Source organism: Lepidochelys olivacea, assembly GCF_965140295.1.
Source record: "Lepidochelys olivacea isolate rLepOli2 genome assembly, chromosome: 9".
Classification (NCBI taxonomy): domain Eukaryota; kingdom Metazoa; phylum Chordata; order Testudines; family Cheloniidae; genus Lepidochelys; species Lepidochelys olivacea.
Window position 1 is genome coordinate 77,053,069 of NC_140419.1, and position 72,089 is coordinate 77,125,157.

The 72,089-nt window shown below is 44.2% G+C and overlaps 1 protein-coding gene across 2 annotated transcripts; it reads left to right on the forward strand.

The window, feature by feature from the left end:
• Positions 1-34,857: 34,857 nt before the first annotated feature.
• Positions 34,858-53,643, forward strand: CYSLTR1 (cysteinyl leukotriene receptor 1). Of its 2 annotated transcripts, none has more exons than XM_084638913.1 (2): positions 34,858-35,275; positions 47,588-53,643. In XM_084638913.1, exon 2 carries the CDS (start codon positions 47,626-47,628, stop codon positions 48,655-48,657), a length of 1,032 nt encoding a protein of 343 aa, XP_084495039.1. In that variant the 5' UTR covers positions 34,858-35,275; positions 47,588-47,625; the 3' UTR covers positions 48,658-53,643. The 2 variants fall into 2 exon arrangements, with proteins under 2 accessions (XP_084495039.1, XP_084495040.1); XM_084638914.1 differs by lacking the exon at positions 34,858-35,275 and adding an exon at positions 36,074-36,180.
• Positions 53,644-72,089: the final 18,446 nt, after the last annotated feature.

Sequence of the window (72,089 nt, forward strand, 5' to 3'; positions counted from 1 at the left end):
AGTTCCACCAATGCAGCCTCTAAAAAAAAGACCCCCCCTTATAAAGGGGTTCACCAACACAGACACTCATAACAATGTGCATTCTTATAGAAATTAAACCATTCTGAAACAACATTCTGCAAAAATTATTCTGAAACCTAAATTGACCGGTGTGACAGCTAGTGTTTTTCAAAATATTTACATTTTAAATTTGTCTAATATGTATTGTGAAATTATTGGTATAATTTTTTCTCTAAAAGACTACCCTGTCTCATTCAATTACTTTAAGTTAGCATTCATCTGTAGTTTTCACAGCATTATAAACAGTGTATGTGGTGTCTTATGTAAAAATGAGTGTTTTTATATTCTGCAAATTGTATTGACATATGACATTTTTATGTATATGTGTTATTTTTAGAACTTTTTAAATAGTCCTTGCTGCAACTGTTGCATGAAATGTAAACTCATGGTTTGATTGTGGGTCAGAGTTAAGGCTGTTGTGAGTGTTTTCATTTTTATTTCTGTTACTTGTATTGTGATGCTAATTGAGTTATTTAATTAAATATCTTTCTTGGAGTCATTACTTTAGTTTTCCGTTTTGTTTGACTGACCTGTTCGGCAAAGCTATCTGCCAATATAGACTCCCCTATGACTAGGTGGAGACCCATTAAAGGAATTGTTGGAAGTGTAACTGAACATTTCTTGCCCATTTACTAGGTGAAGATAACTCACTTTCAGTTCCCAACAGTTAGATTTTCTTCTGGTCCTGGCATTGTTGAAAGTGATGCTCTGTTTCTGCCAACCCTCATCCATATAATATATAATCTAGTTATAGCTTATTTATTTTTGCTGCTGAGTGGTGACCATTTTCAGTTATAAGTTTAATTAACCGCGTGGACGCTTTGAGCTTTTGGAATGGATACTCTTTATTATTTAAATCCAAATAAATGTACATCAGTCAGCAAAAAGCAAAAGATTAACTCCCTAAGCATCCTGGGAGAGCCCTAGCACTCGGTCCCACTCATGGCCTTTTCATGCTTGCTACTCTCATGTTTGGACTGCTTCCCTAAGGATTCAAGTGGCTCCTGGCTTGAACCCAGTGATCTGTCCCTGACTTTACAAAAAGGTTGGAAGACCCTCCAAAGTGGTTCCTCCTGCTGTCTCCAACTCTCTGTAATCTAATATAAGAGACAAGAGGTAGGAAGCCTGTAGCTTCTAAACCCTATTACCACCCTGCCATAGAGCTGTTCTGTTATATAGCAGAGTTCAAATACTCAGACAAACCTTTGCAAGTTTTGGTTTCTCCATTATTGTTTCAGGGCAGCTTGATGACCCCATATGCTGAGTCTGGTTCCCTCCATGTTTGCATGTTGTCAGCATGGATGTGCTTAGGATGCCATTTCACCTCACCACTTGCAAGTGGTAAGCCGTCAATATTGCAAACAGCTCTCCAAGACTACACAGTCAGTGTGGTTTAGCCTTTCACGCCTTCTTACCATATTGCCAACTGGCTTTCCTCAGTAAGGCAGCAGATGGATCTAGCCCATATCTCCAGGTTGCAAGCCACTCAAATAGCTAGATCTGTTGGAAAAGGTCACCTTGAATGTGTCTACTCCCAGCTTACTCTCTGTGCAAAACAGCCTATCCTAAAATGGCCCTTTATTGAGCTTGTCAATAGTTCTCCTCAAATCATGGCAGCTGCTTTGGTCTAGCAGCTCTATCAGCCTGCCAATGGCAGGGGACAATCCAAATGACAGTAATCCAGGAGCACTGCAGAAGAGTGTCTCACAGTGTGAGACATGCACTCATAGCCGCTGGGCCTGTGTATGTACTGTGACCTGCAGAACAAGAGACCAGTCCCAAACCACTAATGCCTCTAGGCAGCATCTCTGATCTCCCATGACACAGCAAACATTCCTTATTGCCATCAAGGGGATCATGGATACTGGATCATCAGCAGAAGACCTTCCACCTTTCCTGGTATTGACAATTCAAGGCTTCAACAAGATACATTTGGTGTACATTTTTAAGAAGTGTGTGGAGGAGAGATGGGGGCATGGGTGATTTATAACTTCCTTTCAACCTTTGGGCAGGTCAGGTAGGCATTTCTTCCAAATTCCTCATGCCTCCCACATTTGGAGTCTGAGAATTGTTTCTAAGGGAAAAATATACAAGTCCAGTGGCCATCCTTTAGGAGAGAGGATTCTATATAGCATGGGTACTTAAATAGGAGTGGAAGGAATGTATGAAATATATTCTCTGCTTCTCAAATAACCAGGCATGGGGAAAGGAAAGAATTGAATAGTTATTAGTATACAGAATGATTTTGGATTTATTTACAGGAGAAAATTTTTTTCTCCTCTTGGAACTTGGGCAAGTGGCTGTCCCAAGAGAATCTAGTATGCAGAACTAAGTGTCTTATAATGTCTTTAGAGCAGTGGTTCTCAAGCTTATTTGATCTCAAGCTTATTTGTGTCTGTGGGTGTTTACACCCCCTCCCCCTTCCACAAGTACCTATACCACCATCCAGCTCTGAAGACAGAGCAGAGAGCAGCGGCTGCTGGCCCAGTGCCCAGCTCTGAAGGCAGCATACGTCAGCAGCAGCACAGAAGTAAGGGTGGCAATGTGAAAAGTGATATTTGTCAATATCATTTTTCACAGTAGACTTAGGGCCCTGTGGCCACCCTTACTTCTTCACTGCTTCTGCTACCCCGGGGCTGACAGCTGGAACCCCACCACCTCCAGGTGAGGGATTGGGGGCAGGATGAAGGAGAGCTTGAGTCTAGTCTGCTTCCCAGTGAGGGATTAAGGGGAGGGAGGAGAGCCTGAGCCCATGGCTGTCCCCTTTATCCCTGCCTCCCAGGTGTGCATGGTTGTCTGCACGAGCTCCAGCCACCTGGGGCTGACAGCCAGAGCTCTTTTTTTTTATATTTTGAAAGCACACAGCTCGGGCCTCCCTTGACACATTCCCGTGCCTCCCTTGGGAGGTCCACCCCATAGTTTGAGAACCGCTGCTTTAGACAATGGGTCCAGGATTTTATAATACCCCTAGAGGGAAGCACTCAGGATTTCATTCAGGTGATGACTTGCAATGGTTTGGTTCAGTTATTTAATAAGAGGAAATTCACTTGTACGACAAGTACAGACATGATCCTAATCCAAGAGACAATCCTTCCAGCCATCTTGTCCTTCTGAAGTCTAGTCTGGGAGTTCCTCCAAAGCAGTGCTCAACACACAATCCTTTCTCTGCAGGATGGATGTGCTGCAGATGTCATATAAGAAAGTGTTCCTGATAGACATGGAAGAGTTTTCTCCTCCTTGCTGCTTAATATCCTCTATGCTAGTTAATTTATAACTAATAATACACCCAGAAGGAGTCATCCAGTGCCTGCTACTAATTGTCATACCAATGGAAAAAAATGTTTAAATCTTGACTTGAGTTGATATCTATGTGACGGTGCCCTCCATAAGGCTTTATGGAGATATGCTTATGAATGTATATATGACATAACTAGAATATGTTTTATGCTACATATGCCATGTAACATATCTCTGTAGAGGTTATGATCTACTGAATCTATTAATCCTATTTGTATGCATGTGTCATTTTTGTATTCGAAGTTATGAATATTGGCTGTGTACTGGCTTGATTTTTAAGTAACCTTTGTAAAGCATTTGGTCAGCTTCTTGAGAAAGGAATGTGCAAATCAAGAAGCACTTAAAGTACAAAGGATCTTGGAATGCTCCAATCCACATAAGAGGTCTACTTGAGGACATTCAAGGTAGCATGTGACCCATGGCTGCTACCTGGTAAGAAACTGTGAGTCATGCATGGGCATGTGACTTGCCCAGGTGCATCCAGAACTCCATCTTGGAGTTGGACTTTGCATAGGAGAGAGGAGGAGGTCTCCACCCACAAGAAAAAGTCTATTTAAGCCTGTGGGAGACCCCTCCATTTTGTCTTCAGCTGGCTAAAGAGAGAGCCTCTCCACCCCCAAGAAAGAAACTGGAACAAAGGACAGTAACTACAGGGGGTGTGAGTGATTGCTGGACCCAGACTAGAAGGAGATTAGTCTGTAAAAGGAAGCTTACTGGAACTGGTGGGGTTTTGTCTGTATTCAGTTTTATTAGACATAGACTTGCGGATTTTATTTTATTTCGCTTGATAATTCACTTTGTTCTGTCTGTTACTACTTGGAACCACTTAAATCCTACTTTCTGTATTTAATACAATCACTTTTTACTGATTAATTAACCCAGAGTATGTATTAATACTTGGAGGGGCAACCAGCTGTGCATATCTCTCTCTCAGTGTTATAGAGGGCAAACAATTTATGAGTTTACCCTGTATAAGCTTTATACAGGGTAAAACAGATTTATTTAGGGTTTGGACCCCATTGGGAGTTGGGCATCTGAGTGTCAAGGACAGGAACACTTCTGTAAGCTGCTTTCAGTTAAGCCTACAGCTGTTAGGGGACGTTGTTCAGACCTGGGTCTGTGTTGGCAGCAGGCTAGTGGGTCTGGCTCAAACCAGGCAGGGTGCTGGAGTCCTAAACTGACTGGGCAGAAAAGCAGGGGCATAAGTAGTCTTGGCACATCAGATGGCAGCTCCCAGAGGGTTTCTGTGATCCAACCCGTCACAATCTAGTTTAGTTTTGACTTTATTTTCAGTCTTCCAAATAGCTTGTTGAAAGTAATCCCAAGAAGTCATTAATAATATGTAACAGATTACTTACTGGATCCAATAAACTGTAATTTGTAATAGTCACTTAAATGAGCTTGCTCAGAAATAGAGGTTCCACTGTTTATTCAAGAAACATCCATTTTGTCTTTTCATACTCCTTCACTTAGTAACTCTTCTATGCCAGGTGAGAGATCATCTCCTTATTTTCATAGTTTTTCAAGATGATGTGATCTTGATAGGTCAGACCAAGCAATTGGACAGGTTTTTCACCTATATTATTGTTCTCTGTCTGCACCTAGCGTGGATCCTATCAAATGCCATTATTTTTCTGCAAGGCACAGAGGCATTTTATTAACAATCATAGAACCATAGAAATGTAGGATTAGAAGGCATTTGTGTTCTTGTAGAGTTTAACTCCTGTGAGGAAGAAGGAGTCGTTTTTATTTTGCTGTCTAGGACCTCAGTGGCCCTACTGATAAACCTTGCTTTCATTTGATTATTTCCGAGATCCTAACCAAGTTTCAATATTTATTAATTTTTTCATGCAGGTCTGGCTGTGTTTGGCTGCAGTATGTCACACCCACGAGCAGGGAATGCCTGCTGGCAGAATAAGAAAGAGAAGGGGAGAGATTGGAAAATCTACCAGAGACATGGGACTGAAAGCAGTACATCCATGCAGGGACAGTACCTGGAACAGCAGGCACATACTAGGAGAAGAGAACATTATGGTAAGGAAATTACTTTTTCCTTTTGCAAACCAGTGTTTCAGCTGGCCCCAGGCCATGACTGGCAGAATGCCACACCAAATGTTGCACTTCTTGCCTGGGCAGCAAGGACCCCTCCACATTTCTGTAACTAAATTGACTCTTTCACAGTATTGCCAACCCCAGGCATTCAGAAGTCATGAGTCTTGTCCCCTAAAGCCCCAGGATTGCCTTTACAACCATGAGATTTTAAAATGTATATAAATGTTGGGTTCTTTTTATGTGCCTTCTGGGTAACTTTAGGGTAAACTCTGGTCATATTTTCAAGCTCTTCTCCACAATGTTGAGAACTAGAAATTTGAAAGAAAGAAAGAAAGAAAGAAAGAAAGAAAGAAAGAAAGAAAGAAAGAAAGAAAGAAAGAAAGAAAGAAAGAAAGAAAGCTGAGATTTGTGTATTTATGAGACTCCAGGAACTGGGGTTTTAAGAAACATACCAATTATTGTAAAATTTCCAGAAGTCTCACAGTTTATGAGCTGGCAACCCTGCTTTCAGAGAAAAGAATTGTGCCAGCTATTAGGAATCTCGATCGTGAAAATCTCTGACACATTAAACTGCTGATTTGGTAGACCTTTTTATCAAAAACCTGAGAAAGCAGTGATGCTTGGGGACCATTGGAAGTTGCATCTGATTTCAGCAGGGTTTCCCTTTTTGAGCTGTAGGGAAAGCAGCCAAAGGCAGATGTCTCTAGAAGAAGAGACCCAAACTAACATTATGCAACTGAAGGTTTATTACAAATTGGATTAAAGAATAGATTACTGTAGTACACTCTGCAAGAGGCTAATCTTGCAGACCACTAGGAAAGTAACATCAGAGCTGGAGGTCACTACGGACAAGTTTGGTAGTGTGCTCCCCATTGAGCTTGTTAGATCAGTTTTCTAAACATTGAACTGGCTTCTTCATTCCTTATGCAAATCTATTTCTATATGTATCATCTACAGCCCTGCCTGGTTTGGGTCATGGCAATCTGCGAAATCCCTTCTAGCTACATGTGCTACCACAGGAGCAGAGATTATCTAGGTTCAAGAAGGAACTAGATAAGTTCATGGAGGATAGGTCCATCAATGGCTATTAGCCAGGATGGGCAGGGATGGTGTCCCTAGACTCTGATTGCCAGAAGGTGGGAATGGTGACAGGGGATGGATCACTTGATGATTACTTGTTCTGTTCATTCCCTTTGAAGCACCTGGCATTGGCCACAGCTGGAAGGCAGGATACTGGGCTAGATGGACCTTTGGTCTGACCCAGTATGGCCGTTCTTACATAGGTCTGTTGAGCTAACAGTCCCTAACTGAAATACCCAGAAGCTGGTGATGGGGCATTTTTAGTGGAGGCTCCCCAGCTCTGGAACTCCCTCCTGCCAGTGTGTTAGAGGCTGATGACTTTCAGAGCATGGTATAAAGACTCATATAATCTCTCAGGCTTTTGCTTGCAGAAAATGGTGATGTGTGTGGTAATGTGATTGTGGTATTATGAGGGAGATTGTGACCTACCCTTATGACACCCCACTAGGGATGAAAGATAAACTAGTCTGTTTCCTCTCTGATCTGCCCTTGGAGTAACACAACTACGTGCTATCCTCGGCTCAGGATGGACTGATATTCTATGATTCTATGACTGTAATGTTCCAGTTTAGACCTACGTGAGTTATTTTTTCAAAACTGCTCAGAGACTGTGTGACGGATCCCCTTATACATTTAGAAATGAAAGAGACGTAATTTCAAGTGAATTATGCAGATAGCAATGCAGATGGATTTCAAATTAAAACAAAGGAAACCAAAAAAGATTCTGCTGGGTCAGTCTAATAGTGAAAACACATTGTCATCAAACTGGCCAAGGTCCTTTGTTCTTTTTTGATTCATATGTATGCAGAATGAATTGTGAAACAGTTAGTTTACAAGAAAACAAGTATACAGACTGCTGTATCATAACTATCTATTAGACACTGGCTTGACACTTATACATAACAGGAAGAGGATATTGGCCATATCAGTACAGAATCTCTTTAAAATATAGGTGTTATATTTATTACTAATGGAAATTTATGAACCTTGAGAACCCTTGTGAATATGTTTAGGCATTCTGGGGTTTTGTATAAGGTGGTGAATCAAACAAGTGTTCTAGGGCTCCATCCACTGCCATTAAAGCTAGCAAGACTTGAGGGTGCTCGCCATCTTATGGGATCAATGCTATAACTACAGCTAGGTGAAATCCAGGGTTCCATTCTGCAAGGGTTCATGCAGACATTTTCTCTGCAATTAGGTTCACACTCCAGAGTTTTGAGCTGAGATCCTGTCCTGCCTTTTTAGAGCAGAGCAGAGTAAAGGGGCCCTAAAATCCCCAGTTCCACCTGGGGGAGGTTTCCCCCAGCAAAGCACTGTGAAAGCTGTTTGTCTTGCAAAGACCTACCCATTGGGGGTATGCCGGGGTGAGGCTTGGGGGAAATTAGAGGGGCATTTCAGGGACGATGCCACAGCACACCCAGCTGCTGAGATTCCAGGCAGCACTGCAGACCATAGTGCAGCCCCTAGAGGTTGCCCAAGGGGTAAGTTTTGCCATAGGCATCTCTAGCCAATTTATAGATACCTTTCCCCTCTGCTTCATGGGCTAAGTATTCTAGGCTGTGCTGTTTAGAGGTGCAGCCCAAAATCTCACCACTGATTTGCATATTGTGCTCATCTCACACAAACCCTCTTTGTCAACACTATTTTTGTTTGCAGCTGTGGAAAAAAAAACCTCATTTTTACTTGGCTGTTGTCTTCATCATTTCTTTCTGTATTCAGTTATCCCCAAATATCAGCCATCCATATTCATCTTTGTGATTGACTGATAGATAGATATGAAGTAACATATTAAGGTCCAAATGTTCAGACTGGCCTTAATCAATTTTTCAGTCAAAATTCTACAACTGCAATCATTTCCTGCTGAAACTTATTTATCTGCTTCCGTTCATCTTAAAGTGTGCCCATGTGAAGCTTGGGGAGATATAACAGATGGCAAACCATGAATTAGAACCAGCCCTCAGAATATGAAGTCCTTTCAACCCAAACTTTCTCACTAGCTCAGCTCTCTTACCCAGGAAAAGCTGGGGAGAAAAGGTAGGCTATGCAGTGTGACCTGAATATCAATCACTCTGGGCTCTGGCAGACCATTTGGGACCAGGATGCTTGTTACTGAAGATTCCTCCATTCTCCTTTGAATCAAAGCACGGGAATTGTTAGCCTCTCAGCTAATCTCAGCAGCCATAGTGAGAGCCTCATGCATTAAAACCAGCAACAGCTTGAATTGTATCCAGAAACAAACCGGAAGACAACGCTGACCCTGGAGCACTGATATAATGTGCTCTCTTCAGGACCTGCCAGCAGGAAACAAAAGAGCAGCCACATTCCGCAGTTTGAGTGGTGCTTGTAGGTGGCTCCATGTCGAATACAGCAATCCCGTCTGCAGCTGATAGCAATATGAACTACTGTAGCAAGAATCACAGAGAAAAAATTATTACAAACTTCTGTCAAGATAGTGATAAAAAATATGTATATTCATAGCCACTACCACAGGCAGCTGGGGGGCTCAGCAAGACACCAAAGTAGCAAGCATGAACAAGATTTGTGCATACTCACTCAGCTAAGGATGCTGATATAATCTCCAGCATTTCATAGGGTGGTTTCCTCCCAGCCAACCAGCATCAGCTCAGATAAAACTGAGATAGGCTTAGGGTTTGCTGTCTCTCTGGGGAAATCAACCAGACCAGCTACTGCAGAATAGCTCCCCATATGTACACTTTTCTGAAAGAAGACACTTTATCCCAGAATAAAATGCGGGAGAGGTGTCACATGCTTCAGCAGATGTGGTGTTATCTCAACTTCAGTAAGGCTTTTGATACTGTCTCTCATGACAGGTTTCAGAGTAACAGCCGTGTTAGTCTGTATTCGCAAAAAGAAAAGGAGTACTTGTGGCACCTTAGAGACTAAACAATTTATTTGAGCATGAGCTTTCGTGAGCTACAGCTCACTTCATCGGATGCATACTGTGGAAACTGCAGCAGACTTTATATATACACAGAGAATATGAAACAATACCTCCTCCCACCCCACTGTCCTGCTGGTAATAGCTTATCTAAAGTGATCATCAAGTTGGACCATTTCCAGCACAAATCCAGGTTTTCTCACCACAGTCTCTACGTAAAAGAATAAATAGACACAAATCAGATGTCAAGAATTATAACATTCATAAACCAGTCGGAGAACACTTCAATCTCTCTGGTCACGCAATCACAGACATGAAGGTCACTATCTTAAAACAAAAAAACTTCAAATCCAGACTCCAGCGAGAAACTGCTGAATTGGAATTCATTTGCAAATTGGATACTATTAATTTAGGCTTAAATAGAGACTGGGAGTGGCTAAGTCATTATGCAAGGTAACCTATTTCCCCTTGTTTTTTCCTACCCCCCCCCCAGACGTTCTGGTTAAACTTGGATTTAAACTTGGAGAGTGGTCAGTTTGGATGACCTATTGCCAGCAGGAGAGTGAGTTTTTGCGTGTGTGTGTGTGTGTGTTTCCCTGGGGAAAAAAAGGGGGGGGTGAGAAAGCCTGGATTTGTGCTGGACGTGGCCCACCTTGATTACCATGCACATTGTAGGGAGAGTGGTCACTTTGGATGAGCTATTACCAGCAGGAGAGTGAGTTTGTGTGTATATGGGGGTGGGAGGGTGAGAAAACCTGGATTTGTGCTGGAAATGGCCCACCTTGATTATCATGCACATTGTAGGGAGAGTGGTCACTTTGGATGAGCTATTACCAGCAGGATAGTGAGTTTGTGTGTGTGGTTTTTGGAGGGGGGTGAGGGGGTGAGAGAACCTGGATTTGTGCAGGAAATGGCCCACCTTGATTATCATGCACATTGTGAAGAGAAAAGGAGTACTTGTGGCACCTTAGAGACTAACCAATTTATTAGAGCATAAGCTTTCGTGAGCCACAGCTCACTTCTCACGAAAGCTTATGCTCTAATAAATTGGTTAGTCTCTAAGGTGCCACAAGTACTCCTTTTCTTTTTGCGAATACAGACTAACACGGCTGTTACTCTGAAACCTGTCATTGTGAAGAGAGTTGTCACTTTGGATGGGCTATTACCAGCAGGAGAGTGAGTTTGTGTGTGGGGGGGGTGGTGGAGGGTGAGAAAACCTGGATTTGTGCTGGAAATGGCCCAACTTGATGATCACTTTAGATAAGCTATTACCAGCAGGACAGTGGGGTGGGAGGAGGTATTGTTTCATGATCTCTGTGTGTATATAATGTCTGCTGCAGTTTCCACGGTATGCATCCGATGAAGTGAGCTGTAGCTCACGAAAGCTCATTCTCAAATAAATTGGTTAGTCTCTAAGGTGCCACAAGTACTCATTTTCTTTTTGTCTCTCATGACCGTCTCATAAGCAAACAAAGAAATATAGCCTAGACAAAGCTCTCATAAGGTGGGTGCACAACTTGTTGAAAAACTGTACTCAGAGAGTAGTTATCAATGGTTCACAATGAAGTTGGAAGTATATAGTGAGAGGGGTCCCTGAGAGATCTGTTCTCGGTCTGGTTCTATTCAGTAGCTTCATAAATTATTTGGATAATGGCATAGCAAGTACACTTATAAAGTTTGCAGATAATGCCAAGTTGGGAGGAGTTGCAAGTGCTTTGAAGGACAGGAATAGAATTCAAAATGATCTTGAAACACTGAAGAAATGGCCTGAAATAAATAAGATGAAATTCAGTAAGGATAAATGCAAGGTACTACACTTAGCAAAGAATAATCAATTGCAGAAGCACAAAATGTGAAATGACTGCCTAGGAAGGTGTACTGCAGAAAAGGATGGTGGGGGGGGGGGGGAGTGTGATGTTATTGAAATGAACTGTAACCATATAGATCATTGTTGCAACAACTGTTATATATTTGCACCAAATCTTACAAAGAAGGTTCAGTAAGGTGTCTATGGAAAGGTTATGGTATGCTGGTTATGATTATGCAATCTGTATGCATGTATCAATTTCATAGCTGAAATTATGATTGTTGGCTATGTACTTGTGTCTCAATGTGTTTGAATCTAAGTGGCTTTAGTGAAGCATTTGGTTAGCTTCTTGAAAAAGGAATTTGCAGATTAAGTGCCCAATCAAGAAACATTTAACTGACAATGGACTTTGGGAAACTCCAAACACTTAACTGACAGTGGACCTTGGGAAACGCCAATCCACATGAGAAGTCTTCCTGGGAACGTTCAAAGTAGCATGTGAGCAATGGCTGCTCTTCCTGTAAAGAACTGAGTCATGCGTGGATATGTGACTTGCCCTTGTGACTCCAAACTCCATCTTGTTGCTGTTATTTTCCACAGTAAGAACAAAGGGGTGTCCTTCCACATGGCAGAGAATATAAAAGGTCTGGGAACCCCTCCATTTTGACTTCAATTGTGCTTCGTACCTCTGGAGGAACTTTGCTACAAACTGAAGCTCTGAACAGAGGACTGAATGACCCATCCAAGCTGTGGATGTACTCCAGAGACTTGATTTAAGCCTACAGTTTATTCCATCACTGCTACAAGCCTGAACCAAGAACTTTGCCATTACTGTATGTAATTGATTCCATTTAACCAATTTTAGCTCTCATCTATATTTTTTCCTTTTATGAGTAAACCTTTAGATTGTAGATTCTAAAGGATTGGCAAAGCGTGATTTGTGGGTAAGATCTGACTTCTGTATTGACCTGGGTCTGGGGCTTGATCCTTTGGGATTGGGAGAATCTATTTTCTTTTACTGAGGCATTGGTTTTCATAACCATTCATCCCTATAAGGAGTGGCACTGGTGGTGATACTGGGAAACTGGAGTGTCTTAGGGAATTGCTTGTATGATTTATGGTTAGCCAGTGGAGTGAGACCGAAGTCTTCTCTGTTTGGCTGGTTTGGTGTTCCTTGGAGGTGGAGAACCACCAGCCTGGGGCTGTGACTGCCCTGCTCTAAGCAATTTGTCCTGAATTAATACGCTCAGTTGTGTCCCACCAAAGGCAGCATCGTTACAGGGGGCATAGTGGATCACAAACTAATTATGAGTCAACAATGTAACACTGTTGCAAAAAAGCAAACATCATTCTGGGATGTATTAGCAAGAGTGTTTTAAACAAGAAACAAGAAGTCATTCTTCCACTCTACTCAGCACTGATAAGATCTCAACTGGAGTATTGTGTCCAGTTCTGGACACCACACTTCGGGAAAGATGTGGACAAATTAGAGAAAGTCCAGAGGAGAGCAACAAAAATTATTCAAGGTCTAGAAAACAGGACCTACAAGGAAAGAGTGAAAAAACTGAGTTTGTTTACTCTGGAGAAGAGGCCACTGAGGAGGTACACAAGTCTTCAAGTACATAAAGGATTGTTTCATTATTACAAAGAGGAGGGTGATAAATTGATCTCCTTAACCACTGAGGATGGGTCAAGAAGTAATGGGCTTAAATTGCAACATGGGAGATTTAGGTTAGATGTTAGGAAAAATTTCTTGTAAGGAACAAATTGCCCTAGGGAGGTTGTGGACTCTCCATCACTGGAGGTTTTTAAGAACAGGTTAGACAAAACCATCTATCAGAGATGGTCCAGGTAATACTTAGTCATGCCTCAGTGAAGGGGATTGGACTAGATGACCTATTGAGGTCCCTTTCAGTCCTACATTTCTATGATTCTATGATTCATAGTTGGTGTAGGTCAAGTTCATTGCCCACAGAGGCTCCTTGCATCCCTCCATTCCCCTCTATTTCAGGGGCTCTCTACAACACCTCACCCTCATGCCAAAGGCTCTGTGTGTCCCCCCATTTTCCCCTCTGACACACACTAGAGGCTCTGTGTCCCCCACATGTCCCTGTACCTCATTCTACCCTCCCCCCATGCCAGGGGCTCTGTGTGTCCCCTTCCCCATATCATTGTCTCCCCATCCTCCCCACTATGCTAGGGGTTCTGTGTATTCCCCATGACCTGCTTCCCCCATTCCAGGGGCTCTCTGTGCCCCCTCCCCATTTTTCCCTTTTCACCCCCATATCAGGGTCCTCCATTTTCCCCCTGCCAGGGATTTTTGTGTCCCTCACATTCTCCCTTCCCCACATACCTAGGTCCCCTTTTGTCCCCCTCTATGCCAGGAACTTTGCCCACCTATTCGTCCTTCCCTCCCTGCCACTCCCTCACCACACTACACACACACACTTTTTTTTTTCCTGTTGGGAATAAGCCATTCAGGGAGTCAACCTGTTAAACTTTATTGGGAGGATAGACAGAGTTGTGATGGGAGGTACTGTTATGCTGAAGTGTGTTAATTTCCGCCATCAACTGGTTCTTTGATCTATAGAAAAGAAAGTTGAAGTTGCTGTGTCTAGTAACCATATGCTCCCCATGTGTTCCCCATTTCTCCCTTCCAGGTTTCTGATTTTCACCAAAATCTGTAGGAGTCTGCCTGTTGATGCGGAGAACATTCATGAAAAGAAAAGGAGTACTTGTGGCACCTTAGAGACTAGTGAGCTGTAGCTCATGAAAGCTTATGCTCAAATAAATTGGTTAGTCTCTAAGGTGCCACAAGTACTCCTTTTCTTTTTGCGAATACAGACTAACACGGCTGTTACTCTGAAACCTGAGAACATTCATGGTAATTTTGGAATTCATCACTTGTGGCATTCAAAAGTTATTGAACTGAGGGTAGGACCTCGCTTTATTCATCCAATTAGTGCACTTTCTAACATGAAGTAATTCTAGAATAAAATCACTTTAATTCTGGAATAGAGAGTCCACACAGGGAGCTCTTCCAGAACAGCTATTGCTGAGTAGTTTGTTCCCTGTGTAGATAAACACTTATCTGGCATCACAAGTATTTAGGTTACTTCAATGCCTAAATTGTGGGGGCAGAATTTCACCCCCAATTATTGTTGCTCGTAGAAATGGAAACCAGTGTTTGAAAATCTGCCAGAAAGTGTTTGCAGGAGGGTGAATTTGTTTGTGACGTTTCCTGTATCTCATGCCCGGTTCTACACACCTGGATTACAATACGGTCCATGCAGTGTGTAAATCTTTATGCAGTTTAAATCGATAGCAGCTCTTCTGTATATCGAGTACGATATTGCGCTAAAATGGATTCTGCTAGAGCATTGTTTTTTAAGCAATTTTAAAAGCCCCACTAAAAGCCAATTTATAGCATTTTTAGTTTGGCAGTTTCAAAAGCTCCTTAGTTACCATTATACAGTAAATGATTCCACATGGATTTAAATTTTAATTCCAGCATATGAAATTGCCCCTGTGCTTCTGTCTGCAGTGTCACGTAGCCTGGATTGCTCTAAATAATTTACAGTAACATTCCCCTGCATTTGAACTCATTGTTCTCAGTCAAAAGCTGAGGGGAAACAGCATACTTCAGAATCCTAAAAATAAAAATTTCCGAGCAAAGAGAAAGAAAAAGCCATGTGTGAAGAAGTGGAATGCTTTCCAGTAGAAAGTGATCAGGAGGCTGTGCTATTACTTGTTGGGGAAAGAGAATTATTTATGAACTACAATCAAAGGAATAAGGGACACAAGGGCCAGATGCATCAGCTGTTTCTTTTTTTATTAGCTTCTTTTACACAGGCCAAAGAAAACACAAATATAGCTCCACTCAGTGAAAGGATAGCATTAGACCCAGATGTCCGAATATACGTAGGTGAAACAAGCAGCAGGTAAAAAAAATACTGAATCCGATAACGAAAAAGGGAGTGCCTACCCAGCCTGACCTGAGGGGCCTCTAGTGCATTTCTATCTATTTGACCATGCTAAACTGGTTAGCTGTTCCCATGGGAACAAAAGCAACCAAAATTCTGGAAAGAACCCTTCAAAATTCCATGGTCAGCATGGAAATGCCAGATAGAAAGCTGCTACTCTGAAGTGTTAGAGTCCTTAAGTTAGTGCTTCACTCCGAACAATCACACGCATGTACATACCCCTAATTTTTTAGTACTATCCAAGAAATTTAACAACATGATTCCCATTAATTTCAATGGAAGGGAGATGGTGAAAGATTCTCTGAGTGTGGATTCATGTAGTTGCACATTGAAAGAAAACAGTGGGGCATGTCGTGGACACGTTAATAGCGAGGGCTAAGCCATTCTTTTCTGTGGAAAATATCCCATGGGAGAGTAAGGTGCTGCCGTAGAACTCCACAAGGTTCATCATGCGCATTTACCACTGTCCTCAGCCAGGGTGGTTTGTAGTCATGTGACTAGAGCAGAGCATGTGACATGGCCTTTGAGCCCTGTGTAGCCTGAAAATCAGAGAAGAAACCAAGCTCCAAGCTTGTAGAATTAATGGCAGCTGCACAGCATGCCAGCCACTCTGCTTTGCTTCCCCAAGGCCCACACCCTTTTCCTGAGGCCATTGGCTCCCCAGATGAGTCTGCTCTGCACCCATTGCTAGAAAGAAATGTTACCATTAACTTATGATTGTTTTGTAGTAGTGTTTTCACCAAGTTGCTAGGGCATCATCCTATACACCACAGCAACTCCCCACTGCCAGCCACACGTCAGGCAAGCACAACCCAAACCTGCAGTACCCCAGTTGTGCAGGATTTTCACAGCAGACTTCCACAAGTTCAAGGCAAACATGCCACAGAGTTCCATTCCCTTCTTCTGCTAGTTTCTGGGCCTTTCTGACCCCCTTTCACTCTCTTTTATTCTCTTCTGAGCTGTTCAACGGTGAGGAGCGTCTGGACTACAGTCAAGAAAAATAATTAATAATTAGGGTTGCCAATTTTGTTCGGACGTATTCCTGGAAGTTTCATCACATGACATAATCTTTCCTTCCTGGAGACTGCAGGACAATCCTGGAAGGTTGGCAAACCTATATTGATTTACTGATTTTTGTTAGTAAATACAGTCATATGTTGCCCTGGGTGCTTTCACTGTGATTGAAAACATACGGTGTAAAGAAAAAATCATATATAACAGACTGCCCATAAAAACACAACTAGTAATTACTCACCTATAATGAACAAACCCACTCCTCCTTTCAGACCCTATATTCCTCAGACCATTCACCCTTAAAAACCCTAAAGGGGGAGGGAAGGGTGCTCCAGTACTGAAGGGCCACCTTCTCAATCAGGCCCCGATCTGTTCAGACTTTGTCGAAGCCATAACAATTGGCTGAAACTCCTGCAGGAAACCAACAAGCAGCTGAAGCACTAGATTAATAAAATGCCTGTTAAAAGGATCGATGAGCTGGGAAAGAGGCTGATGACTGAATGGCACTGAAGGCATTCAGCACCTGGGAGAAGCAGGCCCTGAAAGCCAATGCCTCGCATGAGATCCATGGAGGGGAATCTGTGCTAATTGGCAGACATGGTAGATAACTGGAAAGCAGCAGGGTGGCTTCTTTACATGTGTTTCCACGCATCACAAAGGCATTTTCGAAGCCTGCACACCTCATACATATGTCACCCAGTCAAGCTCCAAAACATTTTTAGCCCACTGCCCCACAAATGTGGGTTATACAGTCTATTTACAAGGTAAACTCTCTGGGCCAGGGATTGTCTCTTGCTCTGTGCATGTGCAGCACCTAACACAACAGAGCCCCTGTCTCGGATGTGGCTTCTGATAGCTACTGTAATATAAATGATGAATAACAATGTTTATGTCGCTGAAGGCCATTGTGCAGGTATTCCATTATTTGGGTGGGTTAACTGCAGCACAGCCACCGGCTCAGATGTAGAGCTGCATAGCCAGCAAAAGGATGCTGCTTGCGTAGAGATTTGCTAACACAAAAAGCAAAAATGAGCAATCAACAACATCAAGCTGACCATGAACATTTACTGAACGACATTTCTTTTAAAACAGCATAAACCCCTCCCACAACAAGATCACCAACAATCACGTCTGAATGGTTCATTCCCTTCTCGTCACACAAACGCTTTCCCAGTTCTTCCGCCCTTAATATGCGTGCAGAGCTGCCCCTGAGTTTCACAGGAGCTATACCAATATATCTGAGGATGGCACTGCGACTCTTGTTAGCTGTGCAGTTCTCTTGTCGGCAGTGTCTTTAAAATAATTGTCAGAAATTGTAGTGCATACATTAATACAAATCAAGACATTAAACTGGAACACATGGAATGAAAATGTTGCACCTACATGATCGTTCCCTCCATATAGAAGTGTGACATCCATTATCTTTACATACGTCGTTTACAGGAGCAGATCGGTATGCTACAGTATATCAGTTGAAATTATATGATCTATTTAAAATGTAGGAAGTAGAGTGTTACATAATTTCTCATCATAATGTTAGACTGCACCATAAACACAACCCCCAAGAACAGCAATAATGCAAACAGAAGCAAGTGTGCAAATCAGGGATCTTTTCTCACTGCTTGCATTGTATGGTATTTTGTGAGCTCCGTCTCTCCTGACAGCAGCTCACGTCTGAGGCAGCCTGAAGATCTTCCTTTCATCTCTCAAGTCACATTCTGGGTTACCACACAACAGTGCTTTGGACTGATTTTTGTTTTGGTTTAAGAGATCATTTTTCATTTATTAAAATGACTTATTTCCAAAACATTGCTGGTTCCCCTTTGTTCTTGACAAGGCTACTGATTTATTGCTAAGTACTATGTATCCAGTGCTCAAGCACTCACTTCATTTTGCCAAATTTTTATCACACTTTTATGAAAACTAAAGAATCTGTTTACATCTTTTCAGATGCTAAATCATGGCTTGGTAACAGCCTTCAGTTCTTCAGTCTTCCTAACTGACCAGAAATACTTCTCCAACTTCACTGAATTCCCACACCCACAATCCCAGACACCCACTCAACTACTTGGGACTCCCTCATGCACCTCCATCCTTCCCCTCCGCATCCCAACATCCTCCTCCCTCTCTGTGCAGGATTTTATACTTTTTCAAAGGGAAGAACAGCAAGCGCTGATGTGACTACCCCTTCTCTATCACGCTCTTCTCCTTTCTTCATGCTCACACTGATGGTTTCTCACCTCCTAACCCCATCCTTTTGCAGCTCATTTCTTTGCTTGTCCACATTCTTCTATCATTCCTTCTCTTTACTACTTTATCTCTCACTTCTCATCAGTTTCCTTCCTCTGACAATACGAGCATTGTCTGGTATGCCCTATTCTAATTAAAACCAGCCCTTGCCCCCACAGGCATCTCTTAACTAATTACCTCAGCTGCTTTCACCTCCAAACCCATTGAATACACTGTCTACAACTGTTGGCTTGAGTTCTCCATATCCAAATTCATCCTGACCTCCTCAAAATGGGCTTCCATCCGCTCCACGCCACTGTAACTGCTCTCATCATGGTCTCTAACAGCCTCTTCATGGCTAAATCTGTACTCCATTTTCATCCTTTTCAGCTGCATTTAACATCTTTGTTCATACCTTCCTTGGGTTTCACCATCCTGTCCTCCCATGGTTCTCCTCCTAACTCTGCTCATACTTTCAGTGTCTCTTTTGGTAAGTCCTTCTCCCCTATCCCATGTGCATCTTTCAGGGTCTATGCCACTCCATCTGGTTGCGCATATATCCGCCTATGTACATTCATGTTCTTACTACTGTTTTCCTCATCCTCCATCCCCTAGTCCTTCCAAGTGCTTGTTACATCCTTTTGTTGAATGTTGTTTAATTAGATTTTAAGCTGTTCCAAGAAGGTAACATCTTTTTCTTCTTGTACAAGCACCCGGAGGGGTCCCATTGGGACCGCCATAGGCTTCAGTAATGTACATAATTAGTAATGATTATATTTAAAGGAAATGATCACTAGGTAGACAGTAATATTAGCTGTTATGCACTGTAAGGTCTGTATTGAGGTTACAGTACCAGCAATGCTATCTGAAGCATAATATATTCTGCCTGATGTCATTTCTCTTAGCATCTTGTTTGGGCTTTTCAGAGTTTGTTGCTGTCTCTACCAAGGGATGAAGATCAAATGCTTCTGGAAGACCAAGGTACACTATCCCCCTTGCCACCAGGGCATCTTGTGCTCTGGCTTCAGGGAATATATTTCTCTGCAGTCTTCGGCTTTGTTTTCATGGCAGACTTAACACTGGTTCAGCTGTGGGTTTTCCCCTTAAGAAGCTCCACATTCATACATCCAAATGCCTCGATCTGTGCCATATGGCAAGGCAGCCAGCATGCCCTGAGGTATAGGAAGGACCTAAAATAGCTTATTCTGAGTACTGCTAACCCAACATTACTGCAGTGAAAACAGTCAGCCACAGCCAGTCACCTGAATCAATACATGATGGTCCTCCAATCCCTTTCTTCAAGCCCCCTAGGCAACCATTCTTTGTGTACTGACTTGCCATCTACTTGTACTCTGACCCAAACCAGAAGTGGTCTTCTTTCATATGCCTCTGCTGAGACTCCTCAGTCCCACCCTGCTTGCAGCTGTTCCACCTTCACCCATCTCCGATGTTTTATCCAGCAGCATAATGCCAAGTACTTAGCCCATATATCAGCAGGCAGTCACCTAGCCAGAGGCTGAAACCAGAATCTTGATGCTGCTGTGGGCAGAAGCAAACAAAAAGCATGAGTTTAACTCCTCTGAGAGGTCCCCCAAAATGTATGATAGACTATCTCAGCAGCTGCTGCCTGATCATGGGATCAAGTGGATTGGACAGCAGTGCAGGGAGAAGATAAAGGTGCTCAAGGTGAGGTACTGGAAAGCTGTGGATAACAATAAGAAATCCAGTGCTGCCCTGATGTCCTGTCCATCTCATGATTAAATGGATCATGTTCTGAGCAGCGCCCTGAGCACAGAGAGTCGCTTCAGCATGGACACACCTGTGGAGCTGGGACAGGTTTGCATTCAGAACTTGGATGTCCGCAAAGAGGGTGCCCTCCGTCTCACCAAACAGCCACCCAGAGCTTGGGGGGACACCAGCCTCAAAGAGAGCTCTTCCTTGATCCAGACCAGGAAGAGCATAGCCAGGTGGAGGGGACCCAAATAGGAGAATCCAGGGAGGACTCTGCATCTCAGCCAGGTAATATGGTTATTATTATGAGGGATATTGCAAAATATTTGGGCAGGTTTTACCCTATACTCCCAGCAGCTGCTTCAGTTGCAGGTAGACATTGAGCCATTATGTTTGTCTAGACCTCTCCATCCCCAGCTCCCAACAATGCTACTTAAAATGGGGGACAAGAAAAAGACTTACAAACTGGCATCTTAGAGTGGCTGAATGCAGAAGCAATTTTTTACTGGAAAAGCACTTAATGCAAAAGGAAAAAGCCCAGGCAAAATGTACTTTACTGTAACTCAATTCTTAAAGGCACTACTTTCCAAATACCTCCCACTAGGCAGAAGCTGATTTATTGCTGTTCTTATCTGGGTCCACTTTTCATTCTGTAAATATTCTAAGTGGTCTCTGAGATTGCTTGGTAGGGCAAGCTTCCCACCCTTGTAACTTGCAATCCTTCTCCAGGCACTTATCTGTTCATCTGCCACAAGGAGACAAAGCTCTCCTCCCCAAGGCCTGAAACAAGTGGCCCTTCTATTCTGGAACCTGAAGCTGAATGACATGTAAGGCTGCACCAATCCGAAATGGGATTAATAGAACCACCATTGCTATTCTCTACTTCCCAGAACCTGAACCACACCCTCATCTTCAACTCTCTTTCCCAAAAAGAGCACCTCACAGCAGGCAGAAACGTGCCAGCTGAGAGAATCCTCAACGAGAACAGTACCCTTTGGAGATGGAAGTTGTTCCTACTTAGCTGCAGCTGCATACTGTGAGTATGAAATTATAAGGAGTCAGATTATTCAAACTTTTTCTTCTTCTTTTTGTCAGGACCAAGTGAGACAGTATTAGGTTCATACCGGGAATGGAAGGCAACTTGGAGGATCAGTCAGTGTGATCAAAAGGCTTCAGAATTTGAGGTCAAACAGACAGAGCAATGGCAACGACTTAACCATGGGTAACCTTAGCTGTGCATTGCCTGGTTTTCAGAAGTTTGAGTTTTGCTCAGCTAAATGCCCTCCCTGCAAGGGGTCAATAAACCACCAAGCAACTTTAACTCTGCAGTAATGTATTTTTTTGCCATTAAATTTCCTAATGTTTTGAACAGGAATAAGATACGTTGTTGATAGGCAGTAGTCATTTAGGCAATTGTGCATATCATGTCTTTCCATTTGCGTATCAAGCCAGCCAGCACACTCCCACATACAGCAGCTGGGCCCCACCAGCCCTGCTTCGACACACACCCCCAGCCATGCCCCTGACCTGTTCCCAGCATTCACTGCTTCAACCTCTCCCCCCCCCACACACACACACACACTACTGTACCCAGGCCATCCCACAACAAGCAGGGAACATATGTCTTTGAAGTCATCACTTCTGGTATAGAAACATTTCTCCTGATGTTACTTCCCCCATGCTCCCCATAACCTAACTCAAATGCAGTCCCTAGAGTGAGGGCAAGTATGTTACAGTGGAATGATACCCCTGGTCATATTTCAGAATAAGTGGACGGTGGAGTTTGTGGCAGGGCCAGCAACTGAGATCACAGACAGGATTTCTGTTTCCAAATACTGACAATTTTATGTCAGTAAAGATCCTCTGACCGCTGTTCAATATATGCAGTCGTGCAAGTAGGGTGGTACTCGCCAGTACACAGTACCGGCAAGAGATTTTGAGCGGGTACAGGGTACTGGAAAGACTTGGGGCTCGCACCCCTGCCCCCAGAGCGGGGGTGGGGCTGTGCTCTGCTCTAGGGAGGGCATTCATTCTTTATATGGCTTTAATAGCACAATGCATATGCTAACAAACTTAAACAAAGGCTTTGTTTAAGTTTGTTAACATATATATTGTGCTGTTAAGTTGGTCAGGAGTCCTCAAGAGGGGAGGCGGGGCGGGGGGAGGGATGGAAGGTGTTTAAACAGTGTTTTTGAGTCTGTTTCTGAATTATCCATGACATACATACTGCATTGCATCAAGTCCAAATCATTAGAGGAATGCCCCTGCTTGCACTGACCAGAGGATGTTTGGATTCTGATGTCAGCCCAGTTCTGCAGCCTGACAGGAATCATGCGTTGTCCCCAGTGTGCACAGAATTCTTCTTTGCAGCCAGACTAGTCTAACATGCATTTTGTTAACTAGAACTGGAGCAGAAAAACAAAGGCCTCATTTTCCAGCTTTGTGGGTGAGAGGAAGATAAGTGAAGATAATAACGCCAGACACTGACAGCCTTAAACCAGCTGCTTCGGGAATCTGCCAAGAACTTTGCTGAAAATATGTTCCTCATCTTAACAACAGATCTAAGACTTATCACACATCTGCCCATCTTTATTCGATGGAAGCTCCTTCTGATCTGACAGCTCAGGCATTGTCATTTCATCCAGAACAATTTACAAACTTGGAACCTAATCCTGTAAACTCTTAATCATTTGATCAATCCCACTGAAGACAATGGGACTATTTGCACGTCTGTGGACTTTTGGACTTTTGTGGTAAGAGTTTCAGGAGTCTGTTCTGTTCCTATAAAGGAAGGTGAATCCCCCATTGACATGCAATGTTTGGGTACAATACCATAATGCAGTTTAGGATACAATTCTACTTAAAATTTGTCTTTTAATAAGTTATACATATGCTTAAATAGCTCCTCACCCAACTCCCATATTCCATATAAACAGACTGAAATACTACATATTTTGGGGAAAGGTGGGTAGTTAAGCATGACGATGTTTGTATGTACAAAAACCCATTTCATCACTGTACTGGAAAATATAGCTGAACTTAATTTTCTATGGAATTTGAAGAAAGTTTAACAGCCCCAATTGTTTTCTGTGTTAATCAGTGTGAACCTGAAAAAATTACATGCCTTCTAAGAGAAAAGAATCGGTCCACACTTACTGGAAAAAAAATTCCTTCCAACTGGTGTTCAGAAGAGTGCTACAAGACACATACATAACCTCATGAGCAGAGGGCGGAGAGGATACTCTCTCACATTATGACCAGCAAAAAAAAATAAATAATAATAAAATCTTAAAGAGGCAAAGGGTCACAGATTTGCAAACCTAAAAACCTGTGTTTTGCTTTACACCACCTCAGCACATACCAGGTTTATGAACATTAAAAACTTAACTGCAAAGGAATACTGAAGCCTGTTAACCTGAATGTGTACCAGCCAGTATACCCTCACTGACTAAAGGTCCAGTCACACTTGAACAGATAAAAATTAATCTTGCCCTTTTAGGCTAAACGGAGTCATGTCACTGAGTCCATCTCTGTTGTTACATAACAGATAACAAAACTCCAGTGGGGCATGGTGCTGGCACATAGGGTCTCAGGTACGTGGTGTGATTTTTTCAGAATCTCTTTTGGGAATAGTCATGTAGGTGAAATAGCTGGTACTCATGATTATGCTATTTCTGTGCATGTATATTTATCTTGGTATCAGAAGTTATGAATATTCGCTATGTTTACTACATGTTTGCTCTTGTGGTAACACCCAAAAGGTATTTAGCCAGCACGTGAAGGGACAAGTCAAGTTGAACAGCCCATTAAGGAACACTTACCTCACAATGGACCCTGGAAAACGCCTGTCTACACTTAATGGACTTTTTGTGAATGTTCTAACTAGAATATGGGTGGGGGTGATGGACATGTAACTTGCCCGTGTGACTCCAAACACCATCTTTCACAGTAAAAACAGATTTCCCTTTACTTGGCACTTGGCAGAAGCTAAAAGGCCCTGGCCTGGAAACATCTCCATTTTGCCTCTTCCTGCTCCAGCCTCTGGACTATGAACATATACTAATGGGAGCATTCTAACCCAAGGACTGAGGACTTTAAGGTAATTTGGAGCCTTCATATTTCCTTGATCCTTTGCAGATGGATTTATGAGTTGGGTATGATACAGAGACTGTTCTAGCCTCATTGATTGCTGATTTCTCCCTTGCAATGGACAAAGATCAGATGTCTGCTGACTCTCTTATATGAGTCAGCAGCCTTTGATACCTGTGGTATAAGCAACATAGTCATTGCTTGTGTGGTTTTGTTCTTTCCTCTCCAGATGTCAAAGCCTGTTCCCATTGAACTCAATAGCAAAACTCCTTTTGATCTCAATGGGAACAGGATTTGGCCCCAAGAGATCAGAGAATGTGATTTTGATCAATTGCTTATCTGTCTAGAGACAGTTCTCACACATGTTCTGCCAGGCTGATTTTGTTTGCCCCTCCTGTATGTCAAGCTGAAGAAAATAATAAAACAATTTGGGCTGCAGTTCCATCACGCTGCACATGGCTCACACAGTTCTATGGCTCTTTTCCATCAAACCCAGATGGCGCAGCATCTTTCCTTTCTCAGTGCCTGGTGGAGAGCAATACTTAGACACAGGCAAGCTGGCAGAAGCTTAGTCTGGACATAAGGGAGGCACTGATAGTGTGTTAAGGGTGTGTGAAAGTGGGATGATTGTCCTTCCTATCCTTCTTTCATTTAAGAAGTTTTCAATTTGGGGTGCTTCTGGATCCTCAATGACACCTGGAAGTACAGGTGGCACCAGGGGCCCAAAGCATCATTTTATAACTGCATCTGTTTAACAGATGCAGTTATAAAATTTTAGACAGGTGAGGGGACGGGGAGAGCATGGGGGCCCTGGGCTGGGGGTGGGGTGGGGAGGAGTCACATGGAGGGTCACAGGGGGAGGTCAGGTGCCCTCCCCTGTGTCCCTCCCCTAAGTGCAGTACCAGCAAGAAATGATTTCTGCTTGCACCATTGAATAGATGTACCCCATCTCCAAGCAACAGTGAGGTGTTAGAGTGTGTAATGTCTCTATGGCATACTGTACACATTTTCTGGTCAGCCATGAACCCTCCAATTTCCCAATTAATGTTCTTCCAACATTTAATAGCCCTCATACTATCACTGTAGCAATTATTCAGGTGCTCAGCCACAGCAGAGAAAACTATCATAGCTCCTCGACACAAGTCTCTGATGTGGTCCAAATCTGCTCTCATCCATTGTATGAGGTGTAGACCCAGGAAAAGGCCCAATTCACTTCCATCGGAGTGAAGCACCACAATGTCCAGTAGATCACAACCACCTAAATCACCAGTTGGATGCGGCATAGTGGGAAGAACATGATGACAATGCAGGCCACCTGTGTCCACCCAAATCAGCATGTAGTCATCAATCCCCACATCATGTTGTACTCCTTGCTCTCCTGGAAACTTCTACAACTTCATGATCCAGGAATCACCCAGAATCCACATGTTGACAACCCTTGGTGGTCAAGATATCTGAGCTGTCAGTTCCAAATCTCCACGCTGTGTGTTTTTGGAAACATCATATTAAGTAGCCCCGAGATCAGGAAGTAACCACTTCCTCCGGCCCTAACCCCCTGCAGGGATTAATAAAATACAGATTTTCTCAAATAACCAATCCAAGGCTTTTTAACCACCCATCCTATGTCCTGTCCCCTCTACAGCTGCAAGTCCTCTCCTTGTCCCTGTCCCCCTCCCCACTGTACCCCATCCTTCACAGAGTTCTCTGTCTTTGGCTCCTTCCCACTTGATATAACAAAAATTGTGGTTAGACTGGCTGCTGTCTCTTCTGCTGTGCTCACAGGAAGCCTCCCCAAAAAATTAAAACACACAATATTATAACAGACACCTTGTAGCAAGCAACATGAGCTATTAAATCTTTATTGCACGAGTGTACAAAGGTTTGGACGTGAAGCATCAGTGGTGGCGTATTCCCTCAAACTACCCAAGCACACACAAAGTAACTGCATAAAAACCCTCTCCCTTTTGTGTTGGCACGTGTGCACTGTAATCCTTCTAACTGCACATTTACACAAGTATAAAAGTGAGCATGTTCTTAAATATTGTTCACAGTTTGGGTCCCCCAAAGAGTTAGTTAGTGTCATGTACTATGTTACGTAAAACTCCACTTGCTCCAGCCCCAAATTCCTTCTCTCCTCTGCCCTTAATGCCCTTCCCTTCCCAGGAAACAGTCATCTATATAATTTTCCCCCCAAATACTTTGACTACATTCCCCCCAAAATAAAATTGCTACTCATGGCTCACAAATTGTGGCAATCTCCAGATATTCAGTCCAAAACTTGTTTTGGCTTAGGTGGGGACTTGGGATTAAGGTATCCTTAGTTATGTTAACTGAAGGGTGAATTCACAGCCATCAATCTTAGCAGGGTCTGCAATTCATGCAGTCCTTAGTACCCCTCGGCAGCAGAAGGAAACTGAAGGAAGGAAGCAGAAGGTTCTCGGCAGCAGAAGGAAACAGTTTATGTGGAGGGCTATAACCCAGGAACCCCTTGGACAAATGACCCCAAATTGAGGTCACTCGTGCTATCCCACACCCCCATAAGGCATACAGAATTTCAAAGCAATCCAAATAAGTGTTCAGAGGTTAGCGTGTTTACAAGAGTCAAGCTGTAAAACATATACAATAGTGGGAATGGAAACTCTCCAGATGTCTTTCCTTATTGGCTCATTGCATTGTAAACTCTGTACTTTTTCTTGAATACCAGCCTCAGTTTAGATCCTCCAAAGATTTAAGGGGTGCCAGGCACTACCTTGGGTAAAAGTTGACAGCTAGAGACCATTTTGACCCATCAGTCATTTGATCTCTAGCTCAGCAGGGGATGGGAAGAAACCACAAAACCCACACCTTTTTTCAAAAAGATTGTAGGCAACCCTACTCTGCTCCTGCCTGAGGCACACCAGATTTCAAAGGAATCCTCTGACTACATATGTCAGTCTGAGAGGACTTCCAGAAGTCATCCTTTAAACAGAAGCTGTGATGCAATAGTCAGTGAGTAGCACGATACTGCTTTCAGTCAGCCAAAGGCACATTCCACCACATCCTGCATTGGCTCAGCATGTAGTTAAACTGGCTGGTGCATATCAGGATCAACCATCATCAACAAAGGCAGCAGAAAGTATGCTGGGTCACAGACAGCGGATTGATGACTGTGATGAGGGGGGAACATGTACTGTTTGCCCATTGCCCATGCTGAAAAAGTCCAGACCTCTTGAACACTGTAGCACCATGCACCCTGCCTGTCAGTGCATCTGAAGCAGTATCCCCATTCCTTTCTTGTAAATGTATGTATTTGCTTGAAATGGCAGGCATAGGATGGGTACATACATGCCTTTGATTGCACTTGCACAGCTCAGGAACCTGAGCCATTCAAGTGTTGGATCATATTAAAGAAGTTCTGTATTAAAATCACAAATGAGTTTGATTCCCCATAGTTTACTAATTAAGAGGTCTCTTGGTTTTCGGTACTGTTTCTCTCCCTCTATGTGTGAAACTTGCAAGCTGCTAATTGTGTTAGTACATTCTAAGACAGAGTCTGTTCTCAAAGCAATTCTTTGTAACAACAACTACTCACACTGAGAGAGACTCAAAGCAATACTCTGTAACAACAGAAACAGCACCCAGAGACTCCCCGCCCTTTTGTTGTATTCATCTCGCTTTGTTAACAATTGTGATTAAAATAGAGATAGAGGATGTATGTGGATGGATGCTTGGTGTGGATAATAACTGAATGATCAGGGAGGTGCCAGCCTAAGAATCCAGTGTCCATCGGCTGAAGAAGGCGTCAAGTGGAAATAACCAGAGGACGCCCGGAGGGCAGACTGGAATCCACCCAACAGCCTCAAGGATGGGAGAACCAAAGAACAAGATAACATCTGGCAGCACGGAGCCGTCAGGAATGTGCCTTTTGCTGATTGATTCAGCAACAGCATGATGAAGCAATTCCCATAGACTGGCATAGGAAGAAATTCCTATAAAAATTGACTCTAGAAAGTGAGAACTTTGGGGTCTGATTCTGCAAACCAACCTCCAGGAGCATCAGATGAGCATCTGACAAGGCCCTGCTCCCTTCTCATGTCCAGGCCACCTGGCCAGTGGCTTGGCATGAGCAACTATAAGGCTGGTAACTATGATAACAACCTTGCAGAACCTGTGTGTGTGTGTATGAATGAATGTGTGAATAAATATGAGATTGAATGGAATGTTATAGCTATAATTAAGGGTATGTTTACACTACGGAATTAGGTCGAATGTATAGAAGTCAGTTTTTTAGAAATCGTTTTTATATATTCGAGTGTGTGTGTCCCCACAGAAAATGCTCTAAGTGCATTAAGTGCATTAACTCGGCGGAGCGCTTCCACAGTACCAAGGCTAGCGTCGACTTCTGGAGTGTTGCACTGTGGGTAGCTATCCCACAGTTCCCGCAGTCTCCGGTGCCCATTGGAATTCTGGGTTGAGATCCCAATGCCTGATGGGGCTAAAACATTGTCGCAGGTGGTTCTGGGTACATATCGTCAGGCCCCCATTCCCTCCTTCCCTCCGTGAAAGCAAGGGCAGACAATCGTTTCGCGCCTTTTTTCCTGAGTTACCTGTGCAGACGCCATACCACGGCAAGTATGGAGCCCGCTCAGGTAACCGTCACTGTATGTCTCCTGGGTGCTGGCAGACGCGGTACTGCATTGCTACACAGTAGCAGCAACCCATTGCCTTCTGGCAGCAGACGGTGCAATACGACTGGTAGCCGTCACCGTCATGTCCGAGGTGCTCCTGGCCACGTTGGCCAGGAGCGCCTGGGCAGACATGGGCGCAGAGACTAAATTTGGAGTGACTTGACCAGGTCATTCTCTTTAGTCCTGCAGTCAGTCCTATTGAACTGTCTTATGGTGAGCAGGCAGACGATACGGATTGCTAGCAGTCGTATTGTACCATCTTCTGCCGGCAGGCAAGAGATGAGGATGGATAGCAGTCGTATTGCACCATCTTCTGCCGAGCAGCCATGAGATGTGGATGGCATGCAGTCCTTCTGCACCATCTGCTGCCAGCCAAAGATGTAAAAGATAGATGGAGTGGATCAAAACAAGAAATAGACCAGATTTGTTTTGTACTCATTTGCTTCCCCCCCACCCCGTCTAGGGGACTCATCCCTCTAGGTCACACTGCAGTCACTCACAGAGAAGGTGCAGCGAGGTAAATCTAGCCATGTATCAATCAGAGGCCAGACTAACCTCCTTGTTCCAATAAGAACAATAACTTAGGTGCACCATTTCTTATTGGAACCCTCCATGAAGTCCTGCCTGAAATACTCCCTGATGTAAAGCCACCCCCTTTGTTGATTTTAGCTCCTTGAAGCCAACCCTGTAAGCCATGTCGTCAGTTGCCCCTCCCTCCAGCAGAGCAACGGCAGACAATCGTTCCGCGCCTTTTTTCTGTGCAGACGCCATACCAAGGCAAGCATGGAGGCCGCTCAGCTCACTTTGGCAATTAGGAGCACATTAAATACCACACGCATTATCCAGCAGTATATGCAGCACCAGAACCTGGCAAAGAGATACCGGGCGAGGAGGCGACGTCAGCGCGGTCATGTGAGTGATCAGGACATGGACACAGATTTCTCTGAAAGCATGGGCCCTGCCAATGCATGCATCATGGTGCTAATGGGGCAGGTTCATGCTGTGGAACGCCGATTCTGGGCTCGGGAAACAAGCACAGACTGGTTGGACCGCATAGTGTTGCAGGTCTGGGACGATTCCCAGTGGCTGCAAAACTTTCGCATGCGTAAGGGCACTTTCATGGAACTTTGTGACTTGCTTTCCCCTGCCCTGAGGCGCATGAATACCAAGATGAGAGCAGCCCTCACAGTTGAGAAGCGAGTGGCGATAGCCCTGGGAAAGCTTGCAACGCCAGACAGCTACCGGTCAGTTGGGAATCAATTTGGAGTGGGCAAATCTACTGTGGGGGCTGCTGTTATGCAAGTAGCCCACGCAATCAAAGATCTGCTGATATCAAGGGTAGTGACCCTGGGAAAAGTGCAGGTCATAGTGGATGTCTTTGCTGCAATGGGATTCCCTAACTGTGATGGGGCCATAGACGGAACCCGTATCCCTATCTTGGCACCGGAGCACCAAGCCGGCGAGTACATAAACCGCAAGGGGTACTTTTCAATAGTGCTGCAAGCTCTGGTGGATCACAAGGGACGTTTCACCAACATCAACGTGGGATGGCCGGGAAAGGTGCATGATGCTCGCATCTTCAGGAACTCTGGTCTGTTTCAAAAGCTGCAGGAAGGGACTTTATTCCCAGACCAGAAAATAACTGTTGGGGACATTGAAATGCCTATATGTATCCTTGGGGACCCAGCCTACCCCTTAATGCCGTAGCTCATGAAGCCGTACACAGGCAGCCTGGACAGTAGTCAGGAGCTGTTCAACTACAGGCTGAGCAAGTGCAGAATGGTGGTAGAATGTGCATTTGGACATTTAAAGGCGCGCTGGCGCAGTTTACTGACTCGCTTAGACCTCAGCGAAACCAATATTCCCACTGTTATTACTGCTTGCTGTGTGCTCCACAATATCTGTGAGAATAAGGGGGAGACGTTTATGGTGGGGTGGGAGGTTGAGGCAAACCGCCTGGCTGCTGGTTACACGCAGCCAGACACCAGGGCGGTTAGAAGAGCACAGGAGGGCGCGGTATGCATCAGAGAAGCTTTGAAAACCAGTTTCATGACTGGCCAGGCTACGGTGTGAAAGTTCTGTTTGTTTCTCCTTGATGAAACCCCGCCCCCCCCGCCCCTTGGTTTACTCTACTTCCCTGCAAGCTAACCACCCTCCCCTCCTCCCTTTAATCATTGCTTGCAGAGGCAATAAAGTCATTGTTGCTTCACATTCATGCATTCTTTATTCATTCATCACACAAATAGGGGGACGACTACCAAGATAGCCCAGGAGGGGTGGTGGAGGAGGGAAGGAAAATGCCACACAGCACTTTAAAAGTTTACAACTTTAAAATTTATTGAATGACAGCCTTCTTTTTGGGGGGCAATCCTCTGTGGCGGAGTGGCTGGTTGGCCGGTGGCCCCCCCACCGCGTTCTTGGGCGTCTGGGTGTGGAGGCTATGGAAGTTGGGGAGGAGGGCGGTTGGTTACACAGGGGCTGTAGTGGCAGTCTGTGCTCCAGCTGCCTTTGCTGCAGCTCAACCATGCACTGGAGCATACTGGTTTGGTCCTCCAGCAGCCTCAGCATTGAATCCTGCCTCCTCTCATCACACTGCCGCCACATTTAAGCTTCAGCCCTGTCTTCTGCCCGCCACTTACTCTCTTCAGCCCGCCACCTCTCCTCCCGGTCATTTTGTGCTTTCCTGCACTCTGACATTATTTACCTCCATGCATTCGTCTGCTCTGTCAGTGTGGGAGGACTGAATGAGCTCAGAGAACATTTCATCATGAGTGCGTTTTTTTTTCTTTCTAATCTTCACTAGCCTCTGGGAAGGAGAAGATCCTGTGATCATTGAAACACATGCAGCTGGTGGAGAAAAAAAAAGGGACAGCGGTATTTAAAAAGACACATTTTATAAAACAGTGGCTACACTCTTTCAGGGTAAACCTTGCTGTTAACATTACATACATAGCACATGTGCTTTCGTTACAAGGTCACATTTTGCCTCCCCCCACCACGTGGCTACCCCCTCAACCCTCCCTCCTCTTCGTGGCTAACAGCGGGAAACATTTCTGTTCAGCCACAGGCAAACAGCTCAGCAGGAACGGGCTCCTCTGAATGTCCCCTGAAGAAAAGCACCCTATTTCAACCAGGAGACCATGAATGATTTCTCACTCTTCTGAGGATAACACAGAGAGATAAAGAACGGATGTTGTTTGAACACCAGCAAACATACACTGCAATGCTTTGTTCTACAATGATTCCCGAGTACGTGTTACTGGCCTGGAGTGGTAAAGTGTCCTACCATGAAGGACGCAATAAGGCTGCCCTCCCCAGAAACCTTTTGCAAAGGCTTTGGGAGTACATCCAGGAGCGCCGCGAATGCCAGGGCAAATTAATCCTTTCACATGCTTGCTTTTAAACAATGTATAGTATTTTAAAAGGTACACTCACCGGAGGTCCCTTCTCCACCTGCCGGGTCCAGGAGGCAGCCTTGGGTGGGTTCGGAGGGTACTGGCTCCAGGTCCAGGGTGAGAAACAGTTCCTGGCTGTCAGGAAAACCGGTTTCTCCGCTTGCTTGCTGTGAGCTATCTACAACCTCATCATCATCGTCATCATCTTCTTTGTCCCCAAAACCTGCTTCCGTGTTGCCTCCATCTCCATTGAAGGAGTCAAACAACACGGCTGGGGTAGTGGTGGCTGAACCCCCTAAAATGGCATGCAGCTCATCATAGAAGCGGCATGTTTGGGGCTCTGACCCGGAGCGGCCGTTCGCCCCTCTGGTTTTCTGGTAGGCTTGCCTCAGCTCCTTAAGTTTCACGCGGCACTGCTTCGGATCCCTGTTATGGCCTCTGTCCTTCATGCCCTAGGAGATTTTGACAAAGGCTTTGGCATTTCGAAAACTGGAACGGAGTTCTGATAGCACGGATTCCTCTCCCCATACAGCGATCAGATCCCGTACCTCCCGTTCAGTCCATGCTGGAGCTCTTTTGCGATTCTGGGACTCCATCACGGTCACCTCTGCTGATGAGCTCTGCATGGTCACCTGCAGCTTGCCACGCTGCCCAAACAGGAAATGAGATTCAAAAGTTCGCAGTTCTTTTCCTATCTACCTGGCCAGTGCATCTGAGTTGAGAGTGCTGTTCAGAGCGGTCACAATGGAGCACTCTGGGATAGCTCCCGGAGGCCAATACCGTCGAATTGTGTTCACAGTACCCCAAATGCGACCCGGCAAGGCCGATTTAAGCGCTAATCCACTTGTCAGGGGTGGAGTACGGAAATCGATTTTAAGAGCCCTTTAAGTCGAAATAAAGGGCTTCATCGTGTGGACGGGTGCAGGTTTACATCGATTTAACGCTGCTAAATTTGACCTAAAGTCCTTGTGTAGACCAGGGCTAACTGCTTAGTATGATTCTTTCTGTATTCACAATAAATGTGGCATTTTGCCTTTTCCCTTTTAATAAGATCCTGCTGGTTTTTATTTTATTGGTATAACACAAGTCCTGCCACTGATTTTTCCAAGCCTTATAACCATGGAGGCCTGCAGAGCATTAACTGCCTTGCAAAACCTCCGTGACCACTTTGCTAGCTCTGGTTTTACCTACCTGAACTGATTACCAGCAGATCTGTCGCCATCTAGGGTTGCCAGCTTCCACAAGGTGATAGAAGCATGCTTCTGGAGCATTATTGGCTCTCTTTATCTGGGTGCTTTGCTACTCAAGGGCGGGGGCAAGCTCCTTACCCAGCTCCAGGAATGTGGCTTTCCTGGCGCAAAAATTCTAGGTTTATTGCTGGTCGCCCCATGTTTTCACTATAATGTGGTCCTGCCAGTGTATGCTTGAGGTCTTGGTCCAGAAGTGAGGATCTGCAGAGGAGGGAATCTGCCAAGAAAAACAGCATCAGCCTCTGCCTTCACCTTCAGGTCAAGAGCAGCCTCTGAAACACCCACCAGCATCTCTTGGCAACAGCTTCTGCAGATGCACAAAAAAGCAACCATGCCTTCATAAAAGCACTAGTTATTAACAGGAACAGTATTCATACGCTAAGCCTATCACAGCATACCACCACACCAGCCTGGGGCCTGCCAAGCATTGAATTTCCCAGATCGAGATGATTTCCTCCCACAATCCCCTGAGTGGGCGGATGAGTTGCCCTACAGCACCTTGTGAACATGAGCCCAGAGAGATGCGGTGAGGTGTGGCACAATGAATCTTGGGTTACACACGTCTAGATAGCGGCTTGCTTATCACTGAGCAACAGCACCAGCGCGGATGCAGGGAGTGAGAGCAAAGGGCAGATAACGACAGTGTGGTCCCGCTGTATTGTGATAGGCTAACCTGCAACTGCTTAACTCATGAGTAGCATGCACTGAAGATGTGGCCTTGGAGAGCCTTCTCCTGGTCACTCTGTCCAAAGGGCATGACTGCTCTGCTGCAGCTGAGAAGGGAATGGAACAACTCCACTGTGCTTCCAGCGCCCCTTGCTTTCTAGTCTGTGTTAAACTCTCATAAAAATTGAAGTTGGACCCTCGTTGCTTCATAAGCTACATGACAGTCTGAGATTTTAAATTGCACACGTGCAAGCTATGATTTTTCAATCAGAAACTGCAGTCTCATCGAGTCCAAGGTGGCCCAGCAGTTCTTCGCACATTTAATTTTGAAAACAGGTAACAAAAATGGGAAGCCTCAGGACAGTGAGTGTGGAAAGGGGACCGGAAAAGGTATCTGGAAAAGACAAACTCAAAGGCATCCTCTGATCTGCTCTGACTCACTGCCACATACTCCAGAAAAAGGGATACAGCTTGTCTATTTATTTTTATTTGTCTGTTATTTATTTTTTTTTACACGGTTGATAGGGTTAAGCCACTCCCTAGCCACAGGAATTGGGGAGGGACACAAGCTGTTCTTCTTTTAAAGCAGGAGAGGTCTCAGCTCCATAGAGTTCCTGCAGCTGGGAGACCTTGGAGCCGAGAAGAGTCAGATGCACTTGCAAGCCTCTCTCTCTCCTTTTTTTGTTTTTATTTCCCCATCCATACCCAAAAAATGTCATGACGTGACTTTCACTTAACTGCAAATATTTAGATATTTGTGGGCTGTTCTCTTCTTCCCCTTTGAGCATTAGCCAATAGCCACATGCTGCCTCCTCTCACAGCAAAGAGCTGCCTTAAGGGAGGATCGTTACAGAGGCTTTTTTAAACCACCAAAGAAAATGCAAATAGTCTGTGTGCTCTTAGCATATGCTCTGGTATAACCAGCTTGTTACTGAAGCCAGCCCTAGACAGATCTGGGAAGAAAATACTGAACTTAGACTTCCCCAGAACCTTTCATTTACTTCTAAGGGTGAAAACAGTGAGAAGATCCTGTGTGTCAAGTTGGAGACTTAAAAAGTAAGTTGATCTGATGTTTAAATGCTGGTTGCAAAGATTCTTTCCATGTCTTTAATACTGCAGATTGCTAGGTACAATGAGAATTGCAGAAGTGGCAGGAGAGTCTTATCTCCTCTCGTCAGCCTGATTTTGCAACCTATAGTTAGGCTTTTTTCATAAATTATTTAGAAAATTGCATGTTTTAACTTGGAAAATACAACTAGAGTGACATAATGGGAGAAAGATAAGGAATACTTGTGGCACCTTAGAGACTAACAAATTTATTTGAGCATAAGCTTTCGTGAGCTACAGCTCATAGAGACTAACAGATTTATTTGACCATAAGCTTTCGTGAGCCACGAAAGCTCATGCTCAAATAAATTTGTTAGTCTCTAAGGTGCCACAAGTACTCCTTTTCTTTTTGCGGATACAGACTAACACAGCTGCTACTCTGAAACCTGTCATAATGGGAGAAGTATGCCTGGGGCAGAACACTTGCAAAGCTTCAGTAAGGAACATTTTAGGGCTTTCTGTGGATCCCTCAATAGTGTGGAGGGGGAAGTTGTTCAGGGGTTTCCGGGGGTGGGGGAGGATGTGTCTGCCCCAGCTTCAATTAGGAGAAAACATGGCTTTATTTCCAAAGTTTAGAAGTTTGCTGGTTTCTCTGTCTACAGTAACTGACGGGGTTATTTTCTGTTCCCTCAGATGTAATGCCAGACTTTTTGATAATTTGTAGAAGAATCTGAGATGTGGAAGAAAACTTTCAAGTCTGGGTGTCTACAAGTGAGGTTCCTCAAATCCAGTTAGGCATCTGCACCACTGAATATCAAGCCACCTGTATTCAGATGCTTAACTATGGATTTAGGGACCTCACTTGAGGCATTTACTGGACTGACGGACAGGCTGCACATTTCCCATCTCTGGAGGTGAGCACTGTCTGCTGTTTTTTCAAGAAGGTCAGAAGTAGGCAAATCTCTTTTGAGGACATTAAGCTCTCCGTTTACATAATAATATTAAACTTACCCCCAGCCAAAGAACCCTACCGTTTCTCATTTATTCTACAGTGATCATTTTAATACCTCCTCTCAGAAAAAAAAAAAGAAATATTAGTATTAGGATGGGTGAACATAGCTCATATCTTTGGATCTGGGAAGAATTTATATGTATTGACTGAAAAATTTGCCTCATGACCATCAATGTTCCAAACAACCTGCTGAAAGCTATTCAAGTCATAACAAAAATCTTGACTAAGGCTGGCAGTTTGAAAGTACAGTATTTGTAACCAAGCAAATACTAAAGAAACCAAAAATCTCTATCTGATGCCATTTAAATTCCTGTATAAGAGATAGGCAATAAGTGAACACCAGCCATCTGTATTTTAACCACTGTGTTATCTACACTACTTCAGAGTCCGGGGTTAAAGCACTGGTGGCTTGTCTGTACTAGCACTCCCAGCTTTTTTATCACTAGTGAAGCTGAACTGGTGGTAACAACAGTGGGAAATTTAAAAGAAAATATCCAACGTAGACAGGACCTTCAAGAGAGCTTGAATGGTATCACATTAAGACTTTGAGTTTCTTTAGTGTTCACTTGACTACAAATACCATACTATCAAATTGCAAGTCAGAATTAAATACAAAAGCAATGTTTACCTCTTAAGAAAATATTGATACATCAGGATAAGACTGATAATGAAGTTTTATTGTTATTGGTTATAATTCATATTATCTGGGAAGCAAAGGGAAATCTATATAGCCTATGTCTCTCAGAATCTGACAATTACTTTTGTTTAAGAGACTGCTCAAAGGAGCCCTAAATCAACAATGTAACACTGTTGGGTAAAAAAAAAAATCAAATATCATATGGGGATGTATTAGCAGGAGTGTTGTAAGCAAGAGGTAAGACTTAATTCTTCCACTCTATTCCATGCTGATAAGGCCTCCGCTGGAATATTGTATCCAGTTCTAGGCACCACATTTCAGGAAATGTAGATAAATTGGAGAAAGTCTAGAGGAGAGCTACAAAAATGATTTAAAGTCTAGAAAACAAGATCTATGAGGAAAGATTGAAAAAATTGGATTTGTTTACTCTGGAGAAGAGAAAACTGACCGAGGGGGAAGGGGTGGGACACACACATAATAACAGTCTTCAAGTACAAGATTATTATAAGGAAGGGGGGGGGGAATTTTCTTGTTAACCTCTTAGGATAGGACAAGAAGCAATGGGCTTAAATTGCAGCAAGGGAGGTTTAGGTTGGACGATAGGAAAATCTTCCTGTCAGAAGGAAAAGGAGTACTTGTGGCACCTTAGAGACTAACCAATTTATTTGAGCATAAGCTTTCGTGAGCTACAGCTCACTTCATCGGATGCATACTGTGGAAAGTTTAGAAGATCTTATTATATACACACAAAGCATGAAAAAAATAGAGAGGGGTGGGAGGAGGTATTTTTTTCATGCTTTGTGTGTATATAATAAGATCTTCTAAACTTTCCACAGTATGCATCCGATGAAGTGAGCTGTAGCTCACGAAAGCTTATGCTCAAATAAATTGGTTAGTCTCTCAGGTTCCACAAGTACTCCTTTTCTTTTTGCAAATACAGACTAACACGGCTGTTACTCTGAAACCTTCCTGTCAGAGTAGGTAAGCACTGGAACAAATTGCCTAGTGAGGTTGTGGAATCTCTGTCAGTGGAGGTTTTTAAGAACAGGTTAGACAAACACCTGTCAAGAATGGTCTAGTTATGTAGTCCTGCCTTGAGTGCAGGGGACTGGACTAGATGACCTATTGAGGTCCCTTTCAATCCTACACTTCTACGATTCTGTGGTTCCACATATCTTTATTTGCAAGGAAAATACAAAACACACAAGATGAAAAACGTTGGTGACCTTTTCAAACCATATCTCCTCAAAAGTTAACAGCTCCACAGATAGCATATAGATTTACCTAGGAGTAGCACAGAACCATAACAAAAACAACAAGGAGTCCAGTGGTACCTTAAAGCTTATGCCCAAATAAATCTGTTAGTCTTTAAGGTGCCACCGGACTCCTTGTTGTTTTTATGGATACAGACTAACACGGTTACCCCCGATACTTGAAACCATAACAAAAGTATACTTCAGCATAAAATTTTTCCTACTTTTTAAAAAGAACCCACAGCTGATCATCTGCTCCTAATCAATATGACAGAAAATTTCATGGACGTTGGACACTAACAGAAAGAGCAGATGCGGGCAGACTAGATGATCCATGGGACTGGTAATAGAAGATGAAGCATTTCTCATGTAGCTTGGCTTGAATCCAGCCCCCGATTAGCTATGACTGAGAGCTGTCCTTTAACAGCTTTTTAGTAAATAGATTTCCACATCAGAACGCCGCCACCACCATTTGAAAGTTTCGCTGGCACGCTTAGTCCTTGTCCACACTTGGAATTTGCCCCAATTTCAGCCATTGGTGGCCAGCCACCAGTGTAACTGCGGTAGTGCAAACTTCTAGTGTAGAATGCAAAGCCTCTATTTGCCCTGGGAAAGTTTACCCCTAACTGAAATGGTTGTAAAATGCACAGGTGCAAATTATGGCTTATAGAGTCTTTGCCTGTCTACACTGGGAGTTTGCACTGGCGTAGCTACACTGGGAGCTGAAATCAAGGCAAATCCCCAGTGTAGACAAGGCCATAGTAAAGAGCTCAAGCAGTCAATAAGCATAGAAAATTCATTGCTGTCTAAAGCCTAGGGCTGGTCCCTCTGGTTCAGAATTAAAGCTAATTGATAGGGCAGTGTGGGGACCCTATATTGCCATTGCCTGTGTGTCTGTTTTGGGGTAAACAGATGACCTCAACCTCCAGCACTTTCAATCCAGCACCTTTCACAGGCACTACAATGCACCTAACATTTCACTGCCATTCTCTCTTTTCTGCTATGGGCATCAAACTTAGTCACAGGTGCTAGGGACTGGCACACTTCTGCTTACTGACTGCATGGTGCAGTAAAACGCTTTGGGGAGGAGATTACAAAGGCAGAACACACACAACCCACATTACCCAAACTTACTTGTATTAGAGTCCCTCAGCTTTGACCAAACTGGTGGGCAAAAGAAAGAGACTTAATTAAAAATCTAATAGCCAAAAGGCTCACATAACTGAAATGGAAATCCTCCTCTATTGCTGCCACCCTGCAATCACTTGCACACGAGTAATTTTGCACACAAATAGTCCCACTGAACTCTCCTGAGAAAAGTTATGAACGTGCGTAAGTGGTTGCAGGTTCAGAACTGAAGGCTAGAGGAACTAGGGGCTTTATCCTTCACAGAGTGAAGTCAACCACATTATTACCAACCTCAACAGTTCAGAATTCATGAGCTGAGGCTCCCAAAAGATCATTATTGCCTTAAAAATCAGGAGATTTTTAAAAATAATACCTTTGGGGTTCTTTTTCTTTGTCTTCTGACTTCTGAGACCTTGTTTCACACTTTCAAACTTTTCTCTGCAACCCATGAGGGCTAGAAACTTCCAGCTTTTTTCAAGATAGATGAGTTTCTCATGCAATCTCTTTATTCCAGCAGCTGAGGTTTCATGAATTACACCAAATATGTTGAGACTTGAAATAAGATCATGAGAGTTTGTAACCCTGTCAATGGCAAAGTTCCCGTGGACCTCAGGGAGGCAGGATCAGGTTCTAGATCACCGGTTCCCAAACTTTTTGCCTGCATAATCCTATTTCCAGACTTTGTTGCTACCTGCAACCCCAGACAGCATGGAAGCCACCATTTTGGCGTGAACCCACTTGGGGTCATGACTCATGACCCATAGACTGGGAACTGCTGACCTAGACAATCCAACCAGAGACAACATTATAAAAAATAGACTATAAAATAAACATGATACACTGTGGGCCTGATCCTGCAAACAGAAAGAAAAATATACAAGTCACCACACTGATCTTGCAAGCTAACTCAAACCTATGCAATATAACTCAGCAAGGTTTTCAATTTGTTCTGTATGTTCTGGCTATCCCTCACTCTATCCTTTAAGCTAAAATATAACAATAAGGAATTTTTAAAAGCAGCTTTCTGAGTTCAGTGTTTGCAGGCAGCTCACATACTCCTCCTCAGAGAAAATTAAATCTGGCTCACATCATTAAGAACACTAGAATTGACACCTAGGGTTGATTATGCTTTAACTCTCATTTTAGAAACAGCCATAGTATCATCTTATACTTGGGTTTGTCTCTTGTTTATGTAATTCTTTAGTGCAATTTTCCAGTGTAATTTATTTAAAACCCACTAGACGCTACAGTATATGAAGAATTAGTAAGAATAACAAAACTAAATCCTCTCTAAATTTTTGGTGGTTATTTTAATTTGGCATATACTTTGTTCTGGTTAATCGTGGCTGCCCCCTTCTGGTTGCTTACATGCCTACCATGTTAGCTGCAGCTGTACATAGATAAATGGTTCAATGCATTGTCGTTGTGTAAAGAACATAAAAAGAGAGGGATCTGTTATACCCTCAATATGTGAACAAGCAGTTGGTCTAAGTCACAAAGTTCGGTCCAATTTTTACCCAAGGTTGGATGTTTGGATCCAGGGTTCTGGTTCTGCCACTATTTAAAAAAGGGTGGGGGGGGATTATGTGTAAATTTTATGTCTGGATCTGGACTCAGATTTGGAACACCTGCACAACTGAGGTTTATTCAGATCCAAGGTTTTGGTTGAAGACTCCATCAAGTGTAGACACAAACTGATTTAGTTAAAAATTCCTATTTATGACTACATCAGTAGAGGCATTTGGTCATGTTTGTAAATTAGACTTTCCATGTGCCTAATTCATATGATGCAAAACTAATCTAAATCATCATCGGCTAGCATATAAATTCTTTCAACAGATACACACAAGAATTGGCACATATTTTATTTGTTATAATCAGCCTACTTGTTTGAATGCAGCACATTTCATCAGTGGTTTTTAGTTTCGCTTACAAATGACTCGTGATTTTAAAGGAAATATTTAATCATATTTAGAAACCCGACAAATGTCAGTGCTCAGCTGTTTTAAAAGAAAAGCATGATCAGAAACTGCTGTTGACTAGTTGCTTGTCTTCTTAAGGATAATAACAGAAACAGTAATTTATGTATAATAGCCAACACCTGGGGGAGATTGGGTCCTCAGGGAACTAATAGTGGGAGGGAAATCCTTCCTACAGTAGATAATTGGTTTTAATTAGTCCCAGGTTGAGGGCATAGTTGTGCAAAGTGTCACATAGAATCCTCTCAACCAAAATCAGGATAGATTTGTCATCCAAATGCAACTGTGAACATCCTCTCAGGTCCGTGAAAGCCCCATGGCCCTTGCTTATTTAAGTTTGCATGTTGTAAGGTCCTTCCATCCACAGCCTCTCCCACCACTGCAGCCGCACCTCTTCCCCAAAGACCATCAGACTCATCACTGAGCTACTCTAAACAGGGAGACTATCTCCTGCTGTCCATGGGAAGACCCATGGATTATCCTGAGATATCAGACCTTAAGGTCATGATATTTTTATGTATGGAAAGCTATTAAAGGTCACTTTTAGAGTTTTTGTTGAACTCATGGTAACTAGAGCATCTGGTTTCAGAGATGAAGGAAAACAAAAAGTAGTCCCAATTAAGTTTTAAAACTTCCCGGAATATTTATAAAAATAGACTTGCTGTAAAATGTTTGGCACATCTAGAGGGCTTGTTAGGGTAGGATGCTATAAATGTTATATCGTTTGGGAACACCTGCATAACCCCGTGATGCCTTTCCCACTCCTGAGTAATCTGACCATTCCAAACTTACATTATTTATTTATTTTGCTTATTTTGTTTATTTATTTGTTTATTTCGTCATTGTATTTCTGTAGTGCGTAGGAACCCTGGTCATGGAACACGACCCCATTGTGGTAGGCACTGCACAAATACAGAACAGAGACAGGCCCTGCCCCAAAAAATTCACAGTCTAAGTAAATTCATGCAGATAAACCCTTACCATGCCATCATGTATTAATTCTTTCTCACATATGTAATCTCAAACATCTTGCTTGAGAGTGAAGACACTAGGCTTTTTTAAGTGGTTGACGTATCTCTTTGTTTTTATTCATCTGCTTCAAACATTATAAAATGCGACTGCTAATATCAGACAGCCTGATATTCTAAATTGCTCTACATAAAGCAATTGAACTGAACGAAACCCACAAAGAGGAACAGAGTCTGTGTAAGGAAGCTAACCTAGGCAGGGATAGAGGATTTGCCTATTCTGCTCTGAGTCAGAGAGAATGTGTTCTTGCCCACTGCTGGGAAGTGGCTCTGACCAAATCATTCTATATATTTGCTTGTCCACTTCCAAATCTCACCTGCCCCTCTACAGGCATACAGAGGGGTTTGTTACAAATCACACACACGATAGCTAGCATGTCCTTCAGAGATTGCTGCTGAGCATTTCTAATATTATGTCACCCAAGAAATATTTATTTGATACAGAAGTTGTCCAGTATTAAAGGAAACCAAAAGTGATTAAATGCCTGAGCTCAGCACTTCCCTTGACGATTTCAGAAGACTGACCTTACATGCCGCCTTGCACCACACTAGTGTGCACTTCCTAAATGGTGCTGCGTAAAATATATGTTTTTTTCTTTGTTTGGGGGAGTAAATCTTTATCTTCATAGCACCTCTTTCAATAGTCCCCATCACAGACCTAGATGGAATTCATCCTCATCATCTTTTTAGCATCTGAACTATTTACATATGTAACAGGGTGGCTCACCCATTTAAGGGCCAGAGATCTGGGACCAGCCAGCCCTGTTCACTAATCAAGTGCAGCTAAGAAGGGGATAGCTGTTTCTTATAAAGAGCTGTAGGAAGATGCTGCAGGAAGGGATAGTCTCCTGCAGTAGTTCCTGGGGAAGGGAGACTGCAGGTGGGAAGCCCTACATGTTATGGCCGGATAGAAAGCCCCGACTGGAAGTTCTGTTTTTCTATTGTGAATTTCTTGGAGGTTTGCACAATGAATGGAGACTGGAGGCAGGGATAAAAACTGATTTGGGCATGGGATGATTCCCCAGTCTGGTGAGTAAAGCTAGCATCTTACAACAAAAGAAATGCTGAGTCACCAAAGGGAGATTATAGAAAGCACTGATATTAAAGAAATGCATCCCATGTTGTCTGAAGCTTTTCCTGATAGTTAACTTCCCATTGTAAGCCCTCCTCCCACATTTGGGGGGGAGGGATAGCTCAGTGGTTTGATCATTGGCCTGCTAAACCCAGGGCTGTGAGTTCATTCACTGAGGGGGCCATTTAGGGATCTGGGGCGAAAATTGGGGATTGGGCCTGCTTTGAGCAGGGGTTGGACTAATCATAGAATCATAGAATATCAGGGTTGGAAGGGACCTCAGGAGGTCATCTAGTCCAACCCCCTGCTCAAGGCAGGACCAATCCCCAATTAAATCATCCCAGCCAGGGCTTTGTCAAGCCTGACCTTAAAAACTTCTAAGGAAGGAGATTCTACCACCTCCCTAGGTAACGCATTCCAGTGTTTCACCACCCTCCTAGTGAAAAAGTTTTTCCTAATATCCAACCTAAACCTCCCCCACTGCAACTTGAGACCATTACTCCTTGTCCTGTCCTCTTCTACCACTGAGAAAAGTCTAGAACCATCCTCTCTGGAACCACCTCTCAGGTAGTTGAAAGCAGCTATCAAATCCCCCCTCATTCTTCTCTTCTGCAGACTAAACAATCCCAGTTCCCTCAGCCTCTCCTCATAAGTCATGTGTTCCAGACCCCTAAACATTTTTGTTGCCCTTCGCTGGACTCTCTCCAATTTATCCACATCCTTCTTGTAGTGTGGGGCCCAAAACTGGACACAGTACTCCAGATGAGGCCTCACCAATGTCGAATAGAGGGGGATGATCACGTCCCTCGATCTGCTTGCTATGCCCCTACTTATACATCCCAAAATGCCATTGGCCTTCTTGGCAACAAGGGCACACTGCTGACTCATATCCAGCTTCTCGTCCACTGTCACCCCTAGGTCCTTTTCCGCAGAACTGCTGCCTAGCCATTCGGTCCCTAGTCTGTAGCTGTGCATTGGGTTCTTCCGTCCTAAGTGCAGGACCCTGCACTTATCCTTATTGAACCTCATCAGATTTCTTTTGGCCCAATCCTCCAATTTGTCTAGGTCCCTCTGTATCCTATCCCTGCCCTCCAGCATATCTACCACTCCTCCCAGTTTAGTATCATCCGCAAATTTGCTGAGAGTGCAATCCACACCATCCTCCAGATCATTTATGAAGATATTGAACAAAACCGGCCCCAGGACCGACCCCTGGGGCACTCCACTTGACACCAGCTGCCAACTAGACATGGAGCCATTGATCACTACCCGTTGAGCCCGACAATCTAGCCAACTTTCTACCCACCTTATAGTGCATTCATCCAGCCCATACTTCTTTAACTTGCTGACAAGAATACTGTGGGAGACCGTGTCAAAAGCTTTGCTAAAGTCAAGAAACAATACATCCACTGCTTTCCCTTCATCCACAGAACCAGTAATCTCATCATAGAAGGCGATTAGATTAGTCAGGCATGACCTTCCCTTGGTGAATCCATGCTGACTGTTCCTGATCACTTTCCTCTCATGTAAGTGCTTCAGGATTGATTCTTTGAGGACCTGCTCCATGATTTTTCCAGGGACTGAGGTGAGGCTGACTGGCCTGTAGTTCCCAGGATCCTCCTCCTTCCCTTTTTTAAAGATTGGCACTACATTAGCCTTTTTCCAGTCATCCGGGACTTCCCCCGTTCGCCACGAGTTTTCAAAGATAATGGCCAATGGCTCTGCAATCACAGCCGCCAATTCCTTTTGCACTCTCGGATGCAACTCGTCCGGCCCCAGGGACTTGTGCATGTCCAGCTTTTCTAAATAGTCCCTAACCACCTCTTTCTCCACAGAGGGCTGGCCATCTATTCCCCATGTTGTGATGCCCAGTGCAGCAGTCTGGGAGCTGACCTCGTTCGTGAAGACAGAGGCAAAAAAAGCATTGAGTACATTAGCTTTTTCCACATCCTCTGTCACTAGGTTGCCTCCCTCATTCATTAAGGGGCCCACACTTTCCTTGGCTTTCTTCTTGTTGCCAACATACCTGAAGAAACCCTTCTTGTTACTCTTGATACCTCTCGCTAGCTGCAGCTCCAGGTGCGATTTGGCCCTCCTGATTTCATTCCTACATGCCCGAGCAATATTTTTATACTCTTCCCTGGTCATATGTCCAACCTTCCACTTCTTGTAAGCTTCTTTTTTATGTTTAAGATCCGCTAGGATTTCACCGTTAAGCCAAGCTGGTCGCCTGCCATATTTACTATTCTTTCGACACATCGGGATGGTTTGTCCCTGTAACCTCAACAGGGATTCCTTGAAATACAGCCAGCTCTCCTGGACTCCTTTCCCCTTCATGTTATTCCCCCAGGGGATCCTACCCATCCGTTCCCTGAGGGAGTCGAAGTCTGCTTTCCTGAAGTCCAGGGTCCGTATCCTGCTGCTTACCTTTCTTCCCTGTGTCAGGATCCTGAACTCAACCAACTCATGGTCACTGCCTCCCAGATTCCCATCCACTTTTGCTTCCCCCACTAATTCTTCCCGGTTTGTGAGCAGCAGGTCAAGAAAAGCTCCCCCCCTAGTTGGCTCCTCTAGCACTTGCACCAGGAAATTGTCCCCTACGCTTTCCAAAAACTTCCTGGATTGTCTATGCACCGCTGTATTGCTCTCCCAGCAGATATCAGGAAAATTAAAGTCACCCATGAGAACCAGGGCGTGCGATCTAGTAGCTTCTGCGAGCTGCCGGAAGAAAGCCTCATCTACCTCATCCCCCTGGTCCGGTGGTCTATAGCAGACTCCCACCACTACATCACTCTTGTTGCTCACACTTCTAAACTTAATCCAGAGACACTCAGGTTTTTCTACAGTTTCGTACCGGAGCTCTGAGCAGTCATACTGCTCCCTTACATACAGTGCTACTCCCCCACCTTTTCTGCCCTGCCTATCCTTCCTGAACAGTTTATAACCATCCATGACAGTACTCTAGTCATGTGAGTTATCCCACCAAGTCTCTGTTATTCCAATCACGTCATAATTCCTTGACCAGGACCTCCAGTTCTCCCTGCTTGTTTCCAAGGCTTTGTGCATTTGTATATAAGCACTTGAGATAACCTGCTGATCGCCCCTCATTCTCAGTATGAGGCAGGAGCCCTCCCCTCACAGACATTCCTGCCTGTGCTTCCTCCCGCTTTCCCACTTACCTCAGGGCTTTGGTCTCCTTCCCCTGGACTAGATGACCTCCTGAGGTCCCTTCCAACCCTGAGATTCTATGAGATTTTGGATTTTGGTAGGCTAACATATAGGGCTCTTCTGAAATGAGTGAGGGATTTGTATTATCCCTAAATGGAGTGAGGCCTGTGCAGGATTTTGGCAGCTAACAAGCATCTATTCTAGCTGTGAGCAGCCTCAACCTTGGAGTTGTCTTCAAGTTTATTTTTAAATATTTTTTTAAATCGTTCTCTGTACTAGAAAAGGCTTCTTTGTACACTTTGTACACAAAAATTGCCGTATGGGCTTTCTCCTGCTGAGGTCTGTCCTCATGCAAGAAGGCCTCCGGAATGGTGTGGAGGGAGCTGGGATTTGCCAGGCATTTAGAGAGTGAGCACATTAAAAACAGGAGCGAGTAGCTAAAGGTGTCCCTTTTGAATACATTTTAAAGTTCTATATTTGCTGACCAGTGATTATACTGCTGTCAGATATTTCCTTCTCCCCCTTTTAACTAACATGGAAGTTAGAACTCGGAAGCCAATAAAGTTGTCTGCGTTGCAGTTCCAACCAGTACTACTGCTAGTTTGGAACCAGTGGTAGCACCAGTGGGGATTTTTGTTTTGTTCTTTTATTTGCTTTTATTTTACTTCAGAATGAATGAGTTACGAGAAATTAGCATGGGATTTTCAGAAGTTCTCAGTGTTGGGCTAACTCTTCTCCCTTCACGGTCAATGGCAAAACTCCAATTGATTTCAATGGGAGAAGAGTCCAGCCAATGCTGAGGAATTTTGAAAATCTCACCCTTTATGTTTATAATAAGAATTCTCTGGGTTTAAGAACATTGATCCTGCCTTTTGTGGGGATAGTTATGCCATCAGATATTTGAAATATTAGCTCAATATGAGCCTTCCAAGCCCAACCCCAAAAAACAAACAAAAAACCCACCTTTCTGTCTTTTCCATTTAATAATTGTGTTATATTTTGATGTACTGCTTTATAAAACTCACTTTTATTTTTCATCTTTAGACTGTAGGTCTCAAGGTGATACCTCTCAGGCAGAGCCCATGGATACCTCAGGAAATACGACCGTATTGTCTGGCGACAACTTAACGTGCCCTTTGACCATTGACGACTTCCGAAATAAAGTGTACTCCACGTTGTACTCCATGATTGCGATTCTAGGCTTCGTTGGAAATGGCTTTGTACTGTGTGTCCTCATAAAAACGTACCAGCAGAAGACAGCCTTTCAGATCTACATGCTGAATCTTGCAGTGTCAGACCTCCTGTGTGTATGCACCCTGCCTCTTCGAGTAGTGTATTACGTTCACAGAGGCAACTGGTTCTTTGGTGACTTCTTATGCAGAGTTAGTTCCTATGCATTCTACGTCAACCTGTACTGTAGCATTTTATTCATGACAGCCATGAGCTTCTCTCGCTGCATAGCCATAGTTTTCCCCGTCCAGAATCTCAATTTGGTAACTGAGAAAAAGTCCAGACTGGCATGTATGAGCATTTGGATTTTTGTCACACTGACAAGTTCTCCTTTTTTACTGAGTGGGTCTTACCAAGAAGGTAACAAGACAAAGTGCTTTGAACCTCCAAAAAGTAGTCAGATGACCAGTCTGCTGGTCCTACATTATATTGCGCTGTTTGTAGGCTTCATTATCCCCTTTAGTGTCATAACAATCTGTTATGCCATGATCATAAGGACCTTACTGAAGAATTCACTGAAGAAGAATCAGTCTACTCGTAAGAAGGCCATCTGGATGATAATCATTGTAACAGCTGCCTTCCTGGTCAGCTTCACACCTTACCATATTCAGCGCACAATCCACCTTCACTTCCTGAAGAGGAAAGACTCCAGCTGTGAAGACATCCTTTTCATGCAGAAATTAGTAGTTATAACCCTATCCTTGGCAGCTTCAAACTGCTGCTTTGACCCACTCCTGTATTTCTTTTCAGGGGGCAACTTTCGGAGGAGACTTTCCACATTTAGAAAGGCTTCCTCCTCCAGTGTGATACAGGGACCCAGGAAAAAGTTATCATTAAAGGAGAAAGACGAGGAGGCATTTCAAGAAAGTCATAGACAAGCTTGATGTGTAGTGTAGCTGTACCTCCTTTGTAAAGTTTTTTGAGTGGCGCTGCAGTAGAAATAAGCTCACAGTGGGACACCCATGATTGCAGAACTCCTGCAGGAGAAATGAACAAAACAAATGCATCTTCATCAAAGTTAAATAGAGACAAAAATCCAAAGGGACCTGCTTCTACTCATTCCTTTCTGACCAGACACCCCTCTGGCTGCCGTTTAGGGGTTTATCTGATCGTACTGTGGAGCATTCTGAGGGTAATTTTAAATTCCAAGATACTCAAAGCAAACAGGGCTGAAATGTGCATGGATATTCTGAATACGTGCTCAGAAGACATATATATTCCGCCCCCCACACCACCACCACCACCACTAAACAAGTTACATCAGAGCAGCAGGAAAACATTTGCTGGCTGGTAAATTCATGCAAACAAACTCTTCAAATCCCAGATAAGGTCATGAGGCAAGTCTACAAAGGCCATTAGTCACTGAGCCAGTGGGAAATGTAAATATTTGCCAAGATAGAAGTTGATGGAACTTATGCAAAGTGGGAGAGTATGCACTGAATCCCAAAACAGATACTGATTTCACAGGAAAATTTCTTCCCTATTCCCAGTTATTTATTGCCCTGGCTTTTAACTTTCAGTGGCATAGATCATTGATTGTCACCACCTAATTCAGAAGGGCGTGTGCACAGATGACTTTAAGCCATCTTTACACTTCCCCAGTTGTGGACCAGTTATGTGGCAGGCCCATCTTTTGGTGTAACTTAGAGCAGCCTAAGGACTGTTCTAACTTGTACTAGCTACTAACAACCCCAAGGAACTGATCCTGCAGCCTGGGATTAGGGAAACCCCAGCCATTAGGGGATGGCATAGGAGCTACTACACTGGCTCTGCATCACCAGATGAAAACCCTATGCAGAAGTAATCCTCATGTGACCATTTATGCAAGCTTTATGTACACTATAAACTGGCAGAGCAACACAAAGAGCCACACCATACTAGAGGATCTGAGCCTATATCTTCCCATACAGGAACTGTATTTGTCCCCCCTCCTCCCCACTCTTGCCTATACATTTCCTGTAATTTGAGTTCCCTTTTGCAAATATATTACAACACACCAGTTACCTCAGTTCACAGCTACAAGACCTTTGAATGGCTTGCTGTCTATCTGAATTTTACAAGTAAATCCCGAGATATAGTTCTGGTATGTGCCTCCCAAACAAACACTTTGGCCCCAGTCCTGCACCAATTGAACCCTAAAAACATGAGTAGTCTCCTTGAAGCCAGTGGCTGCTTACATACAAAATGGGAACTGACTGCTTAGGAAGGAGTACTGTGGAAAGGGATCTGGGGGGTCATAGTGGATCACAAGCTAAATATGAGTCCTTGACCTCTGAGGCTAGGACAAGAAGCAATGGGCTTAAATTGCAGCAAGAGAAGTTTAGGATGGACATTAGAAAAAACTTCCTAACTGTCAGGGTAGTTAAGCACTGGAATACATTGCCTAGGGAGATTGTTGAATCTCTTTCTGCAGTTTTTTAAGAACAGGTTAGACAAACACCTGTCAGGTGTTTATATAATACTTATTCCTGTCATGAGTGCAGGGGACTGGGCTAGATGACCTCTCAATGTCCCTTCCAGTCCTATGATTCTATGAATATTAAGCCATGCATCAGTCAGGCTTTGCGGGGCTGGGGTGGGTGGGTTGGAAAGGCATATTTAAAATTCAAGATACAGAGTTGAACCCCACCCACCTTCCCACCCTAGCTCCTCTTTGAAGTGTTTTCCACCATAAAGTGGCATTGTAAAAGAGGGCTGAACAGAGCAGGGTTATTCTAAGTTGCCTATGTAGCTTTGGGAGCATTCCTGGAAGTAATATTAAACAGCAGTAAGTCATTAGGTACATTTTCCATATTGAAAAGGAGTACTTGTGGCAGTACTCCTTTTCTTTTTGCGAATACAGACTAACACGGCTGTTACTCTGAAATTTTCCATATTGTATTTTTGCTCAGTTATTAGAGGCTGGGAGGATGAGCACCAAAACTCCACATTTCCTCCTTGCAGCTCCCATGTCTTTCCTTATCCATGACATGTCCCATCCTTCAAATTAATGCTGATTAGCAGGAGGACTTTCTGGCTTCCTCTGACCAGGGGCGGGGTTCCAGTAATGTAGTATTTTGGGTTGGCACTGTTCTCTCCTGCCACTCCACTCTATTCTGACCACGCAGGACATGCTGGTCTCAAGCTGAATTTTGCCTGCTCGAGGCATGGAAGCATGAGAGACCTTCTCTCCTTTCTTTCTTTGGGTTCCTGTCAGCTACAAGAGCTTTCCAAAGCTCCTGTGGCACCCCTCCTGCCAGGTATTTCATTGAACAACCTTAATTTTAATGTTAAAATATCTTTTTTTTAACACAATTAAAATAGAATAGAAATATCAATAAGAGTGGAAATGCAGAGGCTACTGCTGTCCAAGACTTAAGCAGTGAAATACACACTTAAAATTCTCAAAAAAAAAGGAGGACTTGTGGCACCTTGGAGACTAACCAATTTATTTGAGCATAAGCTTTCGTGAGCTACAGCTCACTTCATCGGATGCATAAGGTACCACAAGTACTCCTTTTCTTTGCGAATACAGACTAACATGGCTGCTACTCTGAAACTTAAAATTCTGCCACCAAACTCCAGAGAGGCTTGGAGTGATTTCCCTTGCCTCAGGGGCAATGTACACAGTCTCTGAATAACCTTAAATCATCACCGCCCACAAATGACTTATCCCTGAGCCTCATTACTGCCCACAAGTGACTTATCCCTGAGCCTCAGGGCTTGTCTAGATGAACAGTTAGTGTGCAGCAAGCTGGGGTATAAATCTACAGTCCCCTAACTGTCCATGTGGACTCTGATACCACTCCCTAAAAGTTCCCCAGTGTGCTTTGATCTACTCCACTTTGAATTGGAAATAAGTCAGACATATAAGGTGTAAGCCTGGCTCTGTTGCAAATTTGCAGTCAACGGGACATTTGCTATTGATTTGGATAGGACCAGGATTTCACCAATAACTGTGAAAAGAAAACGTTTTGCCAAATGATACTGCCACCTTCCTGGATCATAGCGATGAGAAAATGTTTTTGGTTAAAAGGGAAAACTAAGGAATAGATTCTGAAGTCCCTCCCACCCTTCACTCCAAACATACTATCCACGTACACAGTATTTACCACAGCCCCAGGAAAAGCTGCTTATTAAAATATTGTGAGCACATCGCATGCCTGCAGGTTAGTAAATTAGGCAGTCCCAAGGCTAGAAGCATTCTGAGGTGGAATCCCAGATTAAGCAAATTGAATGTACCTTGAGAACCTAGGAAAAACATTGTACTATAAGGAAGTTCCTCTACTAAGCAGAAAAAAAGATTATAGACGAGAACGTCTCTCCAGACACAACCGCTATTAATACTGTTCCTCTTTGTACTCCCACGGGGGAGGCTTTTATAAGCAGGGAGAGCCTGAACAGCTGGTAGCTGAACTGCAGTTTCTGCGCCCCAAGTAACCCCTTATAAAACTGGACCCAGCTGCTCTCTGCTTCATAGCTGACTAGTCTCACCTCACTTTCTTGCTTTATGTGTCACTTCCTTTTTTGCTGGGTCAAGGAAAGTGGCGATATATTCCAGGATTAGAGGAACCAAGTCCCAGAGGAACCAAACTGAAGGACATCAGGTGTGTTTTCTGCTTGATTTATAGGTGTGATACACACAGATATCCCAGCCTCCCTCAGACAGAAATCTGTTTGCTTTTAATTCACAGTGAAAACATTTTTTTCCAATTATACTAACTTCTGTTTGGGCTGCCATTGTGAATATAAACTTATAGTGTTCCAACTTTCCAAATAAAACAGATTTATAAATCGTATCAGCGCACATAGAAGTTAAAGCATAACTTAAGGTAGTAACCTGTCATATAATGCTCACATAATAAAAAGCTTTGAAATGTGGCTCACGCTGTAGGCTTTATTTCAATGGGACTAGTCCTATAAATAATTGCAGTAACATAAGGCTCTGTGGCCCTGATCCTGCAATGATCTCTGCATGTAGGCAGGGGTCCAGACACTCAGAGCTCACTGAAGGAGTGGCATCTATATTTGGGCAGTGCTGTGTAAATGTATGAGGCTATAAAGTGATTTTTAATTTTTAAAAAAAATGGCCTCCCGCCCCCCAAAAAGGGGTGATTCCTGGCTGCACATCTTGCTGTGGAAAAGATAAAACCCAAGACCTCTGGAAAGATCATAAAGGAAAACTACACAAGAAAGAAAAAGATAGAAGATGGTTTACTATACTTAAGGTAAACCATGCCGGTGTCTTGTTAGATAACTGTACAGATGAAGGCTAGGCACGTTACCTTTAAAAGATAAGTTGGGGGCAGATTTTTGTCATTCATCCTATATCTAAGACAGCACCTTTGTGTTTTTTAACCAAGAAGGAAGGAGAAGTGCTCTGAACAGTTACAACGAGGAGTCCAGTGGTACCTTAAAGACTAACAGATTTATTTGGGCATGAGCTTTTGTGGGTAAAAAATCCACTTCTTCAGATGCACGGAAACAAAAAACAGTCTCCCTTTCTCTGGAATGCTGCAGACACTGGACCGAGGGCCCTTGGCATACTAGAAAAGACATACAGTATAAAGACTCTTGTAAGAATGAGTATCTTATCTGCAAAACAAGTAGTTAAAGCAAAAATTGTTTAGTTTTGTGGTCTTAATGCAGTCTGACAGTTTTCTGTATAAAGGAAATTACTCTAATATTGTAAATTAAGAGTGGTCTACATTGTTGTGTTCTGAAGAACGTGTTCTTTAGGTGTAATGTAAAGTGTTACAGCTGTGTCTCAAGCTATTTATATGGTGTTGTCAGTGGTGTCATTGTATAAGTGTGTTTGCACTGACCTATTTTAAGAGTGTGTTTCAAAATATGCATTAAGTACTATAGATATATCTAATGAAAAATGTTCCATGCAATGTATTGTACAATAAAGATTTATGTATAACATTTCTTATTTCATCGTTCTGTCTTTGATGACATAATACGAATAGTAAGAAAAGGTACACCGGCCTGTTTTTGTATAAGAGGCAAGGCTTTTGTACTTACAAAACAATTACCAGACACAATTAAAAGAAAATGTTGCCAGTTATAGTTTGAGACTTGTTCTCTGTGTTCTGATTTTCCAGTTTTAAAAACTCGGGATAAGGATTCTTCTTAATTAAGATGTGATACTAAAAGATGATATGGCGACCTGTGCCTTTGGGGGCTGTTGTAATGGGGCACAGCTTAGAACAGCCTGAACTAGCATGTTGTCAAGAAGATGTACAGTGGATGACAGCTGCCTTTGCCCTCTTCTCTTAGGTCCAGTGCTAAGTGCAGCTTGGTCAAACCCCAAGCCTGGGCCCCCATGTCTATACAACTTGTGCTATGCCTGTATCGTTCAGTGCTGAGGGGAATTAAAAGCAAACATATTCTGTCCACATCTGCAGTCCCAGTGTGAAGAGAAACGTCTGAAAATGCAGATAGCTGGGCCTCACAGAAACAGCCAAATAGCTGAATACAAAGACAGCAAAACAAGCAGCATATATGTGAGTGACACCAAAATAAAATTAAAACTGTTCAGCAAAGATGACCAGAGGCCACTTGCATGATTTGCAGAGAGTCCCATGGTCACAGATCTCTCACTGTGTTCCTGGGTAGAGGAGCCAATCCAGCAAAATTAATAACCTGCAAGTAAATTGCCGTAGAATGTGTATTCATTGTTAAGCTATAGAAGTTCCAGGGGCTACAGTATTGCACTCATTCTTGATCATTTAATTTGAATTTGGCCATATGTAGAAATCTGATTATTGGACGAATGGATTTGTGTAAAGTAATAATGTTGTGTCTTTTAGGGTGAAATCCTAGTTCCACTGAAGCCAAGGAGAGCTTTCCATTTGACTTCAATGAGGCCAAGATTTCACCCTCAGCATTTTCTGAAATGCTGGTAAAACAGGCTAGAAAATAACTTCCATTTGCCCCTTTCCTGATGATGTCAGCCGTGAATGGGTTTTTATTTCAGCATAGGGTTAGGAAATGTACAGGGACCTGAAGAGAAATGCTGGGGCAGAGAAAGAGAAACCTACCTCTCTGCTGGCCACTCATTACCATTGTGAAACCTGCCTCACTCGCAGATACTTGTGTTAGCTCTGGCAACGCTTTTCTAGGTTTCGCTTGTTGTGCCAATAATAAAGTGATAGAAACTAGGGAGAGAAAGATGCCATGCTGATATGATAATGACGTGTAGTGGAAATACCTAGAAAAAGGAGACAGAGGCATCAATATCTGCCTAAGTATAAAGAACGTAATTTTTGGCTGCATAAGCTATAATACATGGTACCGTAGTGTCACCTAGTGATTGGTCCTTGAGAAGTAAATTGGTCCTTGAGTTTTGCAAAATTTCATCCTTTCCCTTTTAATGATCAGACAGTTTTCCTTGTGGAAGAGCCTACGTCTCTATACCTAATTTATAAATTAAGGTCGAAACGTTAGTGCTGGCTCAGCAAAAACACACAGCTATCCTTTATTTCTGAGCTGGCGAATCCTTCAATTTGAGCACCCAGAAAAATCTGACTGAGTCCAGCCCCATTCTGTCTCCTTCCTCTCTCCATCCTTCCCTCTGTTCCTTTCCCTTTCTTCTCACTCCCACTTTCCTTTCTTCTCTTGCACTGACCTTTCTACTGTCTCCTGTCACTCTAGTCCCCCTTTCTCATTCCCTCATATATAGTCAGCTTCTCTTGTTCCCCCAGGCCCTACACCATGCATTCATATCTTGCAGGTGTAGCTTTCCTCCAGCTTCTCTGTCCCTGCTTTCCTGTTCATACACCCACCCTCTCTCCTTTGGAATGTTGGATTGGGAGAGAACTTTGGTATATGGTGGGATTGTCAGTTACCTCAAATCACCTGCCTGTACTACAGGTCCTAACTTCCAGGATAAGAGAAAGCAAAAGGTGGCACACGCCACGTAAGCTATTGGCTGCTTCAATTTCCAATGATGTCTATCTCTATGCCAGCATGGACAAACAAATTTGGACTAATCCATTTGGCAATATTTCCTGTATTTCCTCTGTGATTAATATGGAGAAAAGAATCTGTAGCCTCTAAGTAAGGTTAAAAGGGAGAGTCGGGTGTGGGTGGGGGATTCAGCAACTGTCACTGTTCTCTTTGGGTGAGTCTGGAACCCATGCCCCAGTGTGCTACTATTGCACATGTAAGCAGAGTCAGGATGAGCTCCACCCTGACATCTGGTGGTGAGGTGATGCAAGTTGTGGAAAAGAATTTCAGGGGCTGATCTCATTTGCATAGGCACACCCTCCCCACCTAGAATGAGCCCATAGCTGCCCAAGTGGTCACTTTGGTTGCTGTAGGCTCTCCAGTGTCTCTGTTATTTGGGCAAGAAGAATAAATTGTTATTATCCTGATTATGGGAATCAAGGACCGTGGAACTGTACTTGGCCTTTTGTTATGATGGAGGGACTTGCCATCAACAAAGTAGCACTCGCTAGGCAAGGGACATGGGTTCCAAAACTCTGTGAATGGGGAGAGGTTGCAGATAGGTATTAGTATCTGGTGGTGTGGGCCCCTTTTGTGAGGCCCTGAAACATCAGTTGCACTGCTGTCTTGCTCTGCTGTGGAATGAATATTAGAGCTAATTTTGGGTCTATTAGGAGTCTAGCTGCAGGTGCTGAGCTGAATTCACTTTGGCTTTATGGTGTACCAGCACTGAGGCTCCTACTACTACAAGCTGAAATCACTGAAGGGCTAAAATTACTAAGAGCTGTAATCACTGAGCTCTGTGTTAAGTAGTGGGGAACCTGAAGATCTATTGCAGAGCGGAGCAGTTTGCAGGACAGCTGGAGCAGCTTGTGGACCGGCCGGTAGAGCAGTTCACGGGACGGCAGGAGCTGCTTGCGGAGTGGAGTGGTTTGTGGAGTGGATTGGAGTGAAGCCCTATGGAGCTGTGGGGAACTCAGCTTCAGATCATGTAGCTCTTTCCCCACACAAACACATTTTCACCCAGACTGGGGAGTAACACTCTGCAGATGAACTCTTGAACTCTGGGGCTGGACTTTTGGGTTGTTGGACTTTTTGGACTTTGGGTGATTTTTGGGTTGCTGAACTGAAGAGACGTGTGGGTTGTTGGACTCAAAAACCCGAGGGAAAGGACATGGCCCAATTTGCTGGGGTGGGTCTTTGCTCATGGTTTGGTTGATGAACCCTAGTTGTGGTGTTCTCCCAATTTAATGCTGATGTCGTTTACCTCATGTTATTAAAGATTCTCTGCTACACCGAGACACTCTGCTTGCAAGAGGGGAAGTATTGCCTCTTTGAGGCGCCCAGGGGTGTGTGTAAGATTTTCCCAGGTCACTGAGTGGGGGCTTGAGCCAGTTTTGCATTTGCTTTGATGAGAGGGAACCCCTGTGTACTGAACCCGGCCCTTGCTGCTATCAACTCGGCCTGGCAGAAGGGTTACACACATGTAAGGAGACTGTTGCCCCCTTACTAACATTCAGTGGGGGTGTTTTAGTTGCTAGCTCCCACTACTAAAAAAGGGGAAGGGTCGATGAGAAATCAGGAACCTGAGACTAACAGCCCCCAGGACCAATGGAGAGAGGCCAATGCTCCAGGTCAGCCTGAATGACAGGGTGGGCAGGCTAATTAGGGAGTCAGGAGGCCAGGGAGGTCCCGTCCTCCGTGTGAGCTGGAATTGCCTGGGTCAGACAGAGTGGGGCCGAGCTAAGGAGAAAGCAGGGGCCCATGCGGAGCTGGGGAGCAGAGCTGGGCCAGATCCAGAGAGAGCAGACTCTGTCCTTGGAGCAGAGCTGCAGCAACCAGAGCCAGAGGGGCCAGAAAAGCAGCCCAGGAAGCCGGTCAGTGCTAGGAGAAGAGACACAGAAGCAGCCTGCAGAGCAGACCTGTCCTGGGAGCAGAGCTGTAGCAACCAGAGGCAGAGGGGCCAAAGAAGCAGCCCAGGGAGCTGGAGGCAGAGCAGCAGAAGCAGCAGCAGTGCAGAGACAGAGTGGTGGAGCTGTGGCTGGAGCAGTCCGGAGCTGGGTGTGGTGAGCAGCTGGGGAGAGCGAGGGGCTGGGCAGCGGGCCCAGCACAGGGAGATGCCTCAGCCAAGAGGCTCTGCAGGCCAGGCTTGGATCGTAACCCCGACAGGGCGGGGGCGACACTGGGAAGAAGGGTCCTACCACTTAGAGCCTGAGAGTATGAGGCCACCACCAGAGCAAGTATCCAACCCACAGCATCCCTGCAGCACAGCCAGAGCCTGAGAAGAAGGCGTGAGACTTACAAGGAACAGACTGTGAACTGCCCTGACATTCCAGAGACACTGTTTGTGATGTTCCTTGCCACAGAGTTGGTTGATGTGTTTCCTTCAACCTTTCCCATTTTTCCTTATTCTTTTTAAAATTAATTGTTGATTAAATAACTTGCATTTGCTTTAACTTGTATGTAATGGTCAGTGGGTCAGAGAAGTGCCCAGTGCAGAGAGAGTACCCCGGAGTGGGGACACCCTAGCCCCTGTCCTAGGTGACCACAGCAGGGTTGGGGGTCGAGCCCCCCAGGAATCCTGGGCCCAGCCTTGCTGGGGTTACGAGGACTCTGCCAGACAGGAGAGTGGAAGGGGAGTCCTCAAGGGCAGGGAGGCCACTGGGTAAAGGAAGTGGGAGCGAGGACTCAGATCCTTTCGCTAGCCCACTTCACCGGGGTAGTGCAGAAGCCAGGAAAGTTCCCCTCAATAGCGGGACTATTCCCCATTTTTACACACAGTGTAATGTTGGAGATGCGCGAAGTGGCTTGTCTCTTTCTTGTTAACAGTAGACTAATGCCTCTGCGTGACACTAGGTGGAGCAGCACTGCAAGTAGTGCTGGTGATGATTTACTACCTGGAGTTGTTGCCTTGAATGATGAGTAAGGCGTGTTCGGAAGATTGCACTGCTGAAGGTGAGATATAAAACTGAAGTGCCGATTGCTTGTGACGTTTCAAGATCCCATGGCACTTCTTACAAGTAGAGGGGTGCTAGCCCTGGTCTCCTACACAAATTCCAGTGTGGATAATTACATTCTGCCTACCTAAAAGCCCCTGTCATTGCAGGTGCATACAGTATTTTTCACTAAACTCTTGTCAGCTGCTGCTGTTTTTAAACAGCTTCCACATCCCCCCAGAGGTGGGTGCATTTCACGGAAAAAGAGAAATCATAGAGTCTGATAGGAAAAGTGGGGCTGTGTGATGGATGAAAAGAGCTATGTAAATGTAAAATAAACATCATCATTATAAATTGAGCCACCTGTATGCTCAGGGCTTGATGCAGCCTAAATACCAAGGTCCTCTGAGCTGTGTCAACCAGAAAAAGCCACTGAAGGTTGTTCCATGGCCATGGTGAGGCCCAACTATCCTGGTTATAATATACCCTGCTGGGAAAAGGAAGAAAAAATACCCCAGCTGAGTGGCTGAAGTTGAGCTGCTCTTCAGTAACATGTGAGGTGAAGTAAGTGAGCTCCCCATTACTGGACAGCTCTATAACTCAGCACCTGTGAAAATTAGACCTGAATGTTTATACTTAGAAAACCAAAATCCAGTGGCCTGATTTTCAGAGGTATTGAGTCAACTCCTCCAATGAAAGTCAATGGGAGCTGAGGGTATTCATCAACTTTGAAATCAGGCCCTTTGGCATCTAGCTTGAGGTGATGAAATTTGATTGTTTTGGCCTAAGAGATTTTGCCAAGGTCATACAAGATGTCTTCTACTGGGCTGCAAATTGAACCCAGGTCGCCTACTGCCCAGACTTACTTGTAGCCACAAGTCCTCCTCATGCAGTCTCTTTAGCAGGTAGTAATTCAATGGTCCAATGTGTGGCCTCCCAAGAGAAAGGAGACATTCTCAGGTTGTGTATGGTTTCTTTGATGTTCCTGAGGCATGCACCTTACCACAAATCCCATTACTGCTCTAAAGGGTCCATCAGCTCTTGAGCGATGAACCCAAAAGCGTGCACACACAAGCCAGAAATAGTTGCTTTCAACGGGGTGGTCTTTGTGCTGTTACAGATGCTCAGGGAACATCAGAAGTCATATTCTCTTTCTTATTTTGGCCTTTTACTTGAGTCTTGACCTTTGTATTCATCAGTATGATAAGTAGTAATATTGTATGCAGTGTAGTTGTAGCTGTGTCAGTCACAGGATATTAGAGAAACAAGGAGGATGAGGTCATATCTCTTATTGGCCCAACTTCTGTTGGTGAGAGAGACAAGCTGTTGAGCTGCACAGAGTTGTTCTTCAGGAAAGCCCCTCTCACCGACAGAAGATAAAAGATATTACCTCACCTACCTTGTCTCTCTAATATCCTGGGACCAACACAGCTACAACTAATAGTAATATTATTATTTGAGTTAACACAGAGAAAGGGTAAATGAGGAAATTAGACACTGGCAGTAATCTTTAACACACTATATCACTTTTGTTTGATATTTCTTGTCTGTTTATATCTTAAAACAATGTTCTCAGTAATACCGACTGACTACCTCCCTGGCCTTTTTCAGCTAGCAACTTTTCATGGATTATCAATATTGTCAGCCTCAGTATTGTCAAATCTCATGAGTCAGGCTCCACCCACCCCAAAATCATGAAATTGGACAAAAAAAATGTGGATTTTTTTGTAAAATATAGTAGATTTTTTGTTCTTTTTGTTTGCCTTCGGATTTCAGAGCTTTTAGGGTACTCTTGGATCACATTTTCAGGCTTTTCTCTGCAACCATGAGGGATAGAAACTTATTCTCTTTTTTTTTTAATTAAAGCTGAGATTCTAGTGTGATCTGTTTCCTCCAGGAGCTAGGACTCTACGAAAAACAAAATATCACCAGAGTCATAATACAATCACAAGAGTTGGCAACACTGCATCGTGGGAGAAGTGGGTCTTGAGGACGTATTTGAAGAAGCGGTTAGTAGCTTAGAGAGACAAGGTGGGTGAAGTAAGACCTATTATTGGACCAACTTCTGCTGGTGAGAGAGACAAGCTTTCACAGAGCTCTTCTTCAGGTCCAAGAAGCTTGAGTGTCACAGCTAAATACAAGGTGGAACGAATTGTTTAGCATAAGTAGTTAACACCTTGACCTTCAAGGGACCATTCAAGATGTAGTGTCCCGTTAACACCTTGACTGACTAGACAGGGGAGAATAATGATACTTCTCTACTCACAGGTGTGTTGTAAGGCTTTGCTTGTAACGGTGTGTCAAGGTTCCTTCCCCACTTTGAACTCTAGGGTACAGATGTGGGGACCTGCATGAAAGACCCCCTAAGCTTATTCTTACCAGCTTAGGTTAAAAACTTCCCCAAGGTACAAACTTTGCTTTGTCCTTGAACCATGTGCTGCCACCACCAAGCGTGTTAAACAAAGAACAGGGAAAGAGCCCACTTGGAGACGTCTTCCCCCAAGCCCTACACCCCCTTTTCTGGGGAAGGCTTTATAAAAATCCTCACCAATTTGTACAGGTGAACACAGACCCAAACCCTTGGATCTTAAGAACAATGAAAAATCAATCAGGTTCTTAAAAGAAGAATTTTAATTAAAGAAAAGGTAAAAGAATCACCTCTGTAAAATCAGGATGGTAAATACCTTACAGGGTAATCAGATTCAAAACATAGAGAATCCCTCTAGGCAAAACCTTAAGTTACAAAAAGACTCAAAAACGGGAATACACATTCCATCCAGCACAGTTTATTTTACCAGTCATTAAACAAAAGGAAATCTAACGCATTTCTAGCTAGATTACTTACTAAGTAACAGAAGTTTTGAGACTGCATTCCTGATCTGTTCCCGGCAAAAGCATCACACAGACAGACAAACCCTTTGTTTCCCCTCCCCAATTTGAAAGTATCTTGTCTCCTCATTGGTCATTTTGGTCAGGTGCCAGCGAGGTTATCTTAGCTTCTTAACCCTTTACAGGTTAAAGGGTTTTGCCTCTGGCCAGGAGGGATTTTATAGCACTGTATACAGAAAGGTGGTTGCCCTTCCTTTTATTTTTATGACACGGTGCTTTGAGATCCTTGCATGAAAAGAGCTATGCATAGGGAAGTCACCCTGCATTTGTGAATACTTTTACTCTAGACCTCAGGCTTACTTGAGGCAACATAAATCAGACGGAGAAAGTCTATTTAGGGCTGTGCAGTGTGCTTTGTTATTAAATTACAGGATTGTGCTCAGAGAATGTTTGATGGGCTTATTCTATGCACTGAAGAAGAAATAACTCAATATTACATTATAACAATGCACAATGGATAAGATGCTTCCAACCAGACTGAGCTCTGAGTCTTACTCTTTCCTCATCTCACGGCTGTTGTTCTGGGTCCAGTTACAGCTTAGTCCATCTGTGGATTGGAAGTGTGTGATATGGCAAGAAAAAATGCAAAATCTCCCTACCAATTCGAGAGAGAAATTTTTGCATCCTAGTTTCATTGGGTACTCTCTAGTCACTATTAAATTACCCCAAGGACTGTGGTAGCAGGTTCACAGGTGTCCTATAGCCTGTAGCTAAGTGGGAGTGAGCAGTATGGATCCCTTTCACCCCTACCCTGCTGTGCATAGCTCCCCAGAACAAGACCTACTTTCTTGAAATTAAATTTCTCTAAAATAAATTGTAACTCTCAGTGTGCAGTCTTAGGAATTGATTCTGTTCCCATTGATGTTAAAGGGAGTTTCCATTTCACTAAAAATGGTGACCTGCAAAAACATCTCTGTTAATGCAACATTAAGGGTGAGCAGCTTTGGCCCACAAAAGTAACATACATGCTTAACTGCTCAGCCTTACCATTGCAGGGTTGGTTTGTTTCTTTTTGCATCCTTACACAAAGTGGAATGCAAGTCTATAAGCGGAACAAAAATACAAAGGATAAAAATAAACAATCAAACATATGCAGTAATCAGGGCAGCCAGTTCTTTTTGTGTTAAGGGACTTAAAAATGGCAAGTAATGTGTCAGTTCCTAAAAGAGAAATGTTGGTACATTTCTTCCTTTAACAAAGCAGAGGAACAAACTATGAGCCTGAGGAGCAAACTTTTACATACATGAATGGCTTCCATATGTGTAATCAGTGGGATTAAACATGTGAGTAAGCGTTTTCAGGATCACCTTCTATTCAGGTGGAGAATCTGCTTAGTTTAACTTATCATAATGATTGCTAGTTCATGTTTGTGCTGGTTTTCAGAGATGGTCTGAAACAGACACCTGCTGCAGGCCAGAGATTGTATAGGGACCTCTGGGGCAGCAGGCTGACCACAAACTAGATTTCTGTTTACAAAAATAAAACAATTAATCTTTCTGTTTTTAGGAAAATAGCACAAATCTTTGTTTCAAATAAAACCAAGCTTTGTCTTCTTTGCACTCCTTTTCAACATCTGCTGAACCTCTGCGTTTCCTCCTACAAATGCATCAAGATATTGGGCCAATTTCTGCTCTCAGTTACAATTATGCAGCCTTACTATGTTTCCTGGGCAAAACAGAGAACTAATTTGGACCCATCATATTTATCAGTCCTAGATTTTAAATAGAACATTTTTGAACACATTTGATTTAGCATCAATTTTGCGTCCCTCAGACAAGTCAGAAGACAGAGCAATTGTTTAGGCCAAGATTTTCAAAAGTGACTAGTGACTTTGGATGTCTCCATTTTTGGATGTTCAACTTGAGACCTTTTAAAGTCATGTGATTGCCAAAGGGCAGGTGCCCTGATTTTCCAAAAATTGGGTCATTTTAATGTGTGTCTCACATTGAGTACCCAAAACTGAATACCTTAAAATTGCCTCATTTTCAGAAAGTCCTCAACACGCGCCACTTTAAATGGTCTCAAGTTAAGTATCCAAAAATTGAGACACCCAAATCACTAGTTGCTTTTGAAAATATTAGCCTTAGTATCTTCTGTGTGTGCATGATGTACGCACATACACACCCCCATACTATAGAATTATCTAAAGACTAATCTAGCTTCTAGTACTTTAACATGACATAAGCCCTCAGTTGGTTTGCCTCAGTCCCTGAAAACATTTCCTTCTTTTGGCACTTGTGATATTGTGAAACACTGTAATGTAAGACTTTACTATATCCGGTCTTATTAATGCTGGGCCAAATTCCTCAAGTGCTTATGCAAGAAAGTCCAGAAGGGACTCACAGGATTTCACAACACTTATTTCAGGATGTTTATTTAATGTCTCTATAGTAAAAGACTTTTATAGCTGCAGGGCTTAAGAAGTAAATAACTTTTTATTTGGCTTACCAAGCAGTGCAGAGTCAGTGTCAATGTGCTAAACATTTCCTACAATAAAAATAAGGGGAGTTGAAGGTGATCAGCAACTTGCGGGATTGGGCCAACTGTGTACATGTAATTTGCATGGTCTTGCAGCCCAGCCTTGTTCTCACTGATTTAAGTCAGGGCCAGATTTCCAATTAGGCACAGTAGGCACGTGCCTAGGGGCACCAGCATTCTAGGGGTGCCTAAAAGTTAAAAGTGGGTGTGGCAGGACAGGGTAAACCCCTTTAAGGCCCTGCCAAAATGCTGGCTGCAGCCTGCTCTCTGGCCAGGGGTAGAGACACAGGTATTCAGCAGGGAGCCCAGCTGCAAGCCCTAAGGAGGGCTAGCTCAGAGGAACATGCTGAGCTAAGTAGTGACAGCTGGGCTGAGGCATGAGCGGTCTATAAAAGCCCTGGGCAAACCTCAGTGGGATGGCTGGCCTGGGAGGAGACAGGAGGGTGGTATCATAGATATTAAGGTCAGGCGGGACCATTATGATCATCTAGTCTGACCTCCTGCACAACGCAGGCCACAGAATCTCACCCACCCACTCCTGCGAAAAACCTCTCACCTATGTCTGAGCTATTGAAGTCCTCAAATCGTGGTTTAAAGACTTCAAGGAGCAGAGAATCCTCCAGCAAGTGACCCGTGCCCCATGCTACAGAGGAAGGTGAAAAACCTCCAGGGCCTCTTCCAATCTGCCCTGGAGAAAAATTCCTTCCCGACCCCAAATACGGCCATCAGCTAAACCCTGAGCAGATGGGCAAGATTCACCCGCCAGATACCCAGGAAAGAATTTTCTGTAGTAACTCAGATCCCACCCCATCCAACATCCCATCACCGGCCACTAGGCCTATTTACCATGAATATTTAAAGATCAATTAATTGCCAAAATCATGTTATCCCATCATACCATCTCCTCCATAAACTTATTGAGTCTAATCTTAAAGCCAGATAGGTCTTTTGCCCCCACTGCTTCCCTTGGAAGGCTATTCCAAAACTTCACTCCTCTGATGGTTAGAAACCTTTGTCTAATTTCAAGTCTAAACTTCCCAATGACCAGTTTATATCCATTTGTTCTTGTGTCCACATTGGTACTGAGCTTAAATAATTCCTCTCCCTCTCTGGAATTTATCCCTCTGATATATTTATAGAGAGCAATTATATCTCCCCTCAACCTTCTTTTAGTTAGGCTAAACAAGCCAAGCTCCTTGAGTCTCCTTTCATAAGACAGGTTTTCCATTCCTCGGATCATCCTAGTAGCCCTTCTCTGTACCTGTTCCAGTTTGAATTCATCCTTCTTAAACATGGGAGACCAGAACTGCATACAGTATTCCAGGTGAGGTCTCACCAGTGCCTTATATAACGGTACTAAAACCTCCTTATCTCTACTGGAAATACCTCGCCTGATGCATCCCAAGACCGCATTAGCTTTTTTTCACGGCCATATCCCATTGGCGGCTCATAGTCATCCTATGATCAACCAGTACTCCAAGGTCCTTCTCCTCCTCCGTTACTTCTAATTGATGCATCCTCAGCTTGTAACTAAAATTCGCTGTCTCCTTACCAAAGAAGGAAGCCTCAAAAGCCAGGAGACCCCGGGGCAGGTCTGTGGGGCACTAGCTGTTGGAGGATCTGGGAACTGCACGAACACTGTAAATAAAGACCCTTGGGTGATCCAGCAAAAGAAGGCGTGGAAGATTCTTTATTATACCAGCCTAAACGCAGCGTGCAGGCTCAAGAGGGAGAAAGCCTGCAAGGACCCTGTGACAGTGGGTTAAAAGTTTAATTTTTTTATGGAAAACACAAAGGTCAGCTGTAGGTAGGGAGGGTGCTGAAGATGTGTGCCTAGGGGGATGTAAGGTGTAAATCCGCCCCTGACTTCAGTAGGAGTTCTGGATTCAGAGAGGGTGCAGGATCAGGCTCCTTAGCGGGAATTACATTCATGCACCATCTAACTAAATTTTAATTTAGCATTATTCCAATTGCCACTAGTCCGAAAGCGGGAGAGAGATTTCTGTGCTCTGTTGCCCTTTCCAGTACTCTGTTCTCATTCCAATCTATGGCCTGTACCGAAATCTAATCAAGCCATTTCTGTGTGAATATTCTTTGAGCAGACACAGTATGATATATTTTTATGATTTTAAAACATTAATTGGGCTATTACAATTCACTAATGGATAATTACTGATTCCATTGAAGTCTGGTACAACATTCTCAGACCAGTGAGTTGCCATGTCCTTCCCAGTTTGCCACACTATGCATTGAAGTTCTGCTATATAATTGGTTTTGGTATAATGCTGCATATTACACAGGAACTTGATAATGATCCTCCATCTTACTGCAGTAGCAATGTCTGAAGCTGATTTGGGAAAGAAACAGAACCCTCTTTACAGTGCAAGAGTAGTTGCACACAAGTAGTTACTACAAGGAGTAGTTGGGCCTTAGATATAAATCCTGCAGAAGTGAAGTCCCAAAGACTGAGCATTGTGTTACTTGGGAACATTTTAACATAGCAACATCTGCTCTCAGTGCTACCGCTAGGGCCCATCAGAATAGCAAACACTCATTTTTCATTCACAGCTATGTTCTTTGGGATTAATGCTGTTAGGAAGCAATTTTTTTTCCCATTGTCACATTTTAAATTAAATGCTGCAAGCCACTAGTCCATTAGGATGAGTGAGTGCATTTGGCTGTTTGTGGTTCAAAACGTAAACCAGTTAAAATATTTCATTTGCAAATAAGTCATTTTTCCTGTAGATGTGTCATAGCTGTCTCCCTGATATTAGACTGTGTCATTAACAAGGTGGTTCTTAAGATAATTTATACAGTCTCTTGATATTTATACAGTGAGAACCTCCTGTCCCTTACTCAGGAAGACTACATGACCCCGCCCTTCTACTTTTGTTCTGGACCTGGTCAGTTTAACTTTCTGGTTGTCATGTGCTAGCAAACTGCTGCGGTTTCAGTTTGAGCTGCAGACACTTCTGAGTAAAGTTCCATGCTCTCTATTAACATACCCACTAAAATTGGTGGGGGTGTCCAGAATTCTGCAAGGAGCTTCCAGAGAGCAGAAGGGAAAATACTAGATGCCTTACCCTCCAGTCGTGGCAACTAGGGTGACCAGATGTCCTGATTTTATAGGGACAGTCCTGATTTTTGGGTCTTTTTCTTATATAGGCTTCTATTCCTCCCAACCCTCTGTCCCGATTTTTCATATTTGCTGTCTGGTCACCCTAATGGCAACAGAGGATATGACATGGTGGAATACATTCATCACTTTTCATTGTCCAAGCTGAGTGAAAAGTAGAAAGAGAATGAACAGCCAGAATAATGACAAGTAAATCAGATGTTTAAAATCCCATCAGTGTTAATAATCTAAAATGTTCTTAGCAACACGGAAAAGAAGATTTGTGTTGGTGGTTTTCTTAATATGTCTCTTTAAAAATAGTATTGGATGTTGAAACTAGACATAGCAGATGGGCAGCTGCTGCCTGGAGTTCCAAAGGCATAAATCCATCTCTTGGCACACAGATTTGTAAGTTTTGGAACTGAACTATAGCTGTGTAAAACTATTGCTTTTAGCTTTGCAAGTGTCTGCATGTACAAATAATATTTTGAGTATTTTCAAATTTTATTGAGGGTAAAATTTCTCCATTTCTGTCAATAAACACACCTTCTTACACTGAAATGAGGCAGGCCTGTCTTCTGAGCAAAATGATTTCTATTTGTTTGTTTAATGAATTTGTCCCAAATGGAAATACACCATTTTTTGTAATGAATGCAATTTTTTGTTCTGAACAGAAATCCAGCTGCCAGGAACATTGCCTATATCTCTTCTAAAACTTCTTAGATAAACCATAGCTTGTGTTTTCATTGTACCCCACTGAACATTATTCACTGGTGGTGAAAATGGCTTTACACCAGGGTGGGCAAAATTTTTGGCTTGAGGGCCACATCTGGGTATGGAAATTGTATGGCAGGCCATGAATGCTCATGAAATTGGGGGTTGGGGTGTAGGAGGGGGTGAGGGCTCCGACTGGGGGCATGGGCTCTCGGGTGGGGCCAGAAGTGAGGCATTCGGGATGCAGGAGGGGGCTCAGTATCAGGTTTACCGTGGCGCCAGGCCCAGAGTCAGAAGAGGTCCCAGCCAGCGCGATTCCCTCAGCTGGCTGAGCCAGCCAGGAAAGCTGCCCCTGCTCTGCCCCCACTTCTATGTCCTGGGGCACTGCAACAGGGGTTGGCCGCGCCCTACACTCACCAGGCAGCGGAGTGACCCAGCCCCAGCCCACTCCGCACCACTGGTGTGTGCTGGGGGGCAGTTCCTCCCTGTCCCCCAGTTCCAAAGCTGGGAGCCAGGGGAGCGGAGCGGACTGGGGCCGGGCGCTCCACTTCCCGATGCTCCGTGAGTGCAGGGTTGGGCCTGCCCTGCAATCACCAGGCGGCAGGAAGTGGAGCGACCCAGACCCAGCCCGCTGTGCTGGCTCATGGTGGGGGGCGGTTTCCTCCCTGCCCCCCAAGCCTGGGGAGGAGATGAAGCACTGGGGAAGGGGCATAGGATGGGGAAGAGAAGGGGATGGGAGAAGCGGGGGCAGGGGGGAAGTGGGGGCCCAGCATGCGGATCCCCTTGGCACCAGCTGGGGCTCCCCTGTTAAGCAGACCTATCAACCCTCACCCTGACAAGCCCCACCTCTCCTGCATCTGTACCACCTCAATGGGCCCCCCAGACACCCTCCCCACTGAGTCCCAACCACCTATACTTGGACCCCCACCCAAATGAACCCCCTCTCCCCTGCACCCCTGACCCCCCCACTCCCCACCGCTGAGCTCCAACCGCTTTCACTTGGTCCCCCATGCAGACTCCCATTGCCCCTGCACCTGGAACCTCCCTGTGCATCCAGATCCCCCACTGAGCTGCCTGCACCCAGACTTCCCCACACAGAACCCTCTTACCCCCATCTGGATCCCCCCACACTAAGTCCCTTTGCACTTGGATCCTACTGCCAGGCTGAGCCTCCCTGCCCACATCTGGTGTGCCTGGCGCAAAAGGTGTTCCTGTGGCAGGCATGGCCCTTGTGCTGGGTCAGGGTCAGCCTCACCGCCAAGTCCCTGTCCAGAGGGGTTGGGGAGGCTGCAGGGTATTCTCCCACCTCCATGTAGCCAGTGGCCTGTGCTCCCCACTGCCATGGTGGAGCTTCCACATTTATTTATTGTAAAAAAAAAATTGCAGAATTTTCAAATATTATGCACAGAATTTGATGCAGAATTCCCTCAGGAATATAGAGCACTGTACCGCTGTGGTGGTGGGACTGTGAAATGGGTGCTGGACAGTAAGGGATCCATGGATGGGGGAGCTGGGCAGAGGGTATGGTGTGCAAAGTGTTGTGCAGTTGTGGTGGGAGGTCAGCGGGAGGGGTCTCTGGGCAGGAGGTGCTGGGCATAGCGGGTCTGGGGGCATTGGGCATAGGGATCTGTGGGGGAGGTCTCTGGGCGAGGGAGTGCTGGGCATAAGGGCAGGGCACTGGGCAGTGTGGAAGGGGCATGCTGGCAGTGAAAGGCTGTGCGGGCCAGTGTGCATTTAGCAGTTGTGGGTTTGTAAACAGTGCCCTTGTGCTGGGCTGAGTGGGGCCACTCCCGCTGCGCTGCACCTTGTTGCCCCCAACTGGCCCCTCACTCTGCAGACCACCACCCCCTCACATGCCCTATTTCCGCAATGGGGGCCCACAAATATGTTTGGGGCCGGGCCCACAAAAAGTTAATCCAGCCCTGGCGGGGCTCTGGGCTGGGGTAGGAGGTTGGGGTGCAGGGGCGTGAGGGCTCCAGCTGGGGTGCGGGCTCTGGAGTGGGACTAAGGATGAGGGATTGGGGGTGCAGGAGGCTACTCTGGGCTGTGACCGAGGGGTTTGGAGGGTGGGAGGGGGCTCAGGGGTGGTGCAGAAGTTTGGGGCACAGGAGGGGGTCAGGGGTGCAGGCTTGGGGGGGGAGGTTATGTCAAACAACTCCCAGAAGCAGCGGCATGTCCCCTTAGTGCCTTAGTGGAGGTACAGCCAGGTGGCTCTGCACACTGCCCCGTCTGCAGGCGCCACCCCTGCAGCTTCCATTGGCCATGGTTCCCAGCCAATGGGAACAGCGGGGGTTGTGCTTGAGGTGGGGGCAGCATGTGGAGCCCCCTGGCTGCCCCTATGCGTAGGAGCAGGAGTGGGGGAACATGCTGCTGTTTCTGGGAGCTGCACGGAGCAGGGCAAGCCTTGACCTCACTCCCTGACTGAAGCAGGGAAAGCCCCGGACCCCGGAGCAAGCCGCTGGTGGACATTCGAGGGCCAGATTAAAACGTCTGGAGGGCCAGATGCAGCCCCCCAAGCCGTAGTTTGCCCACCGCTGCTTTACAGAGCTCTACTCAGCACAAGCCTTAATTTTGAAATTTCTGTTTGTCAGCATATGAAGATCTGTGTTAACAGCCTGATCCTGCCAGGAGCTTCACACAGACACAAGGGGGCTTCACACAGACACTGAGGGCTGCCCACGCAGAGTTCATTGCAGGATCAGGACCTAGTTAAATAAGAAGCTGCCTTAACCTTTCAGTGACATCTCTTCAAGGAGCTGGTTTTAATATATCCAAACAGGCTAATATGAACATACGGTATATTGTTGACTTGGGGGTCACATAATGCCCAGTTTCATCACAAAATTCAGCAGAATGTTTTGTGCAGCTCTATTGTCAAGGTGGAAAGTATAGACTACTGATTTGCCTTGGTTTAGTCTCAGCTGCCATCTTTGTCATTCTTGTCCGCACACTGACCTTTCATGACCACCTCAGGAAAGTAGCCTCTAAAGTGAAGACTCGCATCAGCATTATTCACATGTCATCTGGAACAAGCTGGGGATCAACTTCCCTAGTGCTACAAACATCAGTCTTGGCCCCAGTGTACTCAGATGCAGAGTACTGTGCACCTGTATGAACAGGAAGCTCCCATACCCAACTTGCGGATCGGCGGCTAAATCAGCTGTGCCAATTATCATGGGCACTTTTCCACTCAACGTGCAGCGGCAGTCAAAAAAGCGAACCGAATGTTGGGAATCATTAAGAAAGGGATAGATAATAAGACAGAAAATGTCATATTGCCTCTCTATGAATCCATGGTATGCCCACATCTTGAACACTGCTTGCAGATGTGGTCGCCCCATCTCAAAAAGATATATTGGAATTGGAAAAGGTTCAGAAAAGGGCAACAAAAATGATTGGGGTATAGAATGGCTTCCGTATGAGGAGTGATTAATAAGAGTGGGACTTTTCAGCTTGGAAAAGAGACGACTAAGTGGGGATATGATAGAGGTCTATAGAATCATGACTGGTGTGGAGAAAGTAAATAAGGAAGTGTTATTTACTCCTCATAACACAAGAATTAGAGGTCACCCAATGAAATTAATAGGCAGCAATTTTAAAACAAGCAAAAGGAAGTATTTCTTCACACCACGCACAGTCAACCTGTGGAGCTCCTTGACAGAGGATGTTATGAAGGCCAAGAATATAACAGGGTTCAAAAAAGAACTAGATAAATTCATGGAGGGTAAGTCCATCAATGGTTATTAGCCAGGATGGTGCCTCTAGCAGCCTTTGTTTGCCAGAAGCTGGGAATGGGCAACAGGGGATGGATCACTTGACGGTTACCTGTTCTGTTCATTCCCCTGATGCACCTAACATTGGCCACTGTCAGAAGACAGGATACTGGGCTAAATGGACCTTTTGTCTGACCCAATATGGCTGCTCTTATGTTCCTAACTTTAAAATCAACCGCTGGCTTTCTGTATTAGCAAACTTTGAACCTTCAGCTATCCATTGAGATATAGCCACAGCACAAGAATTTAAACGCATCGAAGACTACCCAGAACTTCCCATCTGGCAGGTTATGGATGCCATACCCCAACAATGCCTGAAATTGCAAAAACACACGTGGCCACCTCATGTCTCTAGATCTGGTCAGGGAATGGCAAGGTGTCTGGGCCTCATCTATAGTTCCAAACAAGCACATTATCACTGAGCTAGCAACCTCTAGGTTTCAACTTGCCAAGCAGACTTTTGACCACACTGAGCAGCA

Coding starts and splice junctions, on each gene's coding strand:
- CYSLTR1 (XM_084638913.1), top strand. CDS start 47,626: ATGGATACCTCAGGAAATACGACCGTATTGTCTGGCGACAACTTAACG.